Source organism: Camellia sinensis, chromosome 14, assembly GCF_055761805.1.
Source record: "Camellia sinensis isolate YWXY chromosome 14, ASM5576180v1, whole genome shotgun sequence".
In the NCBI taxonomy this organism is placed as follows: domain Eukaryota; kingdom Viridiplantae; phylum Streptophyta; class Magnoliopsida; order Ericales; family Theaceae; genus Camellia; species Camellia sinensis.
The window spans coordinates 15,993,917-16,066,005 of NC_138974.1; the positions used below are offsets into that span (position 1 = coordinate 15,993,917).

Below are 72,089 nucleotides of genomic sequence, written 5' to 3' on the forward strand. Positions count from 1 at the left end.
TAGAGTATCCGAAGAGCCCGATTGAGAATGCCACTGATGATGAATCATCGGGGAGTGAAGATGAAGAACTTCAGCAAGCATATCAAAACTTATATAAGGAATCTCTTAACTTATCCAAATTGTATGACAAACTCACTACGAAACTCAAAGCATGTGAAAGTGAGAATGTCAAATTAAAGAAAGAGATTTTCGAGGCTAGGAATGATGCCCTTAAGATTTCTAATGATCGGCAAGCTCTTTGTGCAAAACTCTTGACTTGTGAGACAGAGAGGAATGAGCTACAACAAATCTATGCAACATATGAAGAAAAAATTGAAACTCTTGCGATGTCTCAAGTTGCTTTGGAAGAACTAGTGATCAAGAAAGAGGAAGAACTCAAGTGTGCTATGGCTACCATTGGTCTTTAGAACAGAGGATCAAAGACTTTGGACAATATCATTGGGTCTCAACAAATTTGTTCTGACAAGAGTGGCATTGGCTTTGGTGGTAAGAAAGAGCAAAAACAGAGTACTTCTACATCTCATGATACAAGAACTCAAGGAAAATGAGAACAAAAAATTCAACATGAGAATGGACTTCTCAATCATCCCGTACACCCTGTTTTTATTTATCATCATTGTGGTTTGGCTGGTCATATTCGCCCTTATTGTTATGAGTTGCATGAGAGAATGTCTCATAGAGATGGAAAAAATTCCAACATCTCATGGGGTAGGAGACACTTCATTGGTGGTAATGAGGTTAAGGGTCATATTAGACCTCATTATTTTGATTTGCTTGAGACCAAACATGGAGCGAGTTTGTATTTACCTAGACCTAGAAATAAGAAGTTGGAAACCACGTCGAGACAAGTTCCCATTGAAAGAGAAGAGAACCACAATGTCAAGACACCACCCAAGAACCGCCATTCTCACAACTTTGTTCATACTAAAGCAGTTTGGGTGAGAAAATTTGACATGTGTTAATTTGTTTGTTAGTTTTAGTTTTAGGTTTCTGTATTTTTTTTTTGAGTCATTTAATGTGTGCATGTTCATTTTCTGTCTTGCTTTGTTTTTTTTTTTTTTAAAAAAAAAACAAAACAAATTTTTTTTTTCTTAGTATGGTTTTGCAAGTTTGAAATTTTTTTTGAATAGTCCTTCGTGCATACTGAAATTGATGAGAATATCCATTACATGTTATTATGTGTGTGCTTTCTGTGGTCATTACTCATTTTGGAGTGTGTGTTCTTTGATTAGTATGTCTCATTCTGTACATGTAATGACCCCGACCTCCGATTAATGCTAATTTATGATTAATTATGCTTACTAGTAATTTAGGAAGGATTTAGGATTTATTTGCATCTGTATTGCATTATTTATGTGTTTCTATCTGTTTGTGATAAAGTGATCTGTTCATGTCTTTGACTATAAATTGCGAATTGAAAGCCTTATCGGCGTCCGAATCAAAAATCAACTTGATTTATGTGCTAGTTAGGATTTATAGAATCTTATGGTAGGTTTAATTAAAATTCAGTTCGAAACGATTAAATTAGATTAAATAATGCTTGATGAAACATAGATTTAGTGAATGCTCGTAATTACACTTTTGCCCCTTAGTGGGCAACTTTGTCCAATCTTGATTAGGAGCTCTTCATAACATTTCCTTAGCCACTTTGTGACAAAAAAATGTGAGAAAAAGTGAGAGTGTGAGAGACATGTTTTCAACAAGAGAATTGAGCTTGAACTTGGAAGAATTGAAGAATTTTGTGCATACTTGAGCTTCTAGGCTTGGAATTGAGGACTTAAGGTAGGAGAATTACCTTCCTAATTGTGAATTGAGTTAGTTCTTGCATGATTCACGTGAAATTACTTACCTAAGTCTAGGATTAGCTAAAACATGTTGAATTTAAGCTTAAATAATGCATGCATGTGCATATCATGAAGTTTAAAGTTGTTTTTATGGAAATTCTTGCATGCATGTTTACATTTTGGTTGAAGTCCATGATTTCATCTTGTTTTTGAAAGAATTGGCTCTTAGAAGCATGAATTGGAAGCCTTGAGGTTGATTAAATTCATGCATGTTACATATCCATCATGTTCTTGAAGTTTATTTGAAAATTGTGTTTAATTGAACTACCTTTGGGCTTTGATTTCTCAAATTGATCTTTGAAACATGTCATATTATGAGTTTACAAGTGTTTTATAGAAAATTAGCCCAAAAGGATCGAATTTGATGCATTGTAGTTGAGTTTTGAGCTTGAGGTTCGAATCTGGAAATTCCAAATTTTAGACTCACGCTCGAGCGGGTAACTTCACGCTCGAGTGTACATATTGGGTTCATGAAGTACGCTCGAGCGGTTGAAATGACGCCCGAGCGAAAATTTCGTGTATCCAGTACTTTGCCTGTGTTTTCATTCCGCTCGAGCGGGGTAATTCACGCTCGAGCGAGGACTTGTGTCTCACACTCGAGCGGGTATCGAGCACCCATCGAGCGCGAATTTCATGCATCCATCACTTTTACTGTAGCTTGAAGTCCGCTCAAGCGGAGTAATCCACGCTCGAGCGTATTCCTTTTGTCTGTATGTCCGCTCAAGCGTAGAAGGCCACGCTCGAGCGGGACCCCTATTTCAGCCAAATTTTGAAAAGTGTTTCAAAGCGCATCTTTGCATCCTCATTCCATCCTAAGCATTCCTAGGCCATGTTTTAGACTCTGTAATAAGGATAAGAGATTAGAAATACACTAAGAGCCAACGAGATAAGTTTTGTACAATTAGAACGTGTGTTTCAGGTGTGTATCTGTTATGTGTCGTGTAGGTCACGTGCCACGTCCTGTCTGATCGATCTGCTTTGTATGTCTGTCTCCGAGCCCACTGTGAGTAATAACTCTGTAAAGTTATGTTTAACTTAAGTATTTTCTGACTGATATGGTATGATCTGTTTTCTGAAATGCTATTTTATGAATTATGAATGAATGTCCAATTTTCTGAAAAGTATTTGTGGCACCCTTAGTTCACGTGGCCCTCGCCCGGGGGTAACAATACCGCGGCCAATCTGCACGTGGCCCTTGTCTGGGGGTAACAATACCATGGCTACTTGCGCGCAAGTTATGCACCTTTGTGGTCATTGGTACCAACTATGTATGTGGGTCTCTGGACCAATCTGTTCTGATAGCTAATGGGTGTACCACGTATGATCTTATGCAAAATCTGAATATGCAAATTTATATGAATCTGTTTCTGTTCTGAAGTCTGATTACGCTCTGAATTAAATACTGGATTCTAACTTGTGATGGACATCATTCATATAACCCCTTTACTCTGTTATTATTCACTGGGCTTTCACTCACAGTTTATATTATGTATGTAGGTGAGCCGGCACACGACCAGGGCCAGAATTAACGCCCTTTTGTACCTTTTTTGGTCAGCCAACCGTAGTGCCTCCCAAGGAGGTTCCGTCCAAAGTCTAACGCCAAGGCTATTTTTGTGTTTCATGCTAGTATTTGTGTAAGCACTGTATAGTCAGATCTTGGGAAGTTCACTCCTGTAAATATTTTGTAAATACTGTGTATCTGGACTGGCATGCTTATATATATATATATAAGTAAGTTTTGAAATGTTTTGTCCCATATACGTACCACAGCTCATTGGACCTTGTTTATTTTGTATTATTGCTTCCGCAGTCCCTTATTATTTGTTAATCTGTTCAGAGGCCTTTGGTAATCCACGGATTACTGGCCGGTTACGGTGCTAAACCCATAGGGGCGGGTTTGGGTCGTGACAGTACATACTCTTGGATTAGCAAATATCGGAGTCTTCCGCCATGGTGATTTATTTTCTCTATGGACTTCTGGCATAGTATCTTTTGTTTTTACTAGAGGAATTGACCTATACTAGTATATCTTGGGTGATGTTGAGTCTCTTAACCACCTTTCATCTTTTTTGCATCTCCACGGCTTTCCCCTCTGTTCTTTGGAGTCCAACCATGAGGAAAAGGCTACCTCAGAGTCACCAACCAGGCCATCCTTATTATATCCATGCTTCTCTGGTTCGATTTCTATACTCTTGAGCGTATCAGCCGCCAATGAGTGTGCACAAGAAAAAGAAAAATAAAAATAAAAAGAAGAAGAAAAAATATGCAAAAGAAAGAAAAAAATGTGCAAAAGAAAGAAAGAAAAAAAGAAGAAGAATAGATTCATTGATTGAGGGGGAGTCTCCGCTTTTACTCACCAAATACCCCTTGATTCCTAGTAGTTTGACTTTCCTTTGTTGTGCTTAGATTCTCTTGTCGGAGGTCCAACTTTCAGATCACTACTATGATTGAATCTAGTGATTGTCAAACTCCATGAGTCACACACACACTTTTCTCATGGGATCTATACTTTTCACATAATGCATCACTTTCTTTTATGAGGAATCTTCTAGAGGCTGTGCACATTGTGTTTTCAAGTAATTGTGCTTCTTGGATAGTCTTGTGTGTTTTAAGGTACTAATCTGAAATTCCTTACTTGATCCACCATATTATTTTTCTCATTTTTTTCCTGTTCATTGTTTTCAATGTTTGTGGTTGTTTTTCATGAGGGGGAGTTTGGTTTATCATTGGAAGAGCTTGTTAACATGAACTCTTTGAATTGTTTTGGTAAGGGAGATTGGCCGTAGTTGTGTCATGTTGCTATGCACTGCTTCTTTCTTGTTCCCTTCTTGCATGCTATAGTTGTTTAAGCTTCCTTTGTCAATTCGTGACAAAAAGAGGGAGTTATGTTGTCGGGTGCATATGTCTTAGGTTTTCATGTTTCTCATCTCATGCTTCAAGATAATCTAGTCATATGTTTATTGCTTTTTCCTATACTCTTGTGGCACTAATAGTTGTTTTGGAGATTGTGGTACTTATAGCTGTTTTGCAGATCATGACCTTGAGAAAGAAGTTTGCGTTTGTTGGCTGTAATGGGTTGGGGTGATTAGGATTTCATGTGTTAGGTGTGTTTTGTCACGTCATTGCCAAAGGGGGAGATTGTTAGGTTTTTATTTTTGGCAATCTCGTTTGACAAAACTCCTTTCAGTTGTACTTGTTTTCGCATTTTTATTTTAGTGAGGCTATGTGTTTTAGATGCGAATCCAACCTGAATTGTGCCTTGTAGAAAAGTTTGTGGTGTTAATTCTTTCAAGATTGCCACTTCGCTGACTATGACAGGTTTTTTCCCGCTCAAGCGGAACTTTCTGTGCTCGAGCGTCGGTCGCTCGAGCGGCCATTCTGACGTTCGAGCGGAAATCGCGGGATAGTTTTCTATAAATACGTGTTTCAGTCCAAATCTAGGACAGCGCCTCCAGATCTTCTTCTTAGGTTCTAGAGTTTATATCTGGGGCTATTTTACTAGTTTTTTTTTATGTTTCATTGAGCATTCAACTCATGGTTTAAGAAGCATACATCAAAAGTTTGTTTGTTTATTCTACACAAAAGAGAGAGAGTTGTTCTTCAGTAGATTCTAGGGAATTCGAGCCTGAAGCTTTGGTGGATTCTAGAGTAGTTCATCGTTAAGATAATTTCGAGGTGAAGACGGGGTTTGAAGAGGCACATAGGGGTTGGTTCAATTCGGGCGTGGATTCGCTAGGTAATTGAGAGTATACCTGTGTAATTCCTTTATATCTTCTTAGTGGATTGTTTTGTGGCTGTTGCCCGTGGTTTTTTTTATCACAATTGGAGGTGCTCCAATTATGGTTTTTTCACGTTAAAATCGTTTTGTTGATTTGTCTTGATTGTTTGATTGAGATTGTTATATACTGCTTAAAATTGATACATAATCACAAATCAATATCTAGGGGATTTCTAGATTTTTCAAAACTTAATCCTACTCTCCAGCTCGGGACCACAAGTGTTCAATTAGATCATTACGAATTACATTATGGCCTTCAATAGATCTAATCCTCTGCCTATTTAACATAAATTGAGCATATTTCTCATTCAGATCGTGTGACACTTGACAACGGGTATTATTGGTATCAGTCTGAAATTGTACTGCACTGCATTCATTTTCTGGAATATCACGCTAGTCTTCAATGATCATATTGTGCAAAATAATGCACGTCATCATGATATAGTATAGATCCTCATCACTCCAACCTCTAGCTAGAACTCTGACAATATTAAATTGTGCTTGGAGCACTCCAAATGCCCTTTCGACATCTTTCCGATATGCCTCCTACATCCTCGCAAATAGTTGTCTCTTTGCGCCTTGAGGTTGAGATATTGTTTTCACAATCGTTGCCCAACGAGGATAGATACCATATGCAAGATAATACCTCATGGTGTATGCGTGATTATTGATGGTGTAGTTGGCAGTAGGGTCACGTCCTCTAGTTAATTCAGCAAATAAAGGCAACTTGTCAAGAACAGTAATATCATTTAGAGTGCCAGGCATGCCAAAGAAAGCATGCCAAATCCACAAGTCATAGGAGGCAACTGCCTTGAGTACAACTGTTGGTTTGTGGTAGTGTCCAGTGTAAGCACTGGCTTGGGTAGTTGGACATTTATCCCAACGCCAGTGCGTATAATCCAAACTTCCTAACATTCCAGGAAACCCGCGTTGCTCTCTCTCTTACAATAATCTGGCGACATCTGCTTCATTTGGAGTTCTTAAGTAAACGGCTTCATACGTAGCAACAATTGATTTGGTAAAAAAATTCAAGCCAGCAATTGCAGTACTTTCGCCGATTCTAATGTACTCGTCTACAACATCAGCGGGCACGCCGTACTGCAGGATCCGAAGTGCTGCAGTTATCTTCTGTATACCGGATAATCCAAGAGCACCAGTGGCATCACAAGTTTGAATGAAGTACTCATTCACTTGTTGAATATCATGTAAGATACTAACAAACAATGACCGCTTCATTCGAAAACGTCTTTGGAAGTATTCTTCTGGATAGACAGGATTATCTGTAAAATAATCTCTACAAATTTGTCGGTCGCCTTTGACCCTCTCACGATTAATGTATCGACGACCACTTGTGAAACCAATACGTATGGTTGGTTGGTTTAGGCTTAACGTCTGTATTCTTTGTTGTTGCGCTGCGAATAGTTGTATCATGATGATATCATCATCAGATGATGAAAATTTATCAAAATCTCCATTGAATATGGCTTTATTCAAATTGTTCATTGTAGGTGGATGGGTAAGTGGGTGAATATGAAAATTGTAGAAAATCTGCTGGGTGGGTACAGAGAGTTTAGAAGATATGAAAATGATGGATAAGTGAATATGAAACTTGTAGAAAACCTTGTATTATATTTATAGAGAAAATGTGGATGGGTGAATGATGGGTGGTTGTTGGGTGGGTGGATGAATAATGGATGGTTGTTGGGTGAGTGGATGAATAATGGGTGGTTATTGGGTGGATGGATGAATAATGGATGGTTGTTGGGTGGATAGTTGTTAGTGAATGAATGCTGGGTTAATAATGGATGGTTGTTGGTGGTTGGTTGTTGATGGGTAATTAGTGATTATTTATTTTTTATGTGTAGTTAAAAAAATTTATTAAATATGAGGTGATACATTTTTTGGTAAGGTGAATTAAAGGAACAAATTTTTTTTTTTCAAATTTTCATTTTTATTTTTTATATTTGTCTAGTTGAGAATAATATAAATATATATTTTTTTTAACAAACAGGTAAAAAAAGGTCACAAAAGACAAAAAATAAACAAAAATAAAATCACAAAAAACCTATATCCAAACAACACCTACAAACCTAAAGAAAAAATTGGTTGAAATTTGTCAAAAATAACAAATGACCATTAAAACACCATTACTATAATTTGATAAAATAATTTTATTTATTATCAAATTATAATAATAACAATAACAATAAAACAATCACCATTGAATATGAATCTCACGCACATCATCGATTGACATAGCCCACATGGGCTACTTTTAAAATTTGACTATAGGCACATTATTTTTTAAGAAGATTGTGACATAGCCCACATGGGCTACTTTTAAAATTTGACTATAGGCACATTATTTTTTGGAAAATGATTGAGGGCCCTAAAAAAGTTACCCCTAATACCCCTAATTTCCAATTTTGAAAACTGTTTTTTTTTTCTTTCTTTTTCCTTTTTTTTTTTTTTTTTTTTTTTTACCCGAAATGGAATTTCGAGCCATTCGGGGCTCCCCATTTCGGGCCCTCAATCACCGCCCTTATTTTTTAAGAAAACAAAAATGTTTTAAACCACTAATTAATAGTGGTTCTAATGATGTAACAGTGGGTCTTACTTACTGCCACATGTGTTTTGTGTCTTTTTTTTTTTTTTTTTTTTCAATTGCCACCTCACTAGTGATAATATTAGTGATGATAAATTAGTGGTCTATAACATTACTCTTTAAGAAAATTGTAAACTATTCACACAATTTTTTATTGCATTTTTTAATGGTCAATTCACGATTGGAATGAATCTCACATCATGAATTGTCATGGGCCACTCTCATTGTAGGTAAGCAATACAGCGTGTTGCTATTATTATTGCTACATGTACTTAGGCCTTGATTGGAAACATATTATTTTAATAATTTTTTAATTTTTTATAAAAAAATATGTATAAAAATATAAAAATAATATGACAATTTTTAATAATTTTTTAATTTTTTAATTAAAATAGTCACTCTCCAAACGAGAGAGGCCTTAGACTAAAGATTGGATCCCTACACCTGCAGTGGATGTTGACTGGTTGGAATTTTTTATTTTTGTTATTTTTTCACCAATGACCAACCCCGTGTGTATGGGGGAGCGGTGGGGATGCCGTAAAATGGGGTCTGCAGCACATCTCATGTACTTATTACATGAGATACAAACATATTGCTTAATTAACTATTTTTAACTATTTCACAATTTTTTTTTATAGAAAAATCTGAATTTTGATTGTATTAATCCAAAATTAAATAAATTTGGTTAGCATATGAATGAAAATTTGGCTGCCAATTTATAAGCCTTAAACTAGATTTCATACTAGAATAATTGGATTAATAAGAAAAGGGTCAATTACACTACAGTGGAGGCAGTAAAAATTAATTTATAATTTTAATTATTAATTTTTATAATTATTTTTTCTTCAGTCCCTATAAGAAAAGGGCAAAAGATGATTTTTTTTAAGAAAAGTTATTGGCCAAGTGAAAAATTTATCTAATAGTGTTGATACAAAGCTTATTCTACTAAAATTTGGACAAGTGAAAAAAATAATAAAATAAAATAACTTCTTGTAAAATGATCAATTTGTGAGTTTTAAATGATAGTCATTTCTTTACCTTCAAATTGCTACTCCTTTGGTCCTTGTTTTCGTTAAACTACTGACCCTTGCTCTATAATTGACTTTTTTTTTTTTTTTGGGTGAATAACTCTATAATTGACTTCAATCCCCAAGTATAGCTAAAACACATTTGGCTGCCTCCATAATATTATAGTATGCCACAAACAAAATGAAATTCAATTGTAACTAAATATTGTGCCAATTAACCTCAATAATCAGGTCCTAGAGTTTACATTCACTAAAAGTGAATAATAAATATGAGATTAACTTTTTAATTTTACAATGAAGATTGCTACCTTCACAATCTTCAAAACTACATAAATCGAACGGAAAAAAACAAATATATATATATATATATATATACGATTTTTCATGTTACATAAATAGCTCAATTTGTCATAGAGAAGATTGCGAATAGGGTCTAAATGACATAAATTTAGTAATCCCCTATCAAATTCTTATGAAAAATGCTATATGTACTAATTAGTGTACTAACTAGTATACCAATTGATGATGTGACATAATTTAAGAAGTTTTTGATATTTTTAATTTGTAAAATGAGTGAAATCAATAATAATAATATCATAACTAGTGTTGGTATACTAGTTAGTATACTAATTGGTGCATATAACACCACCGTATTCTTATTTAAGTGCCCAATTTTTTTTTTTTAAAAATAAAATTAAATCAAAATAGTTGAAAATTAAAGTGAAAAGAGAAAGGGGTTGGGGGTGAAAATGTCATAAGGGGTAAGTTTGCCCTCTTATTCATTGCATTGCCGCAAAAGAATAGGTTGTCATTGATGAACCATGTGGCCCCATGAACCGCGTAGTGATTGAGCACCAGAGAGAGAGAGAGAGAGAGAGAGAGAAAGAGAGACGGAGAGAAGAGAGGTTCACCACACGTCTAAGAAAACTTCATAGGTCTCTTTACTTGTAGAAGCTAGATTTGGAACACCATCTTCAAAATAATAAAATAACAACTAAATTTGCAACACGTTTTGTAGAATTATAATGAATAAGTTTGTTTGGTGTGGACATTTTTAAAACTGGGCAACGCTTGTTATATTTTAAAATTTTTTTAAAAAATTACTTTTTGATTGTTTGAAAATGATTTTATTATTTCAAATTTGTAATTTAAATGGCTCGAGTTGTAACTCAAGTGCTAATGTGACAACACTTAGGTGTCAAAGTCAATGATGTAAGATCTCGATTCAAGTTAATGGGGGTGATATCAGCTTGATGTAATAATTTAATTTTAATAACATCTTACTATTGTATGTCTAAAAAAATAAATTAAATAACTATTGTAGTTATATTAAAAACACACACAACATATGTAGCATCACTTTTCAATGTGTGCATATATGTGAGTGTTTGTGAGTGTCTGTATTGAATTTTGAAATTACTAATAACAATTTTAAGACATTGTATTGTTTAGGACAAAGTCTTCAGTCTCATTAATTATATCTTCTCTACTACATATTTTCATATTATTACATTTTTATTTTATCGAATGTCTTTTTCTCTTTGACGTTTCATATATGCACGACTTTATTTTAATTCGTTTATTTCATTATGCTATTTTATTTTTTCGATTCATATTATGCTATTTTATTATGTTTAGTTGTATCATATAATTTATTTATTTGTGTTGTTTGGTTTTCTAAGTTTGGTAGAAAATTAGTGCTGCATAAGCAACCAAGATAAGCAATAAATTAAGGGGATTTATTAAAATAGTTTATTAGGGGTGGGTGTGAGTTTGTATGTTTATTCTAAATCAAATAGAAGTCTTAATTACTTATTAATATACATATAATTTTTTATTTGATAAAATATACAAAATGTATTAAAAAATTTATTATAGAGTGGACTAAATTTTATTATATGCATCCACTGAAAGAGAGATAAAATTTTGTGTAACTGTTATTTTAACAATAATATTATATGTTTTATACTTTTTTACTTTATTTTATTTATCATATAATGTGTCAATACTAGGTGTTTTGAGAAGTTGGTTAAAAACTGACTTTTTGATTTTTTTTTGACTTTTTCTAAAAAAATGTGTAAAAAATAGAGAAGTGATGTGATTTAAAAAAGGCACAAAATGCAAAAAGCTGGCTTTTAACTAACTTGCCAAAATGACTAACTATATTGAAAATGACATATGGGATGGGATCTATTATCTCAATGTAGTATTAACACATGAGAAGATTGATAAAATGAGATAAAAGTATATATACAATTATTCTATATATTTATATATATTAGATGGGTAAATTATATTTTGCCCATTTTATGTTTGATCATTTTTTTACTTTAGTCTATCATGTTTTAAAATCTTCTCAATTTACTCCTAAAGTTAACTTCTGTTTAAAATTAGATAAAATATGTTACGTTAGCTGTTACATGACATAAAAGATTTATTTATATTAGAGTTTGGATTTGTGTTAGAGTTGTAAGTTATATATAATAAAAACAATTTAATGCATGTGATTGTCAATTTGTCATTTTATGTTTAATTTTGGACATAAACTAACTTTTGAAGTATATTAAAAAAAAAAATTTTAAACATAAAATCTAAAGTGAGAAAAGAAAATTTTAAGAACCAAAGTTAAAAAAATAATCAAACATAAAAGGAGGAAAGTGCAGGTTTCCATATTTGATTAGATTAGATATCTTTGGGCCGTTCAGTTGGGGGATGTTTGGGAGTGTCCAAATGTATTGCTCCAACATTTTTAGATTTTTTTATTTTTATCACGTGTGATATTTGAATTTGAATTTGAATTTTATCATTTTCTTTTTTTATTCTCTTCCTACCGATTGAAAAACTATGTATATAATATATAATCTTCATATGTAGAGTTTTATGCTAACACATGCTTAGCTCGTAATAATAAGCAGAGTATTTGGGCAAGCATGGGTTTGTGAGCATCACACATCACAATGACCAAAATTAATGTGTTAGACACAAGGCTCCTTTTCGAGACTTGGGTTGTAGCCAAAAATTTTAAAAAATAATTATCACATCATTTTTTTTATTTTATTCGCACGTTTTTATTATAAAAAAAATTAAAAAATTAATTAAAATAATCAATTTCCAAATAGACTTTAATAAACATCTTGACAAATATTGAAACATTGTTTTTTTATTAATTAAAATGCATAACAAATCAACATAAATTTATAAAATATCAAGAATAATATCCATAAAAATATGACTTGAAATTACCCAAGTCTTCAAGGGATTATAAGAGGCATACACTAGGCTTGTTTAGTACAATTTTATTTGTTTGGAAATATACTACACAAGTGCATTTATTTGATAAGTGCACATATTTAGGTCGCATCACCTCTATTTTTCTGCACATATCTTTTAAAAAAGTCAAAAAGTACACTAACAAGTAAATCCCAAACAAAGCAAAATTTTTAAGATAATGAATTTTTCAGATTATTTAAACTAAATCTACTTAATAAGCTATAAGGAAATGTGCACCAAACAATCTATCTCCCAAAATAAAAAATAAAAATAAAGATATAAGAACAGCACATATAAGCTGCATCAAACAATCTCATTATTGCATGAAGCATGTTGGTTTACAACTTTCTTGTTTTTTTCCTCCGTGAATCCTTCACTAAATCTAAGATTCAAACACAACTTAAAAAGAAAATGGGCCAAGAGTTTGGATGTACAAAGATACAGTCAAACATGGTTTCCTAAGATACTCTCTCTTGTTGACGAATCAGATGAAAGGTTTGAGAGATTAAAATACAGAACAGACTTTAATATTGAAGGTATCAAAGAATGATCATCATCAACCCCCCCAATGTACAAAATCAACATTATTGCCACCTACCTCAAAATGCTAAATATCAATTCTAACACAGTTCTCACATCCAAATGAGAACAAGAAATTTGATCTAAATAATTATACAAGAGAACTAAAAACTAGATTGGAACACTAATAGGACTAACAACCTATCAATTTTGTTAGCACTAGAGAGAGAGAGAATGCAGTTACCGTTCTGATCTACCTTGCTGTGGCGTGTTCAAGTACTATCGAAGATAGATCTTCGAACACTGTTTTCATGTCTGGTCTTTCAGATGCTGGGAGTATACATCGAAGACCCACCCTAAGCAAATCGTGGAGGTCTCTCCGTGGTTGATCCACATTGTGTGCACCCAAAACCCGTTTGTCAAAGCACTCAATGGAACGGTTTTCTGCATCCAATGATCTCACCCATTCTGTTAGATCAACGGCCCCAGGGTTCCCAGAAATTATCTCTGCGGAACTTCTTCCAGTTAAGAGCTCCAACAAGATTACGCCAAAAGCATATACATCACTCTTCAGTGATGGCATTGGTTTGCTTGTGCTTGCGAATTCAGGTGGTCGGTAACCGAGAGCACCTGCGTTTAAAACCTGCTCGGCTGTGCCAGCTGGCGTCATTAGCCGGTGAAGACTGTAGTCAGTTAATAGTGCATTGGCGCCTGGAGTTCCTATTAAGATGTTTGTGGATTTCAGGTTGCCGTGAGGTATTGCTCTCTCGTTGTGGAGGTAGTTCAAACAACAGGCCACGTCGACGGCAATTTTGAGCCGTTCATCAAGAGACAAAAGTGGGAGTTTTTCGGAGTCTGTCTCTGCAAAATTGACTTGTTTCACATATTGGGATAAAGCCAGACAATCCAAATCAAGTATCGTTTTGAAAATGAAAAGAGATAAGGATTAACACCACCCTCCTAAATAAAATAAAATTGCTCCTCCCTGCTTCCCCTTCTTCCCTTTGCCCCCCTCTTTAGTTCTATACATGTGATTGGGTCTGAATTCATCAGACTAATAAGTTGACTCCATTTCATCAAACTTCAAGCATTTAACATGGCAACAGTGAAGCTAAAGTATATAGTCATTACTTATATATATGATGAAAATATAGTAATTTAATATGAACATATAGCATACAACTTAAAATTTATTGCCAATCATGTTTTACTATACCCAAGCTAAATTTCATGTTTGAACTCCAATTGCATTCACTACGTTCATTACCTCAAGATTGAAATTATAAAGAGAAACCATGACATTGTGAATTCTTGATAAGCATGAAAACTCATGAAGATCGACGCACAAATACATTTATTTGTTCCTGGGTCTGTCATAGGAACGTCATTGCATGATTGCAGTGTTTTGGCCCTTAGTTCACTCAATAACCTCACGTTGTTTGAACAACCATAAAGATAGACAAAATTCACAGTATAAGCAATTCCAATACTACTAGGCATTTTTCCTAACAAGAGTACATAAAAAAAAATTAAAAAGAAAGTACATTTTGTATTTTGTCTAACCGTTTTTCCTAGTGTATACTCTCCAACAACAATCTCTATTCCTAAAGTTGGCTTGCCTAGCTTCCAACGCTCTCTAAATGTAGCTAGCCAATAGAGGATGAGGCAAAATGTCTACCGTGTTGCCTATCCTTTTGGAAATCGGCTAAGACCAAGTGTGGGACCTTGGTGCCATCACAAGCTAAAATTTGAAAATTAGCATTGTGACAATTAGCAAAATATTAGTGTGTTAAAGTGCACGTATGGACAAAAATCGGACCCATTTTGGTTTGTTAAGATGTGAGGGGCCCAATTTTTACATTTTAAGTGGGTAGCCACAATTAGTGGCTGAGTTAATGGTTGGCAATTTAACATGTGACTTAATAATCCATTGAAGCACAAAAAAATGAGCTAGCTGATGAAGGCTTTAACACTTCCACTACATATGCTCTAACCACAGAAACAAACATTGCTACCGTATTAGAAAAAAATAAAAAGATTTATTAAAGAACATATTATAACCAGTAACTATTTGAAATTCAAAATTCAAAATTTGAGACAGCCATGATGACAAGAAGACCCTAGTTTTGTGATCGTAGCCAAGTTGTGTATGTGTATTCTCCAAATGTCAATCTTCCATAAACCCTAAAATCTTAGGATACAAGGATTTATCAAAAAGTTGGGTACTTGGATATGCCTTTAACATTTAAACATATCGTATAGTGAATAATATGTTGAATATAGAAATTAGAGTACATAGAATCTTTTTATTTTTAGTATTATGTATATAATCCGTGATTGTGTCAATTACTAATTTAGTATTATTTCTTTATTTATATCGTTTCCTAAATTGTATCATGAATCTATTATATATATGGCCTCTATCTCATTCATGGAAAAGCCAAATAATTCTTTTCATTTTTTTTTTAATATCGAGACATAAGATCACTATCTACAAAAAAAAAAAACAAATATTGAGCCATAAGATGTTATTATTGTACTTTAAATTAAAAGGGATTAGGGGAACATTAAAAAATAGGAGTACAATGATAACATAGGATCCCAGTGTCTAGTTTAGGTATAGGGATTGGACTCATACTTCATTCTCTTGCCCTCATCATATACACGGGTAAACTAGGAGGAATAGAAAATTCCATGCAACTTTGATTCACAAAATCAAATTTACAAGATACACAATAAGAAGTGATTAAGTGTGAGATTGATATATATATATATATATATATCAGTGCATTGCAACCCAAGGTCTCACGTCAGCTTAATGAAATGCAAGGTTACAATAAGAAAAGAGTGAAAGCAGTACTCGGTTTTATTTCCTGTTTAATTAACTATCCTTGATAGAAGGGAAAAAAACAAATGTTGGCCAAATTGCTTCACAAAACACTTGATTTGAGTATTGCATTTACTCCTAGTAATCACATAAAATAGCAGTTCAGTGTAGCAAATTATATTGACTATAAACAACCCATAATTTGACAATAACAGCAAACAAATCAACACGAGGGAAATAAGGATGATCAAATCAATTCAGATAGCTTGATTCAATGGTTTCTATTAGATGACTGAAATTTTTTGAAGATGGCGATTGATAAAATTTACAAACTCTATAAATCAAAACAACTAAATATTACGCAACAAATTTGACTCCTGACAAACATAATGTTCTTAGTTTTACGCTACAATCTATCTATTGATCAAGTGAACTAACAGCTGAATCTGAATGAGATATGTAGGAGGTAACTAGTTTTAGGTTGGGGCATCCTTGGTAGCATTTCTTGGTGCATAGCACAAAACCATAGATGTTCTTAATAAATAAGTCAATACTTAGGAAACCATCAAGGTAATATTACTATAAGATCGACCAAAGGAAAAGCCAGAAGCCAAGTTAAATTATGTAAGAATTTATGTATTATTGATTGATGTCTTGATTGATAGATTACAAGCTTTTTAATTACAATTCCTATACAATCTATATATAGAAGAAAATGTGGTAGTAGGTGTAGTGGAGGTGATAGTGGGTTAGGTGAAGTGGAGTGTGTAGTGGAGTAGAGGTAGGTGAAGTGGAGTGTGTAGTGGAGTAGGTGAAGGTAATGTGGTAGTAGGTGTAGTGGAGGTGATAGTGGGTTAGGTGAAGTGGAGTGTGTAGTGGAGTAGAGGTAGGTGAAGTGGAGTGTGTAGTGGAGTAGGTGAAGGTAAAGATGGGAAATTCTAACAGCCCCCCGCAAACTCAAGGAGGAGAGAAACTAACCAACTTGAGTTTGGAGAGAGTAACAAAACAAGAAAATACATAAAAATAAAAAAGGATAGGAGACACTGTATGGTCGTGTCAGACCGTTGGTGAAGACACTGTATGGGGTGTCATAACGTTGTAGAGGACACTGTATGGTGGTGTCAGACCGATGTAGAAGACAGTTTATGGGGTCATGTCGGACCGTTGTAGAAGACAATGTTGTGACAGTTTACGGAGTCTTGCTGGACCCTTGTAGAAACTAACCGGAATCAATGTCGGGACAGTTTACAGAGTCTTGTCGGACCCATAAAGGACAGTTTACAGAGTCTTGTCGGACCCATAAAGAAGCTAACCGGAATCAATGTCGGGACAGTTTACAGAGTCTTGTCGGACACTTGTAAAAACTAACCGGAATCAATGTCGGGACAGTTTACAGAGTCTTGTCGGACTCTTAAAAAGTTGCACCCTCAAAAGGTGTGCCCAATTTTGTCAAAAGGCGTGCCATCAAAAGGCGTGCCCAATTCATCAAAAGGCGTGCCATCAAAAGGCGTGCCATCAAAAGGCGTGTCCACTTTGTCAAAAGATGTGCCATGAAAAGGCGTGCCAGTTTGTCGGGCGGCAAGAGGCGCGCGATACGCGTGGCTGCCTCGGCTATTTAACCAAGACGAAGGCTGAGGCTGAGGCATACCATTCTGAAACCTCTGAAACCAACCCTTCGCTGAAAAAACTCTGCCTCTGCGGAGAGAGAAACTGTGGAACACTTTGTTGCCATTCTGTCACCAACCCTTCCGAACATTACCAGTCTGAAATTGCTATTTCGCTGAAACACTTAGCAACCCAAAAAACATGGCCTCTTCTTCCCGTCCAGCTACCCAGAACCTGCTCACGCTCTTTCCAGAACTGAACGAGCCCACAAGAGAAATAACTGGTGCGGTGGCCAGTGAACCTCAACCAAACACCTCTGGTTTTGCTCCATTGAACTTTCCGATGCGGTCGGTGGAGCAAAAAATGGCGGTGCAAACTGATATTGAGGCTAATCAGTATACTCTGAAGTCATGCGTGGAAACCATGACGGCGGTCACAAATTTGTCGAACCGGCTGCAGAGTAGGACAAATGAGGTGCAGCATTTAAATTCCCAGCTGGCTCTGCTCCAACGCATGTATAAGGATGCGCGAGCAGAGATAAGTGTGCTGAAAGCAGAAAATAAGGAGCTGAAGCGGAAGGCCACTGTGATGTTCCGATTTGGAGGTCCGCCGTATGCTGCAGTGGAGGAGTATGGAGGAGTGAACGTGCTCGGCGGCGTAGGAAACACGGAGGCAGCACCGTCAAGGGCCGCCCAGGACGGAGGAAAGAAGAAGAGATCTGCAGCAGAGTAGAGAAGAAAAATCCCACTGTGGGTGTTGGGTGTGTTATGGTGGTTTTTTTTTTTTTTTTTTTTTTTTTTTTTTTTTTTTTTTTTTTTTTTTTTTCTCGTGTAAAATTATGATCGGGGTTGATCCTGACATGAATAAAATAAGTGTGTTTGGCAGAAAAATCAACTGGAATGAATTTTTTTTTTTTTTTTTTTTTTGTGAAAAATAATAATAATAATAATAATAATAATAATAATAATAATATTAATATGGAAATCATGGAGTGGGCGGTGGTACAAAAATATTGTGTAGAAAAAGAGGGAGATGGTGGAAAAGAGAGGCCACTCATGTTATTAAAATAAATTAAGGAATTAAAAAAAGTGATATTGGTTTTGTTTTCAAAAAGATGGATTAAAATAAATATAAAAAAAGAAAAAGAAAGTGGAGACCATGATGAAAGGTGGGAACAAGTGTGCTGGTGCTGTGTTGTAATGGTCAGAAAGAGAGATAAGAAAATAAAATAAAATAAATTTCAAGGTGCTGTGTTGTAATGGCATTGAAATATCCACCATCATAAAGAGTATCAGTGGTGCTGCATATGTTTATGAGCATTATTTGAGGCCTTTCTTTCTTAACCCACAGCAGACTGTTAACGTCTAGTATGTCCCAAGGAAGAAGGACATCTTCAGTAAGCCAGATGACATTCTAACTGCTGCTGAGAAGTACATAGAAGAACATGGCCCGGAAGCATTTGAGAAGCTTGTTAGCAAGGATAGGGAAACCAAGTTCAGGAGTAACAATTACACATATTTTGATGAGGACCACAGCTATTGAGCCTTGTTTGGCTGAGGGAAACACCTTTTTTCCGCTGCTGTTAGGAGTATCTTTCCGGTGGAGAAGCTGCTATGGACTATTTGGGGAGAGTGATGTCGAAAGCCGGAGCCTTGGATCTCGCCACCGGCGTCGGCGGAAAGATCGAGAAAGACGATGTTCTCTCCGCTGTCCAGAAGTATGAGCAGTATCACGGCTACTATGATGCCGAGAGAGAATGAGATGTTATGAAGATATGATGAGGAGGTAGGTATGTAGTAGACAATTCTAGCGGACTAGGTTGAGGTCCGGCGGGCGGCCAAGGCGAGGTTGCCGCCCGCCGGTGAAGCGAAAAAATATTAAATTCTTAACCTTGCTCTGATACCATGTAAGAATTTATGTATTATTGATTGATGTCTTGATTGATAGATTACAAGCTTTTTAATTACAATTCCTATACAATCTATATATAGAAGAAAATGTGGTAGTAGGTGTAGTGGAGGTGATAGTGGGTTAGGTGAAGTGGAGTGTGTAGTGGAGTAGAGGTAGGTGAAGTGGAGTGTGTAGTGGAGTAGGTGAAGGTAATGTGGTAGTAGGTGTAGTGGAGGTGATAGTGGGTTAGGTGAAGTGGAGTGTGTAGTGGAGTAGAGGTAGGTGAAGTGGAGTGTGTAGTGGAGTAGGTGAAGGTAAAGATGGGAAATTCTAACATGGTATAATGTTGTTGTCTATATTACAATTACAAGGATTCCTATTATATAGGAGTGTGTTTGGGAGTAGGTGGAGAGTAGGTGAAGTGGAGGTGGTAGTGGTGTAGAGGTAGGTGAAGTGGAGTGTGTAGTGGAGTAGGTGAAGGTAAAGATGGGAAATTCTAACAAATTAAGATTAAGAACTCAACACATCATGAAGTATGGAAAGCTTAAGGTCATTTATCATTTGTACAAACATAGGATGTGAATTGATGTTTTCTTCTAAACTCAAGCTATGAGTTATAATATGTGAATTCTGCCTGATAGACATAGGTGGTTGATCATCAATCAGATTTAACCCTAACAGCTCAGTTCAGTCATTTACGACGACTAAAACATTTTTCTAATCATCTGAAAGGATGTGATAGAACAGATGCTTATACTTTTCCAATCAAGTTGACTACAGGTTTAGCAAATTCCGGGATAGGACATGTGAATGTACCCCCCACCACTAAGTTGTTTCGACTTTAGACCTAACTTTCTGAAACATCAAAGAAAAACATCTAGAATACATTACTGCAGATATAACTGAATACAGAATCTTACCATAAAGATAAGCGGCCAAACATGGTGCATTTATATAATTTGATACTATCAGTTTCTCGTGCTCCTTTGGTCCCCAGTAATAACCCTGCAGAGAAACTAAATTTGGATGTTTGATGTTCCCAAGCTTCTTGGCTTCTCTTGCAAATTCCTTCTTCCCTTTTGTCATCCCCTCCTTTAACCATTTCACAACCAATACATGACCAGAGTCTAGCACAGCTTTATACAGTGTACCATGACAACTCCTGCCGATAACTTCTGCAGGAGCACATGAAAATTCTTCCGCAGTGAACACCAATGAGCCATCAAACAGATGTAGATCCCCAGCCAACTTATCCGGAGAAAAAACCTTGAGTGAACCAGGATTGTCGGATAGATCTTGGTTCTTAGAAGGCAATGGATTAGTAGATGAAGAAGCTAATCCTTCATTTTTCATTATTGATTCTGGTAGGCCAAGACCTTTTGGTCTCTGCACAACTGATGAAGTTTCCCTCTGCTCATGTAAAGAAGAAGCCAGTTGTGATGACGTTGATGGGTCAACATTTTGCGAAGAAATCTCTTGTTGGGTCCCTTTCCTTTCATCAATGCCTTTCGAATGTGTTCTGTAGTGGATCACTAGGGCCACTAGCATTATGATAGAAGCACCACCCACCAAACCAGCAATAAGTGCAGCCCTAGTAGCTGACTTCATATGAGGCCTATGCCCTCTTGAAGTTAAGTTTGGAACATGTGTTGGTGAAGATGGAGGATAAGGAAAGATCAGTAAGGAATTTCCAGGATGGAATGATGAATCAGGAAATTTTAGCAAGTTTTCAGGTACAATACCGGAAAAATTATTACTAGACACATTGAATATTTTCAGTCCATCAGGAAGGTCATTAGGGATGCCACCTTCAAAATGGTTATTAGACAGGTCAAGATAAGCCAAGTTATGGAAATTCCCAATTTCTGGGGGCAAATGGCCGGTTAAAGAATTATGTGACAGATCAAGAGACACGAGGCTCAGATTTTGGATGGAATCTACAAAAGATGTGTTTGGGAAAGGCTGAAGAGGTATGGGCCCAGTGAAGTTGTTATAAGACAGGTTAAGAACAGTCAATCTTGAAGAGTTGAAGAAGCTGGGAAGGAGGATACCATTAAGCTGGTTTAGGCTAAAATCAATCACTTTTAGTTCCGGGTAAGTACCTAACACGGGTTGGAGAACACCCTCTATTGAGTTATTGGATATCTTGAACGAAGTTAGCCTCAAGAATTGAGAAGTTTGATTTGGCAAGCTTCCCATCAACAAATTTGAACTTAACTCAATAATTTCCACATAATTCCCCCAAGTCTGGATTGTGGATAAATTCCCTGAAAACAAATTATTACTCAGATCGATGATGGCACAGTGCCCTACCTTGGTGGGCAACGGGCCTGACAGCTTATTGGAAGACAAATTAAGGCTCTTCAGAGTAACTGAGGTAATACTTCCAACTGGACCTGTTACAGATGAAAATTATCTTAAAACAATAAAGAGAAAAAGTAGCACCTGCCATTACTGAGCTAGTCACATTTTTGAAAAAATCACAACATACAACTTGAATAAAATAATTCCAAGAATTTTCAAATACTTCAAATTGCATTTGGCAAATAATATAACAGAAACAATTTCAAGCAAGATGCATGTGAGACTACATGGTATATTGCCACCATGATGGCACTAGACAAGATAATAATCGTACTAGTACTTGTAAAACTGCAAGAATTACTTCAAGCTGTTAAAACCTACCACCTACTTCACCCACTTCACCTACTCCATTACACCTACTCCACCCACTTCACCTACTCCACCACCTACTACACCTACTCCACCCACTTCACCTACTACATCTCCTATATAAAGAACATACTCACCATGTGTAATACACAACATCAATCAATAATATACATCAATATATTTTACATGGTATCAGAGCAATAAGATTTAGGCCTATATTTCTTTCTCACCGGCGGGCAGTCGGCCGGCAACCTTGCCTTCACTGCCCGCTGGAGTTTTCTACACATACCTTCACTCCGCTGCATCTTCAACTCTCTCTCTGTGTATTGAAATTTAGGGAGAAAGACAGACACACACACATGGGCTAGTCTCTCAGTTCTCTCTTGGTGTTCGAACTCGCCTCAAGTCCCTCGCTTTGCAGAGACTCCGATCCTCACTACCTCCCATCGAAGCCATAACAGCAAGCAACTCACACCAGTCCTCTTCTCGGCCATCACACACATAGACGGAGAACCCCTGTTGCTCCACCGTCGTCGACCGCTGTGAACCACCGTGGACCACCATTGGCTACCTTACCTCCATCATCACATTTATCATCTTCTCACTGACCTAGCCTTTCCAACTGCAACTTCCAGCGACCCAACCTCCCAAATCTCCCCTCCAACCTTCTAAAAACCCTAGACAAATTCGAACCCTAAGAACCGTAGTTTGTGCTTGTTCAGCATCTTCTTTCGATGATCTCTACTCCAAAACTGAAATTCCACGCTCAAAGAAATCAGTTCTCTTGAATCTGGTACAAGAGATAGAGCCTATGGATGTGAGCCTTATTCAGAAAGATGTTCCACTCACTACTGTGGATGCTATGAAGAGGACTATTTCTGGCCTGTTGGGTTTACTTCCCTCTAACCAGTTTCAAGTTTTAATTGAAGCTGTATGGGAATCTCTCTCTCACCCGAGCAACAAAGTCTCTCTCTCTCTTCCTTTTCATAAAGTGTTTTACACACCACCTCCACCCACGTGGGTTGGTTCCACTTTTCCTCATCAATATATTCACACTCTCTTCCACTCATTTATTTTATTATTATTTTGTACAAATCCAACCCATCCTTTTTCTTTTTCATTCTTTCCACACACTCATGTTCCCCACTCAACTTTTTTACTCCATCTTTTGAAAAGCAACCAAAACACCCGCCCACAACTTTAAATCTCCCATTTCTTTTTTATTTTTTTATTACTTTCACATTCACACACTTCTCTTTAATTTTCTTTTCTTTTATACTTTATTTATTTATTTTTTTATTTTTTATTTTTTTTTTTTTAGTCTTCCATCCGAAGAACATGGGTATTAAAAAAAAAAAAAAAAAAAAAAAATGGCACGCCAAACCTTACCTTATTTTATTCATCTCTGGGCTCAACCCTGATCACACTTACACAAAAAAAAAAAAAAAAAAAAAACACAAAAAAAAAAAAAAAAAAAAACCAGCCAAGACCACCATCACAACAACCAAAGGATTTTTTTTTTCCGTATCCCTTCTCTACTCTGCCGCCGGTCTCTTCTTCTTGCCTCCGTCCTGGGCGGCCCTTGACGGTGTTGCCTCCGTGTTTCCCACTCCACTGGGCACGATCACTCCACCCTGCTCCTCCACTACAGCATATGGCGGACCTCCAAATCGGAACATCACGGTGGCCTTCCGCTTCAGCTCCTTATTTTCCGCCTTTAGCACACTTATCTCTGCTCGTGCATCCTTATACATGCGTTGGAGCAGAGCCAGTTGGGCGTTTAACTGCTGCACCTCATTTGTCCTACTCTGCAGCCGGTGCGACAGGTTTGTGACCGCCGTCATGGTCTCCACACATGACTTCAAAGTATACTGATTGGCCTCAATATCAGTTTGCACCGCCATTTTTTGCTCCACCGACCGCATCGGAAAGTTCAACGGAGCAAAACCAGAGGCGCTTGGTTGAGGTTCACTGGCCACCGCACCAGTTATCTCTCTTGTTGACTCGTTGAGGTCGGGAAAGAGAGTGAGCAGACCACGGGACGAAGAGGCCATATTCTGGGTAGCTGAACGGGAAGACGATGCCATTTTCTGGGCAACAGAGTGTTCCTCCAGAATCTCTTTCTCAGAAACGGAAGAGGTTTTTCAAAGGATTTTCGCAGGTTTTTTTGTCTCAGCCTCTGCCTTCGCCTCAGCCTCCGTCTTGGTTAAATAGCCAAGGCAGACACGCGCATCGCGCGCCACTTGACGCCAGACGACAAAACGGGCGCGCAAGCCAATGTGGTGACGCGCCTCGCCATCATGTCCAGCACACCTTTTTATGACTTGGGCTCGCCTTTTGATGGCACGTCTTTTTATGGATTGGGCACGCCTTTTGATGGCACGCCTCTTGAAAGATTGGGCACACCTTTTGAGGGTGCTACTTTTTAGGGGTCCGACAAGACTCTGTAAACTGTCCCGACATTAATTCCGGTTAGCTCCTTTATGGGTCCGACAAGACTCTGTAAACTGTCCCGACATTAATTCCGGTTAGCTCCTTCATGGGTCCGACAAGACTCTGTAAACTGTCCCGACATTGATTCCGGTTAGTTTCTACAAGGGTCCAGCAAGACTCCGTAAACTGTCACAACAACTGTCACAACATTGTCTGCTACAACGGTCCGACATGACCCCATAAACTGTCTTCTACATCGGTCTGACACAATCATCCAGTGTCCTCTACAACGTTATGACACCACCATACAGTGTCTTCACCATCGGTCTGACACGACCATACAGTGTCTCCTATCCTCTTTTATTTTTATGTATTTTCTTGTTTTGTTACTCTCTCCAAACTTAAGTTGGTTAGTTCCTATCCCCCTTGAGTTTGCGGGGGGCTGTTAAAACCTACCACCTACTTCACCCACTTCACCTACTCCATTACACCTACTCCACCCACTTCACCTACTCCACCACCTACTACACCTACTCCACCCACTTCACCTACTACATCTCCTATATAAAGAACATACTCACCATGTGTAATACACAACATCAATCAATAATATACATCAATATATTTTACACAAGCAATTCAGGCATCATTACCTTTTATTATATATGATGATAGGTCAATGGGTAACTGAGGTTCATTTTAGTATTAGTTTCCAAGTCCATGCCAAACAAATGGAGTTCTTATCACTTTCTTGTGAAGTCATTATTGCCAGCAAGCTGACAGAATAGGGTTATTGTTGAAGTAGAGAGAGAAAAGAGAGTAGAAGAAAGAGAGCTCAATCCCTAGGGTTAGCTCCTCTCACTATTTATATTAAAAAGTGTCTGATACATTGACATAAATACCCTCAATAGTTATGAACCTCAACATTGTTAAATCCCTGTACTTGATTACATGTGGCATGATTTTTGAGTGAAGTTATGAGCTTTAATTTGCAGTACTATTTTTAACTTTTTTTGCTTGTGCTAGAAATGGTGAAAGACAAAGATGCAAAGATGCAAAGATGATAATTGCAAGATAGACCAAACTCAAAAGCCATAAACACAACCCACAAAAGTAAACTATAAATTCAACATTGCACAGCCTCCAGGATGAAGAAACATGTTTATAAGTTTTGTTTAGAGCACATACACATAACAGAGTTTGAAACATCAGGAAGATGGAAGTGAGTTGTTGGATTCACAACCTATGAATAACAACAAATCTGAAGATCTAAATAACCAACCATGTGAAAGGGCACTGAAATTCAAAGACATAATTCACTAATTTTGTTAGAAATCCTGACTGATGCAGCGTGTTTGGCCATACAATTCTTGGACCAATGGGATAGGCATGTGGCCAAACAAGGCAAAAGGCACTAATAGGATTCAAACAGCCCTAGCTCAGAATTGCGTGAAATTTCATAAGTTGATGAAAAATGTCATTCTGATCAGAAACCACCCGCTGAATTTTGGGCAAATTTTGTCATTTATGTCATCAGTTTCAAGATTTTGCAGTTCTAGGAAAGATTTGCAACTTCAATTACTCTTTAGCATAGAAGTCAGAATTCGATTCCTTCGAATCTGCCGTTGTCGTAGCAGCTAAATTAGTAGTTTCTTTATTTCATTTCAATATTTCCATTTCTGGTCATTTTCATTGTATTTTTACTTATTTCTGCATTGCCAGTTAGGGAACTGTCGATTTTGGTTGTTTCTTAGCTCATTAGGTTTGCTTTTCAATATAAATAATCATTGTAAGCCTTACGGCTAATGAGTTTTAGATAATTAATACAATTTTGAGTTTTACTCTTCTTCCAACCTTTGGTATTCTTTCAAGAATTAACCATTGTTGAGTCTTTGTTCTCAATATTCCTTGTGATTGATTCTAGAGAAGGATCTTGCTTCTGGCATTCTTTTATAAATCAACGGGTCCTTAGATTGTTTCCATTTCGCATTTCCACTACACCATTGACACATGATGAAAGTTGGACATCTAAGCTTAAGAAGGAAATAATCCTACCTTATTAGAGCTTGTGATTTTTAAGTAATGAGTACAAAATTTCATTTTCTAGTAATGAATACATAGTTTCCTTTTCATGAAAAGTTTGGTTAGGTCCAGGGATGGAGGGAAAGCAAGGGCCCTAGCCTTTGCAAAATTGTATACAATCCCACTGTGTATGTGTTGAAGATATAAATAATAAAGTTGTCCCTCTTTCTAACAGCTCTAACTTTTATATGAGCTAATGATCAACAATTCAACATAGTATCAGAACAAACAATACATCATGTGTTGAAACCTCACCGGCTACTAGAAAATATAATATTGTACACATGTTTGTCCTGGTTATTAAAGAAAGTCTTGCCACGTGTGAGGGGGTGTTCGGAGATATAAATAATGAAGTTGCTCCTCTCTCTAACAACTTAAGTTTTTAGATGAATCGGTGGTCAACAATTTAAAATTGGTTACAAGATACATGGGACATAGAACATGTCTTTGCTTGGGCCCTCCAAAAGAATTCTTATAAACCAAACCAAGCATTAAGTCTCATCAACTGGGGTCAATTGCATGAATCCGTCTTCTCCACTCGACTCTATCCAAGGCCATTCGTTAGTCAAATTAAGGAGATTTATATCTCTATTCACTACACTAGTCTACGTCAATCTAGGTCTGCCCTTCTCTTAACACTACCATCTACCATGATTGTATTGCATTGCTTCACTACTGCCTCAGTTGGTTTTCGTTGTATATGATCATACTATGAGAATATTAGGTTACGTTTATATATATGGTAGTGTATATTATGTATATATTCTGAGAGATTGTGGGCTCGTTTGGTTTGATTTTCTGAAAAAAATTTGGGAAATTTTCTCTACAAATAAGTTTTCAAAAATAACCAAACCAAACAAATTTTCCCAAAAAAATTTCCCAAAACTTGTAAACCAAACAAGTTTTCCAAACAAATCTCTCTCTCACACACATCAAATCAATCACTTTTTCCAAAACTCTATCTCAAAATAATTTTCCAAAACATCTTTTAAAAAAAACCAAACCAAACATGTTTTCGTACTTTTTATCTCTAAAACACATCTCTCAAACACAAACCAAACATACCCTGTATATATATACAGTAGTGTTTCTTTTCCTTTTTAGTCTTAGGGTTAGGATTACTATATAATCAGATGTATTCTGTTAGAATTTACCAATTTGCTCCTCCACCTACCATCTCCACTAGCACCCACTTCACCTACCACCTCCACTACACTACACCTACTACCACCTTCTCTTCTATATATAGGAGTTGTAATACATAACACAATATCAGAAATCAATCTTGTAATATACAGAAATATCAATCAATAATACAATTCTCTATTTCTCTTTATACATTAAATTTTCTACATGGTATCAGAGCAAGGTTAAGCACTTAGTATTTTTCGCTTCACCGGCGGGCGGCAACCTCGCCCTGGCCGCCCGCCGGACCTCAACCTAATCTGCTAGAATTTTCTACACATACCTTGAAATTTCTTCGAGTCCACCACCACTGCCTCTCCTCTCACTGTTGTCCTCCCATACACCACCGTCTCGATCGTCTTCATCTACAATGTTGCAGTGAAGGATCTCAAGCGTGGTTTTGTTGCATCCAACTCAAAGGATGATCCAGCCAAGGAAGCTGCAAATTTCACCTCCCAGGTTATTATTATGAATCACCCGGGTTAGATTGGTAATGGGTATGCTCCAGTTCTTGACTGCCACACCTCCCACATTGCTGTCAAGTTTGCTGAGATTGATCGTCGATCTGGCAAGGAGATTGAGAAGGAGCCCAAGTTCTTCCGTGAACATGCTCTCCTTCCTTTTACTCTTGGAGTGAGGCAGATGATTTGCTGCTGTAACAAGATGGATGCTACCACTCCTAAGTACTCAAAAGCAAGGTATGATGAAATTGTGCATGAAGTCTCTTCCTATCTGAAGAAGGTTGGTTACAACCCTGACAAAATTCCTTTTGTCCCCATCTCTGGTTTTGAGGGTGACAACATGGTCCACGAACCTCGATATGATTACACAGCCCAAGAGGCCATCAGACAAGCCTCCTCTTCTCCACATTCTTGATAACACCAACAGCAACAGTTTGACGCATTTATTAGAGAAAAGGTCCAAAGGCAGCTCCTGTCAAAGCTGATGCTCAGCAGGCTGTACCACCTATTGAAGTGCCAGCACTATCCTTGCACATGGGGGGCACCCACTCATTTCTTTATTGTTTTCTTTTACTCACCCATGTGACCCACGATGCAACCTATACTTTTTCTTTTCTTTACACTCTTGTTCCCCACTTTCTTTATTATATATATATATATATCCCTTTTTTATTATATTATATTAAAAAAAAAAAAAAAAAAAAAAAAAATCTTCATCTCTCCTCCGTTTGATTTCCAACTCCATTATTTTTATTTTTATTTATTTTCTCCAAACCACTTTCCTTATTTCCTCCATCTTTCATTTTTTGATTTCAAATATATTTTTATTATTTTTTCTTTATTTTTCTTTCACATTCTTTTTAATCTTTTTCCAATTCCCTTCATACCATATAGCTTTGCACACCAAATCATATTTTATTTATCTCAGGGATCAACCCCGATCACAATTTTACACACACAAAAAAAAAAAAAAAAAAAAAAAACAACCAACAAACAAACAAACCACCACAACACACCCGCACCCACAGTGGGATTTTTCTTCTCTACTCTGCTGCAGGTCTCTTCTTCTTGCTTTTCTCTTGGGTGTCCCTTACCGGCGCTGCCTCCATACTACCCACTCCACCGAGCACGTTCACTCCACCCTGCTCCTCCACTACAGCATATGGTGGACCTCCAAATCGGAACATCACGGTAGCCTTCCGCTTCAGCTCCTTGTTTTCCGCCTTCAGCACACTTATCTCTGCTCGCGCATCCTTATACATGCGCTGGAGCAGAGCCAATTGGCCGTTTAAATGCTGCACCTCATTTGTCCTACTCTGCAGCCGGTGCGACAAGTTTGTGACTGCCGTCATCGTCTCCACACAGGACTTCAAAGTATACTGATTGGCTTCAATGTCAGTTTGCACTGCCATTTTTTGCTCCACAAACCGCATAGGAAAGTTCAACGGAGCAAACCCTGGGGCGCTTGGTTGAGGTTCACTGGCCCCCGCACCAGTTATCTCTCTTGTTGACTCGTTAAGGTCTGGAAAGAGAGTGAGCAGACCACGGGAAGACGAAGCCATTTTCTGGACAACAGAGTGGTACAGAGTGTCTCTCTCAGAAATCTCTCTCAGAAAACAGAGTGTTACAGAGTATCTCTCTCAGAAATCTCTCTCAGACAACAGAGTGTTACAGAGTATCTCTCTCAGAAATCTCTCTCAGAAAACAGAGTGTTACAGAGTATCTCTCTCAGAAATCTCTCTCAGAAAACGAAGAGTTTTTCAGAGTTTTTCTAGCAGGTTTTTGTCTCTGCTTCCAAGCCTCAGCCTCCGCTTAGGTTTATAAAGACCATGACAAAGAGGCCGACACGCGTTCTGTCGATCACGTGCATCGCCGCGTGTCTGGCGCACCTTTTGATGGCACGCCTTTTTATGGATTGGGCACGCCTTTTGATGGCACGCCTTTTGAAAACATGGGCACGCCTTTTGATGGCACGCCTTTTTATGGATTGGGCACGCCTTTTGATGGCACGCCTTTTGAAAGATTGGGCACACCTTTTGAGGGTGCGACTTTATAAGGGTCCGACAAGACTCTGTAAACTGTCCCGACATTGATTCCGGTTAGCTCCTTTATGGGTCCGACAAGACTCTGTAAACTGTCCCGACATTGATTCCGGTTAGTTTCTACAAGGGTCCGACATGACCCCATAAACTGTCTTTTATATCGGTCTGACACCGCCATCCAGTGTCTGCTACAACGGTCCGACATGACCCCATAAACTGTCTTCTACATCGGTCTGACACCGCCATCCAGTGTCTTCACCAATGGTCTGACACGACCATACAGTGTCTCCTATCATTTTTTATTTTTATGTATTTTTCTTGTTTTGTTCCTCTTTCCAAACTCAAGTTGGTTAGTTTCTATCCTCCTTGAGTTTGCGGGGGGCTGTTAGAATTTACCAATTTGCTCCTCCACCTACCATCTCCACTAGCACCCACTTCACCTACCACCTCCACTACACTACACCTACTACCACCTTCTCTTCTATATATAGGAGTTGTAATACATAACACAATATCAGAAATCAATCTTGTAATATACAGAAATATCAATCAATAATACAATTCTCTATTTCTCTTTATACATTAAATTTTCTACATATTCTTTGTATTATAATACAATTGAATATACAGAAAAATTACATGGTATCAGAGCCAAAACCCTAGGTCTAGCCTTGATTGTTAGAAGTTCTCTCAATGGTTCTACGACGTCGTGATAGCCACTTGTCTCTAGTGTGAAATTGTGACTCTCGACTCTTGGCCTGATCACGATCGCAAAGGCTTTCATCTCTTTCTCTCTCTGGTTTAGATACTCGACACCCATCGTGGTTCGTCGGGTCTGTTCGAGCGAAGTTTGGTCTCTAATTTTGGTTTGTTGGCCTCTGATTTGATCGCGAGGGCTTTGGCCTCTCTCTCTCTGGTTCAGCTACTCAAACACCCATCGTGGTTCGTAGGGTCTGTTCAAACGACAATGCCTCTCTTGGGTCGATACATCACCACGGTTTCTCTGTTCCTTCGTCTGCTCCATCTGGATTTGGTGTGTATGTTTCTCTGTCCTCTCTCTATGTTCGTTGTATTGCTCTTCGTTTATTATAGACCTAAACTTCAATTCTCGGCTTATTACTATTTGACCTATTAATTCTCTCTTTATTACACTTTAATCCATCCCTAGTTTATCACAATGTCCGACACCAAAATCTAAGCTGTCAGCTGTAAATTCACTGGTTCCAATTATGCTTATTAGGCCAGCGTTATAAAGAATTTTCTTCTTAGTAAAAAAAAATGAGGTTATGTTTCCGGTTTAGTTCCTCGTTTATCGAATCCGAAGAAGGAAGGATATCTGACTTCCAGTGATACTTAGGATTGTGATAATGCCCAAGTTCTGACATGGTTTCATAATTCTGTGGATGATTGTATTGGGATGATGTTTTCTAAATACAGTACTGCTAAGGAGGTATAGGATTATTTACATAGTGTTTATCAGCAGTCCAACTTTGCTAAGCGGTATGAGTTGGAAACAGCTATTTAGGGTGCTTGTCAGCGAGATCAGTCTATTTAAGACTTCTATATTGAAATGACAGGTCTCTGAGATCAGTTGGCTCTTATGGAACCATCTAGCCTCAAGGGTCTAGATACTTATATTGAGTTTCAGGAGCAGGGTCGATTAGTGCAGTTCCTAATGGCTCTCTCCCTTCGGTATGACGCTATCTGTGGTGGCATTCTTTACAAGTCTCCTCTTCCCTCTATGGATGCTATTGTTCGTGAGCTCCTCTTTGAGGAAACCCATCTTAAGACCGCCAGTCAAACTCTGTCTCTATCTATCTTCTTGGCTCCTGGCCAACCTTCACTACTATCGACCCCACCTCCTCATCAGTTTCCGGCCACTACAAAGCCCAAGAAAGGGCTTCTGACTTTCGATAAGTGTGCTTTCTGCCATCAAAGGGGCCATTGGAAGTACAACTGTCCCAAGAAGGGTTGTGTGTTTTCTCAGCAATCTCAATCACACTCCCGAGCTACTACTCAAAATAACTTTCAATCTCCCGCCGTTTATACTGCATCTACTCCGGCTCCAGATCCTGACTTTGCTTCTTTGAGTGCCCAGATTGCTAAGCTTCAACACCTCTTGTCTACCTCTCAGCCATCCCCATTTGCTCCCCTCTTACCTCTCTTCATTTAGGTTTGCTTGAGTCCTCTTCTGGTATATCTTCTTCTGTCTGGCTTTTTGACTATAATGTTTCTTATCATATGACTTCTCACCTTTTCTTACTTTAAAACTGTATCCCTCCTCCCTCTCTTATTACTATTAATACTGCTAATAGGTTTGGTATGTTTGTTCTGTCTATTGAGTTTGTCTTGCCCTCTGCCATGTTTGCAGTCATTATTCCCTCTGTTCTTTATGTTCTTCAGCTATCTGTCAGTTTATTATTTATCAGTCAACTTGATGCTTCTGGTTTTAATGTTATTTTTTCCTCTTTTGTCTGTTGTGTGCAGGATTAGGTATCCAAGAAGCAGATTAGGACCAGTCGTAGAATTGGAGATCTCTATGTGGTAGAAAGCTTGCATTTTCCTCTATCCATCTCTCCAATTGCACCTTTCTCGTTTCAGTTAGATTCTCAGTCGAGTCAGTTTTATTTATAGCATTCTTGCCTAGGTCATTTGTCTGTTGACCGTTTACGGTCTTTAGCTCAGTCAGGAGTGTTGGGTAAGGTTTCTCCTAATCAAATTAATGAATGTCGGAGTGTAAACTTGTCAAAATGTCAGCTTTACCATTTAATAAAAGTACTTCTATTTCTGTTTCTCATTTTTCTCTTGTGCATACTGATGTCTGGAGACCCTCTCATGTTCTCACTAAAGGGGGTTTTGCATATTACGTGTCTTTTGTTGATGATTGAACCCATTATACTTAGGTTTATCTTATAACTCACAAAACTGACTTCTACCAAATATACCGTACCTTTCAGTCTATGATCACTACACAGTTTGGGGTTACCATTAAATTGTTACGATCTAACTTGGGTGGGAAATATTTTAAAACTGAGTTCTGTGAGTATCTGGCCAATTTAGGTACCATTCACCAAACTTCTAGTACTGATACACCTGACCAAAATGGTCGTGCTGAGCGTAAACACTGCCATCTTCTTGAGACAGCTAGATCTTTCATTCTTTCTGCCTCTGTTCCAGTTTCCTTTTGGGGGGAAGCCGTTCTTACCGCTGCTTTTCTTCTAAACTGTATGCCTACCCCCCTACTATCTGGTCGTTCTCCTTATTAGGTTTTGTTTTCCCAATTTTCCAATTACTCTCTCCTTCGTGCTTTTAGGTCTTTGTGTTTTGTCCTTCTTCCCTGGAAAGATAGAACAAAACTTAGTGCCCAGTCTGTCCTGTGTCTCTTTGGGATATAGTCTTACTTAGAAAAGCTATCGCTATTACAATCTTGTTTCTCGTCGCCTTTATGTCTCTCGCCATGTTGGCTTTTTGGAACGTTTAGCTTACTTTTAGCTTCCGCCTCTCACAGCTCCAATTTCTAAAAAGGATTTGGTTCACATTGATTCATTTCCTTCTGATATCCCTCTTGATGAGTACATCGCTACTGTTTCCCATGAGCTTGTTCCCTCTTCTCCTCCTAACCCCCTTCCTACTGAGTCCCTCTTCACTGGACCTTATGAGTCTGTTACATCCTCTCCACCTTCTCTCCCGCTGGCTCCTTCTCCCCCTCTATTGTTAGTCTATTCTCGTCGCAAGGCTCTCCCTCCACCAGTTGTCATTGCCTCTACTACTAATCCTCCTGCTTCTGATGACTTTGATCTTGCTAACCGTAAGTATCCCCTTCGCATCCGTAAACAAATAGTCAAACTTGGTTTTGCTAAAATATGTTTTTCTTTTTCATACTGTACATTTGTGTTTGCTGAATCTTTTTCAGAGCCTCAGTCTTACAAGGAGGCTTGTCAAGATCCTCATTGAATTCAAATTATGGAGGATAAGTTGTCTGCTTTGCAAAAAACTAGTACTTGGGAGTTGGTTCATTTGCCAACTGATAAGAATTTGGTTGGTTGCAAATGGGTCTACAAAGTCAAGATTTATTCTGATGGTTCTCTTGAGCGCTACAAGGCTCACCTAGTTGCCAAGGGTTTTTCATAGGAGTATTGTATTGATTATGAGAAGACCTTTACTCCGGTTGCCAAGATTACTACTGTCCGTACTGTGATATCTGTCGTTGCTGTTCGTCATTGGTCTCTTTATCAGATGGATGTTAAGAATGCTTTTCTTAATGGTCATCTCGCTGAGGAGGTTTACATGCGTCATCCCCCTAGCCTTCACCATTCCTCTGGACATGTTTTGTCGTCTTCGGTGTGCTCTGTATGGTCTGAAGCAATCTCCTCATGCTTAGTATGATCGCTTTCAGACTGCTGTTACTAAGCTTAGGTTTTATCTTTCTGTCCAAGATTCTGCTTTGTTTCTCCTCCACATCTCACTGGTTTTGTTGCCTTATTATTATATGTAGATGATATGATTATTATTGGCTCTGATTCTTCTGCTATCTCTGAGGTCAAGTAGCATCTCTTCCGCACCTTTGAAATGAAGGATTTGGGTCCATTGCTGTATTTTCTTAATATTGAGGTGGTTTCTTCTCCTAAGGACTACTTTCTGTCTCAAGCCAAGTATACTAATGAAGTTATTCACTGTGTTGGTCTTACTGACACTAAGATTGCTGCTACCCCTATTGAGCTTAATGTGAAACTTAACACTACTAATGGTGTTCCTCTACCTGATCCTACTTTATATTGAGAGCTCGTGGGTTGCTTAGTCTATTTGATGGTTACTTGCCTATGCTATTCATGCGGTTAGTCAGTTCGTTTCTGCTCCTTGTTCTATACATTGAGCTGCTTTGGTTCGAATTCTTCGCTATGTTCGCAGTACTATCTTCCAAGGATTGATGTTATCCTCTACTTCTTTCTTGGCTTTAGTAGCCTATGCTGATGCTGATTGGCAAGGTTTTAAAAAGCGGCCGTAACTGTTACATAACGCCGTTACATAACGGCTTTGGTGGTTACCGCCACCCGTTACGACTGCTTTTGCAGTGTGATTGAGATTCATAGGTGTGTCGGCCGTAGCAGTCGAAACGATGCCGTAACGGCTTGTTACACATCGTTACGTAACGGTTCTGAACTGCTTTTTTCAGAAAAAAAAAAAAAAAAAAAAAAAAAAAAAAAAACTGATGGAGGAGTAAGAAATAGAGAGAGAAAAGAGAGAAGATAATGAACATGTTATTGATTTGTTAAAGCTGTAAGACCTATACTATTTTATTCAGCTGCTATCACTCAACTATTTTGTTTGTGTGCGTCTATCTATATATTGTTTGAAAATAATAATAATAATAATAATAATAATAATAATAATAATAATAATAATAATAATAAGTGTGGTCATTATCTATTTATATATATATATATATATTTAGGCTATTATTTTTTTTTTTACTTTTGTCATTGTTTAGTGATTGATTTTTTTGTAAAATATTTAGGAAACATAACACCTATAATTATATATTAATACATTTTTTATACATGTCAAAATTTATTTATTTTTTTTGATTAGTTTATTTTATTTTTATTTACTAGTTATTCAAAAAGAGAATGAATATTCAAGTGATCCAAACCTAAACAAAAAAAAAATTCTTTATAATTTATTTTTTAATTTTTATATGATTACATTAACATGTATAATTTATTTTTTAAAACTATTCAAATTAAAAGTTGCATTTGCTTCCACAAGTATAATAATTAAAAAATAATTTTGTACATCTAAGTCCAATAATTTTTTTTTTTTTTTTTGTTGCCACAAGCATAATATGGATTTATGACATATAAAGTCATTAATTATTAAAATAAAATGTAAAAAACTCAGTTTATAGTGATTTAAACATATGAAATATATTGAATCATATTTAAAAATTTATAAAAATTGATCAATATTTATTTTAAAACCCAATAAATATGATTATGGAAAAAAAATATACGTATCGCTAAGTTTTTTTTAAATTGTACGAAAAATAAAAAAATTCATTGTTTCGATTACTGCAACCGTTACGCTACGGCCTTTACACCCTGCAACCTCAACCGCAACCGCAACCGCAACCGCAACAACGCCACCGTTATGGTGACCGCAACCGCTTTTCAGAACCTTGCTAATTGGGTTAGTGATGTTGCAAATCATGAGTCAATTTCTGATTTCTGTATGTTTCTTGGCGATTCCGTGATTTCTTAGAAAAGCTAGAAACAAACTGTTATTGTCCGTTCTATTACTGAAGCTGAGTACCGTGCTATGGTTCATACTACTGTTGAAGTTGTCTGGTTTCGTTGTCTTCTCTTTGACTTGGGCGTCCCTCAGTCTTCTCCAACCTCCCTCTATTGTGATAACCGTAGTGCTATTCATATTGCCCATAACATTGTCTTCCATGAGCAAACAAAGCACATTGAGATTGATTGTCACTTTGTTCGTCAGCATCTGCAGTCTAACTCTATCTCGCTTCCTTTTTTCTCTTCGGCTCTGCGACTTGCAGACCTCTTTATCAAGACTCACACCACTGCTCAGTTTTAGTTTCTTCTTGGCAAACTCTCAGTATTTTTAACTAAAACATCTTGAGTTTGAGCGGGGGTGTGAGAATATTAGGTTATGTTTATATATATGGTAATGTATATTGTATATATATATTCTGAGAGATTGTGTATATATATGACAGTGTTTTCTTTTCCTTTTTAGTTTTAGGGTTAGGATTACTATATAAGCAGATGTATTCTTTGTATTATAATACAATTAAATATACAGAAAACTTACACATACTATCACAATCTATTTTCTCTCAACTTATCTTCTATCGGTACTACTCCTACCCATTCTCGAATATACTCATTCATAACTCTGTCTTTTCTAGTCTTATCACACATCCACCTTAGCATCCTTATCTCAGCAACACTCATCTTATCTACATGTTGTTTCTTAGTTGCTCAACATTCTGTCCCATACAACATCGCTAGTCTAATAGTCGTTCTATAAAACTTCACTTTTAGTCTAATGGGTATTCGTTTATCGCACAGTACCCCAGACGCACTCCTCCACTTAAGCCATCTCGCCTTAATTTTATGGATCACATCTACTCCAATCTCTCCAGTCGTTGTGATAATCGATCCTAAATAACAAAAATGTTCACTCTTAAGTAGTTCTTGGTTCTCAATTTTCACTTCTCCTATGCTTCCATTATTACTATTACTAAAATTACACTCCATGTACTCTATTTTAGTTATGTTTATCATAAATCCTTTAAATTCAAGAGCTTTTCTCTAAGTTTCCAACTTAGTGTTAACTCATTCTCTAGTCTCATCCACTAACACGATATCATTTACAAAAAGCATAAACTATAGCACATCATTCTGAATATTTCGCGTCAACTCATCTATAATTAAAGTAAAAAGATAAGGACTTAAGGCTGATCCTTAGTGTAACCCTACAGTAATTGAAAATTCACTTGTCTCTCCAACAAACGATCTAATAGTAGTCACCACACCTTCATACATATCCCTAATCACATCAATGTAACCTTTTGTTACCTCTTTCTTCTCTAACACCTACCAGATTGTATCCCAAGGCACTTTATCATATACTTTCTCAAGATCGATAAAAACCATATGAATGTCTCATTTCTTTTCTCTATACTTTTCTATTACTCTCGTCAAAAGATAGATCGCTTCCATTGTTGACCTACTAGGCATAAACCCAAATTAATTCTCCGACACCTTTGTTATATCGAGCAATCAATGTTCCATCACTCTCTCCCACACTTTCATTATATGACACATTAGCTTGATTCCTCTATAGTTGTTGCAGTTCTGGACATCTCCTTTATTTTTATATATTGGCACTAAAATACTCTTCCTCCACTCCTCTAGCATTTTCCTAGTCAACAAAATTTTGCTAAATAACCTAATCAACCAAACAACACCCTTCTTACCTAAACTTTTCCAAACTTTAATAGGGATATCATCGGGTCCTAAAACCTTATTCGATTTCATTTTCTCAATTGCAATCTCCACTTCAAAGTTCCAATTCTTACGATAGAACCTGTAGTCTTGGGTTTCCTCATTACTGCCTACTTCCTCCCCTCTTGACCTACGTCCATGTTCCTCATTTAACAACTTCTCAAAATAGTTTTTCCACCTCTCCTTAATCTCTTGTCATTCACCAACACCTTATAGTCCTCACTCTTGATACACTTAACCTAATTAAAATCTCTTATTTTCCTCTTTCTTACCTTAGCCAGTTTGTAGAACATTTTCTCCTCTTCCTTACTATCTAGTCTAGTGTATGAGTCATCATCGGCTTTCAACTTAGTCTCCCTTACTACTTTTTGACCTCCTCATTAGCCAATCTGTAGCTTTTAAGACTTTTCTCAATTCTATTATTCTGTCGCTTTTTAAAGCACTCTTTTTTCGTCTTTATTATCATTTGAACCTCCTCCCTCCACCACCAAGTTTCCCTAAGGTTGGGTCCCTTTCCTTTCGACTCTCCAAGAACTTCCCTTGAGATTCTCCTCATATAATTGGTCATCGAGTTTCACATAGTGTTAGTATCATCTTCCAATTCTCAAGTACCTTCTTTATCCATTTTATTCTTAAATATTTCTAGTTTATCTGCTTTTAGGTCCCACCATCTTGTCCTGCGACGCCCACTATCTTTCCTAGCTTGGTATTGCCCTTTAAAACATAAATCTAGTATCAAAATCCTATGTTGAGAAGTCAGGTTCTCTCCAAGAATCACCTTATAGTTGCTGTGTTTTAGACAATCTACTTTTCTTACAAGAAAATAATCTATTTGGCTCCTAATTGACCGACTCTTAAAGGTTATCAAATGCTTCCCTCTCTTCTTATAAATAGTATTGGCCACCACTAGGTCAGAAGCTAACGCAAAACCTAAAATGCTCTCTCCAGCCTCATTTCTATCACCAAAACTATACCCACAATGCATCCTCTCCTAACCTAATTTATCTATTCCTACATAGCCATTGAAATCACCGCCTATAACTAGGTGCTTTTCTACGGGTATCTCCTGTAATACCCCATCCATTTGGTCCCAAAAATCTCCCTTAGTCTGATCATCTAAACCAACTTGGGGGGCGAATGCACTAATAATATTCACTATATTCTCACCAATAACTAGTTTAACTAACATAATCCTATCCTATCACCTTTCCTAACGACCGCAACTATATTTTCTACAAGACCCTTGGCAACTATTATTCTTACCCCATTTCGGTATCCATCCTTGCCACTATAATATAGTTTAAAACCGGTATCCTCTATTTCTCGAGCTTTCTCACCCATCCACTTAGTTTCTTGTACACAAGTTATACTAACTCTCCTCCTAATCATGACATCTACCAATTCCATAGTCTTAACAGTTAAAGTTCCTATATTCCATGTGGATACCCTACACCTATAGTCTTGGACTAGCTTCTCCACTTTATGATATTAATTTTGATTTGCACTCTTGTAGTGGTGAACCATTAACAATTCAAGCTCTTGGAACACAGACAATTTCTGTTATATCTCTCATATGGTAAGCAAGGGATCTAAACTAAATTGATAATTTTCTGGACTCAGGATTCATTATGAATTGGGCATTTGTGACAGCCTAAATTGCTCAGTTTCTATATAAAAATGAAGCTTGATGGCATTCAACTCAATGAAAGTGAAAACACAGGGACAATTAACATCGGAAACCCAGTTTGTTTTACAATACTGTTTCTGGATGTATTGCTCACATTACACTATACTGATGTAATACATCTGTGAGCAATACATCCTGAACTAGTTAATTTTTGACATTTTTAGGCGAGTATAAGGTATTACCTCATGTAGTGTGTTCTCATTATTTATATGATTATCTTTATTAGTGATTTGCATTTTAATAATTATTTAAGCCGTTTAAGTCTAAACTGATCTACCAGCCTGAACTTGCTCCAGTGCCTTTCATCTAGCCCCCCTCCCTCCAATGAAGGAGCCCTATCTCCACCCCTGGTTAGGTAAATGGCGAGTTTTTTTTTTCTTTTCTTGTTTCCCTTATATTTATCATAATGTTCACACGTGAATGTTTTCCAATGAATGTTTCAGGATAGTTGTGATGTCAAATTAAACAAGCTACGAGTAATGTCATATAGTAAACAATAACATGATCTTGTGAACTTTCTTCTTATACTCAATCATATCAGATTAAACTTAACGGTTCCACTACTCAGTTTGGATAGAGCACTTATGGTCATTGTTTTATTTATATTAGGATAGAGATGCATATTGCAAGACAGATTATACTTTAGAATAAGTAGGACTCCCACTTAGCTGCCTTGGGCAGGTTGTTTATTGGTATTGGATGACAACTTTGGTCACTGTTACCACATATCAAACTTCAGCTTTAAATAAAATAATACAACAATGCAGCAATGCTTAATGATATTCTAAAATCTTTTGTATTTAGTGAAATAGGATTCCATAACATGAAAAAATATAATAAAGAAAAAACTCAAACGCATATAGCATCGGTCAATATTGTTTTTAGGCTTTTGACATGACTGTAATAGTTGGCATACTTTAGTTTAGCATGCCATGCACGGTGTTCTTCAAAAGGGACTGCAGTACATCTACAATACTTTGCTGCTACGAGGATAGCATGTTGTGAGTTGTTTCTTGCTAATTGAGTTCTGAACTCACTAGTGTCATAAACTCCTAAATAAGAATCGATTCAGTTATCCTATATAGGTTTACATTCTTTTGCTGGTATTTAATTAAAACAGCTAGCCCACGTTTTCAAAGGCCAGTCCAATAACTGTATGGTGTTTGGTGTACAGATTTCCATAAGCATATTGGATGGAGCCAATTAACTGCTAAAGACTCAATTTCTTAAGGTGTTTTGGAAGGTTAATTTAAGTTGAAAATTCAATTACCCCAATGTTCTCATCTTCCTTTATTGTATTTCTTGGTAATCTATATATACTAAAACCTTATTTAGAAGTAAAGAGTTGGCCCTTTGAAGTCTCAACTTTGTCAATTTGCTTGTTTGAAGCATGTAGTTAGGGTCATGCTATAATACACAGTGTATACCATATGTAAGTTACGAATTATTGTGGTGTATGGTAATGGGGCATTACGGTGGCAGGTCTAATAAATTATTAAATCAAAATTAGTCGCATCCCATTCTGATGTTTGATTATGTCCCAAAATAGTATTCGCCACAACTCATTGTGCTGGTTTTTGTTACGACCAAAATGGCCTTCGATTATGGCTTTAATTAGTATTAGTTACAACCTAATGTGACTATAATCAATGTGAAAAAGTCCTTTTATGTTATTATGTTTTGATCCTATGTTTTGTACAAAGTGTAAAAGAAGTTTATAATCCTGTTTTGATACCTATTGTTTTTGTAAATGTCTATTGACTAAAAATTTTATTTGCAAATTTAAGAATAATGTTTAATTTTTATGCTTATAACAATGATTATTTTAGTACAACATAGGTGCAAAACTTTTGTAAGAATGTGATAAAATAAGTTTTATAGTCAGTTTTTTGTTGTATATAGTTTGACCCCCTCTTAACAATATTTCTGGGTCCACCAATGTTAATAATGACTTGAAAAAGAGTTTTAAATTACAATTGCAACAGCCAACATCATCGAATGCTAAAAAGAAAATTTTGTCTGATATTTTGTAGAATGCATAGAGTTTGTTTGGTTATGTAGCAATGTAGACGAAACCCATTTGCATTTCACATATATAGACAAACAAGATCCAAACATAGAAAGCATTGAGACACGTCACCCATTCTGGAAGACGTTTATAGAAAATATTTTATAATATTTTGCAAAGAAAAATGCTAAAAACCCCAAATGTTTTATCAAATGTTCTACCAAATGTCTCCCATGGATGTGAGATCCACACATGTGGGTCTCATGCGAATCTCACGCCCATGTGAAACATTTAGTAGAATATTTGGTAAAATATTTAGGGTCTCTAGCATTTCTCTTTTGCAAATTTTGGTTGTAATAAAAGTAAGCAATTATAGCAGGAACCTTGGTTTCAGAATTGAGGTTACCTTCAAGCTGGTTAAGGCTGAGATCCAACTCAGACAAGACCATTGAACTCTCTTGCAAAAGAGCTTCTGGTAAGGACCCTGATAAGTGGTTGCTACCAAGCCGCAGAATCTGAAGAGAGACCATGAAATTGAAGGAAGGAACATTACCCACAAATTGATTATTACTTGCATCAAACACCTCTAAACTGTCGAAATATGGCATTCCATCATGAGAGAAAAGCTCTCCAGCCAAGCTGTTGTGGCTAATATTCAAGTGCTGAATTGCAGAAACAAAGCTCAAGTTTCCAAGCCCGAGGTCCAGGGATCCATTGAACCGGTTGCTGCTGAGGTCAACATACACCACACTACCCAGTTGGGACAGAAGATCCATAACATCACCAGTAAACCCATTAGACTGCAAGTCTAGATACATCAACTGCTCAAGGTTTCCAAAGCTGGAGGGAACTGTATCTTCAAAACTGTTTGAGGAAAGATTCAGAAGCACCAAGTTTGTTAGATTGGTCAACTCGGACGGTAATGACCCATTAAACAAATTGCGCGAAACATCCAAAACTTCCAATGTCCCAATTGAGCCAACTTGCTCTGTGATACTACCCGTCAACTGGTTGTTTGAAACTGATAAATTTTGAAGCATTTTAAGCCCAGCAATAGCAGGGAAATCAAACTCACCAACCAAACCCAAGTCATTTAGTGTAATTGATGTCACACTGCCCTCACTACAACTAATTCCATACCAATTCTGGGGGCACCCATCAGATGCCAAGGAACTTGAATTCCATGAAACAAAAACCTTCCCTGAAGGATCTTTCTGGATCCCCTTTTTTAGCTCCAAAAGTACATCCACATCTGAATCTCCTTTTGCCAGTTCCAGTAACAGTAATATCATCAAACAGATTATCTGCATTCCTCCCTCAAGAATCCCTACTCTACCCAACTAAATAGATAGATAGATAATGTGTTGGTTGTGCACAATGCTGAACAACATGAAATCAATCAATGGGTACTAAAGAAAACAAAATGAGCACAAGGACTAGAAAATTGAACCTGAATAGAACTTCACAAGACACAGAGCTAAAGCAATGAGGGGAGTGGGAGTTAAAAAAAACAACTGCAACAAAAACAAAGAAATAGCAAGCAATGAGCGAGTCAATGAGCAATAAGAGAGGTGGTCCTACAAGCTCAGTGAATCTAATTTTCAGGGAATTTACAGTTTCAAGCATTGCCAAGAACAAGGACCCGTTTGCATTTATTAAAACCAGACCATGACAAAATCATAAATTTCATAGATTACCAACCAATAATGAGAGAAAAAAGAAAATAAAGAAAAAGAAAAGAAAAGACTCAGAGAAGGTTTTCCACCTACTACATCTCCAAAGCTGTGAAAAAGAAAATGGGTTTTTTGATATATGAAACGAGACACAACAATGACAATAATTAAGAAGTGAAAAAACAAACCCAGAATGATTATTTGAAGATTGAAGAGGTCTTGAGAGGAATCAACAAGGTAGTGAGAAAGTGCATGAAACTTGTGTTAAGTTTGGAGATTGGCACATTGAAAGCAATGTGATGTGGTGATGCGTTTCGGGGTTGAGCTACAAAGAATAGCCGAATTTTCAGAGTAGCACTGTGCAGTCTGATTGCATTGCATTGAAGACAAAAAAGAGAGAGAGAGAGAGAGAGAGAGAGAGGGAGTATCCAATACTGTACGACTGAGGTGAGTTGGGTTTGGGGTTTGACTTCCGAGTTCGGCTCGGTCTCTGCAGTGATATCTATTTTGAGATAGGTTAAAAGTAAATTTTTAATTTTTAATTTATTTCTCTTTTATAAAAAAATTAAAAAATAATTTTTAATTATCTTTTCAAAACACTTGTATAGATTATGATTGTTTGACTTTATCAGAAAGAAAATATATTTAAAAGGTGTTTAGTTGAGGATATAAGTAAGGAGATTAATTATTCTTGTCAACTAATAATCTTTTTTGTGGTGGGACTAACAAAAGTATGGGAGGATTGTGATTAGAAATTGAGTTAAGGGATTCATAATTTTTAAGCAAAAATTATATTTTTTAAAACAAAAAAAATAATTATAATATTAAAAAATACTAAAAATTATAAAATATTAATTTTATATATTAACACCATTTATAGTATTATTAATCTGGTGATATACAAACAAGTACTATTTATTTTACATCTCTCACCTAATACCATCATATCTCATTCAATCTCATTGTAATCTTAATTCCTTCTATCATATAGAGCCAAACAAATATCGCCTTAGGTATTTGGTTCGGCATGCCACCCTCCACCGGGGGGGTTGGCATATAACTAAAATAATCACAATTTTTTTTTTTTGAATTTTTTTATTTTAGTATTTTTTTAAATTATGTTTTTTTTTAGATTCATTTTGTATAGACCAATTTAAAAATTAAAAAATATATATATAATTTCTTTTAAAAAGTTTACTAAACATTAAAAAATTTTAAAAAAATTATTTGTCATTTCTGGATTTTCTTTTCCCGATTTGTCTAGTCTATAATTCGAAATTTAAAAAAAAAACTAAAAATAAAGAAAAATTAATAAAAAACAGTTACTAAAAAAATTATACCAAACACCGACTAAAGGGTTGTTTAGAATGTTCTAAATAAGTGCACTTTTTAACTTTTTATAAAAAGATGTATAGAAAAGTAGAGAGAAAATGTTGATTGATGTGACCCAAAAAAGATTAAAAAAATAAAAAATGTGGACTTATTTAATCTTCCCAAACAAGGTCTAAGATTTATACAAATAATTTACATATTAAAAAAGGAAAATCCTATTAAACACATCTCTTATTATATGCACATTTAATTACGTTATTTTTTTCTTTAATTATGACTATTTTTCTTTTTTATTTATGACATTATTTTGAAATCTTTGATTATACTTTATTTATGTTTGATTATAATTTTTTTAATTATAACTTAAAAATATAAAATTATATCTATTTTTCTGTTAAGTATAAAATGTATATAATTCACACTTTAGCATAGTCTTTCCTTAAAAGAAAAATACGGAATCTCTGATGGTCTCTCCTGTAATGATTACCAAATCGACATCTTTTTGCAAACCTTTATCTCCGGAAAAGTTGTGCAGATGATAAAAATTGAGTAAGGTTGGTGTCGGTCCAAAAGTAGCGTTTAAGGCTTGTTTTATCACAGCTTAAAATGGTTAAATAGTTATAAAGTTGGTAATTAAAATTTGCTTACGGGTGTGTAGGGTACAATTTGAATGGTTTAAAAATAAAATAATGAATTAAATAATAAATTAACGAATTAATAAATAATTAAATTGTAATTGAAGTTATTTGAAATGATTTAACAGATTAAAGAATATTTTTAATTAATTATCAAATATAATTATTAATTTATAACAAATTTTATATTTTAAATCTCTTATATTTATTTTTATTTTAATATTTTATTAAAGATTAAAAATATATATGTATTATAAATTTTTTTTTTTTTTTTTTTTTGAGCTCATATGTATCATAAAGATATCATTTCCTCTAATATATATATATATGGAATCTCTGATGGTCCATCTCCTGCAATGATTGTCAAATTGACATCTTTACGCAAACTTTTTGGGTAGGTGTGATTTGTGTTTTGAAATAAATTTTCAAAAAAAAATTTGGAGAGAGAGTTTAAGGCTTCGTTCGGTGGAATTTTTAAAATATAATTTCATATTAGTTTTGAGTGTGGTGTTTGTTTAGTGTTTTTAAAAATTAATTACACACTTATTTTTAAAAAAACTCTTTGCAAGAAGGGAAAATTTGGACTAACTGGTTGTCCTCCTAGACGTCCGGTCGGTTGACCGAAACAGTACTCTTTTTTTTTTTTTTTTACAAATGCCACCTGTTATTTTTTAAATTTTAAATTAAAAAAAAATTGGAATTTTTAAAAAAAATTTATGAGTTTTGAATAGAATTTTGAGTTGTGTGTTTGGTTATAAGTTCAAGTTTTTGTATCAATTATCATATGTCACATCAAAAATTTCTCATTCAATTCAAAACTCATTCACCAAGCAGATTTTCTACACTCAAATCATAATTTCAAAACTCACAAACTCAAAATACAACTCTATTCTAAAATCATATTTAGAAAATTCTACCAAATGCAACCTAATTTTTTTTTTTGATTTATTTAGTTGTGTATTTTGAAAATAGTTTTGAAGTTTGAAAATTTGGAATGATTTGATATTTTGTTATAGTTGAGTAGGTGTGTATGAAAAAAAAGTGATTGAGAAATAAAGAGGAAAGAGAAAAAGTGATTGATTAACGTATAGGAGAAAGAAAGTGACTTTGAAATTTTTTTTTGAAAAATTTTAACCAAACAATTTTTAAAAAAAAAATTCAAAAATTGTAGCTTACATACAAACCAAACAGGCCATTTATCTTCGAAAGAGTTGTACATCATTAAAAAAGACAAAATATTTGAATCACTTAATTTATTATTTTTAAAAAATATTTTTAATGATATATTTGATAAGTGTCATATTTTAATTTACTATTAAATATTTTATTATATGGGATCAAATTTTAATATTATATCATGAGAAGTCATTTAAGAGTGATAAATTAAAGGATAACTTACGTGTAACTCCTAATAAGTAGATTTATTATTCAACAACTCATGTGAAAATTCATGACATTTTTCATTAAAAACTATTAAAAAATCATTAATTGTTTTGTTAATTTTTAATAACAGTTTGAAAATTGTCATAAAAAATATTACTAATTATAAGGTTTAACGACAGTTTAAAAAATCATCACAAAAAAATATCAGTAATTGTAAATTTTAGTAACAATTTATAAAAATTAGAATAAAAAAGTCACTAATTGTTAATTTTTAGTGACATATGCAAAAAACTAGTCGTAAAAAAATATTTTTGGTGACAATTTTACTATGATTTATTTTCAATAAGACTTGATAAGAATTAATTACAACTATTAAGAATTATTGGTAATCCTAAATTAAATAGATGTAACATTGTTGATGATAAAGTTGATGAGGGAGGTTGGTATCGCTCCAAAGTTGTGTTTAAGGTTTGTTTTATCACCAATTTAAAAATTAAAATAGTTAAATTGGTTAAAGGTTAGCTCCCTTTTTTTTTCGTTGAAAAAACACGTAAAAAAATATAGAAATGATATGACTCAAAAGAAGTTAAAATATAAAAAATTAGTTTTTAACTTCTTGCCAAAATAGGCCAAAGTTGATAATTATACTTTGCCTATGGGTGAGATGTATAGTTCGGACGATTTGAAAATAAAATTATAAATTAAATAACGGATTGACAAATAACTAAAGTAAGTCATATTGGACAATTTGGAATGGTTTGTCAAATTGAAGAATATTCTTAACTAATTATCAAGTGTATGTATAATATATAACATTAATTTACATAATATTTTTCATATATATAACTACTAATTTCTAACAAATTTCACATTTTAAATCTCTCTCACACTCATTTTTACTTTAATATTTCATTAAAAGTTAAAATATAAATATATATATATATATATATATATTAACTTTAGTGGAGCAGAACGATTTCAAAATTATATTATAAATTTTAGGATAAAAGATAGTTTTAGTCTCTAAGAAATGTGTTATTTATTATTTTGATCTTCAAAGTTGTCAATTTGAGTCAATTTGATCATATATCTAACTAAATTGATAACGAGAACATAAATAAAAGACAGTTTTAATCCTTAAAGTATGTGTTCCTTGTCATTTTTTCTAAAAACTATCTTTTATCTCAAATTTTAAAGTTTAATTTGCGATTAGTGGATTAAACGGTGAGGATTGGTGTGGATCGATGCAATTTTAGCAGATTGTGCAGTATTTTTGCACAATCCTTACTTTAGCCCCTTTATGTTCGGCCATTTTTACATTGAATCTTAAAATTTATTTATTTTTGACTTTGGTCCTTCGTATTTTAAGTTTTTCCACCTTACTCAAAGTTAATTTTTATTCAAAATTAGATAGAAAATGGCACATTGACTATCAGATGGCATAAAAATATTTATTATATATAACTCACACATCTAACATAAATTTAAACTCAAATGTAATAATATATTTTTTATGTTATGTAATAGTTATTGTAGCATTTTCAGTCTATAAAATTGAACATAAGTTAGTTTTAAGAGTAAAGTCAAAAAAACTTGAAACATGAATGATCAAAATGGAAAAAAAAAAAACTTTAAGAATCAAAGTGGAAAACTGATCAAATATAAAGGAAGCAAAGTGTAATTTATCCCTTAAAAAATTAAAAAATCACTAAAAATCAGCTCTTCTCTTTAAATTTTTATAAATCTTTATAAAAAATTAAAAAAATTAATTAAAATAGTTACTTTTCAAAAAAATTGTAAGTTTGCTTGTGAGCTAAATTTGATGGACTTTTATTAATTAATTAAGCAAGCCCAAATAAAAAATCTTAGGATCGAGTCATACTCAACAAGCTTGACCCAAAAGAGTTAACGTGTTACCCGTGACTTAAGTCGAATTCTCAGACTTATTTTAATTAATTTATTTATTTTTTCTTATTTTTTGCCAAGCTTACGAGCTAGCAATTAGTAGGGCTGAGCAAGAAATCCGTAAAATTCGTAATCCGATCCAGTCCAGTTCAATTCAATAGATTTGGATTAGTTTTTTGAATCCATGGTTCGGTTCCGGATTGAAAAATTAAAAATTCGTAGTTCACGGATTGGTTCCGGATTGAACCCTACGGTTCCAGATTGGAACCGATCCGGACCGTATACAAATAGTCTATATTTTGATTATGCACTCTCCTATATAGTATCTTCTCTTATTTTATATAAAACTTAAATCCAAACCTAAACTCGCATAATATCTTCTTTTATTACTTTTGTTTGCTAGTTTTTAGTGTTAATTTTGTAATGATCTAAATACTTATGGTGGAACCAGTTTTCTTATGGTTGTTTAAATTTTAGAACAGTATGTCACTATTATGAAAAGACATGTTGCTATTGTGAAACTAATATGGTGCTATATTTATATTTTTATGAAATTAAAGTGTTATATATATTTTTTGTTATTTAATTATATAAATTCCTGGTCCTAAACCGATCTAATCCTTATTTAAATGGATTGGTCCGGATTGATTTCACCATTTAAACGGATTGGATTGGTTCCAATTTTTCAGGAACCGTAGATAACGAATTGATCCTGATTTTATCCTAATCCGGTCTAATCCGGACCATGCTCACCCCTAACAATCAGGCCAACTGCCTACTTTTAACGGGCTAACAAGCGTGCCAGGTTTTAGTACATAAATTTGAGCCAAGCTAGTCTTATTTAGGTTGGGTGAGCCCGCCCTAAGCTCTTGTTTGGAGATTAATCAAAAAATTAAAAAAATTATTACAAATTATCATATCAATTTTTTTATTTTTTTTTATATCTTTTTACAAGAAATCAAAAAATTATTAAAATAATATTTTTTTAAATGAGACTTAAAATAATATATTTTCAAACAAGATCTAAATATGAGTTCGAGCTTAATAATAGGTTGATGGCTAGGGTTATAGGTGTTTGGGTCAAATGATAGCCTTTAATAATAAACATCATTACTTCGCAATGTAATAGGTATAAGCATTAGTCGACCCGGACCGAGTTCGGGCTTTGGTTGGCACTACATAATAAAACATTTTGTGTTTGTCGAAGCTCCGTCCGATTCTAATATCAGGCCTCTATATCTTCACAAATTTGATCCAAAAAAAATTATAAATCCCAAACTTACTCATCGGGTTATATGTTAAAAAAAAAAATTAAAACATTTCATAGTTAAATTTAATCACACATTATATTTCTTAAACAAACATACTGACATTATTATAAATTAAAAGATTTTGTATATAAATTGAAAGATTTATTAAATAAATTCAATTAAATATCATTATAAATGTGAGTTTTAATCAAATTAACAATGATAAAGTTTAGATGGTAACAAAAAATATATACTTTAATATTTTATAATTAATTAATTAATTTAATAGTGGGTCAAGTTGAAAGTATAAATCTCAAACCGAATCCATTAATATATTGAGCTGAAAATATTGGTCCAACCTTACTCTATGCGCTAAAACAACCTTTCCAAATCCTAACAAAATAAAGTCAATGCGAAAGCTAAAAAGCCAAAAAAAAAAAAAAAAAGCTTTTTGAAAAAAATTAAAATATTAATTGTAAAATGTTCATAAAAGCTTAAAAATAGAGAAATCGGTAAATTACACTTTTTATCTATATAGTTTGATTTAAAATTTACTTTAGTCTCTATTATTTTAATTTCAACAATAGTAATCTTAAATTTAAAATTTAATTTCAATTTGATCTTCTGTTTAAGTTGCACGTTAAAATTCACAATTATTTAACACATGCCACTCACATGAGGGATATCTAATAAAAATAAATAAATAAGTAAATTGACAATAATTTTAACGAAATGATTGAATTAAAACTAAAGTTGATTTTTTAGAATAAATGGATTTTAGGGTGGGAATGGTTGTTAGATTAAAGTTGGGTTCGAATTATATAATAATAATAATAATATCAAATATAACTTTAAAGTATTGGTAATTTTTCTTTTGTTGAATTAAATAATATTGCAATGTATTCTTATTAAATCCTATAAATTCAAAATTTTGAGATATATTTTTTTTTTTTTCAAAAATAAAGTACATTGACTTCAACAACTCAATGCTCAAACCAATAATTGCTTGTGTCTTTCAAATCTAACTCAAACTCTTTGATACAGGATGTTTGGTAGAGCTTATAAGTTGTTTGTTTTAGCTTTTAACTTAATTTAAGCTAAAAACTTGTGTTTGATTCAACTTAATTTGACCCACTTATAGCTTAAATGAAGCTAATTTTCAACTATTTTGGGGTGTTTGGTAGAGCTTATAAGCTGCTTATTTCAACTTTTAACTTAATTTCAGTTAAAGACTTGTGTTTGGTTTAACTTAATTTGACCCATTTATAGCTTAAATGAAGTTAATTTTCAACTCTTTTGAAAAGTTGGTCAGTGGGTGCTTAATATTTTAGCTTAAGCGCACAGCTGGTGTGGGGGGTGAAATGACTTAAATGCCCCCCCTAAACTTCATTATTTATGAAAATGCCACTATGTATACCGTTTGATGATCTCTCTTACCCTAACTCTTGCCTCTCACACTCTTCTTTCCTATTCTCCTCTCCTTTGGCGACCGAGAAGAAGCTCTACCAAACGCGCACAAAAACAGTCGTCGACCTCTCTGATCGTAACAGATCGTGCTTGTAGAACAATCATCTACCTCTCCAAGAATAGTCATCTATCTGTTTTCTGTTCATCGAAGTTGAAAAGGTAAGATTTCATGAATGTGATACATGTATGGACAACGATTAGGGTTTTGTTTTTGGTTATGTGAAATGGTGTCTTCTCTGTCTCTCTCTCCCTTCTCTCTCTGATTACGATGAAATATCCCTCTTTTTCATTCTATGAATAGGGGTTGAAAATGCCTCTCTCTCTTTTTCACTCTTTGATTAGGGTTGAAAACCCCCTTTTTACTCCGATCTGTTATTTATTTATTTAATCGCTAGATGTTTTTCAATTTTGAGTTCAAAAAAGTTATATTCATTTCATGAGCTTCGTTAATAATATACTGGAGTAGGTGAAATTTGGGTTGCAATGTGAGTGCTTTATTGTGTTTGTGAAACTAAAAATTAGTGAACACAAAGTCATCAAAAGTAGGTAGAAAAGCTAAATGAAAACTCCTGAGAAGTATGAGACGCAACAACAAACAAATTAAAGAATAATGATATATACATACAAATTTTTTACACAGAATTATGTGACATCATATGATCTCTTCATTTATAATCAAAATATTTAGTATTATTATCATAATTTCATAAATAGCACTGTTTTGGGTAGGATAATTTATATTTTTGTCCTCTCTTTTGGGTATGTTTTTGACCTACTATAATTTTGTGACTGTCGAGTGACACAGTTATTCAGCATTGTTTTGGGGGTAAGTTGGATTGCAGAGTGAGTGATCTTTATTCTCGGATGACCTTTTGTCATCTCATTGTTTGATGGGTGGTGAGGATTCTAAAAATGCCTTTATCTTTGGTACTAATTAATCCTGTCAAAAACATAAATGAAGTTGCAAAATATATGCAGCAAAAACATGCACCCAAAAAAAGTATTGTCAAATATAGTGGGTTAGGGGATCAAAAATCGCTCACATAAGAGGCATTGGATTATCTCAACCTTCTTAATGCTTAGGCTTTAATGTAAATCTTTGATGCCTAGGTCTTTATGTAAAGTGTATATGGACTTGTTTGGGTATGAGTTTCTTATTTGTTGTTCTTGATGGTTTTGTTGATAAGGATCTTCTAGAATTTGAACCCATCTTGTGAGGTGGATATCATGATTCATTCTTAAATGGGTGCTATATGTGTAAAACAGTTTGGGTTTAATCTTCTAGACAATTTTTTTTAGAGAGAAAATTCTAGAAAAAATTTATGACAATTTTTGTTGCTATTAATAAAGGTTCAATTGCTAGGATATGTGGATTGAAGAAATTCAATGTGTTTAATCAACCATATTTCTAGTAGTAGTAGTGGTAGTTGTGGAGAATAGGTCTTTAAAATTAAAGAACCAATAGGTCTTTAAAATTGAAGAATACTGTTGAACCTTTTGCCATATGTCTTTCTTTCTTTGCTGACTGTTCTTGGTAGCCAGATTTTTAGTCATGTGTGTTCTATGTCATGTTCTATGTTTAGCACTGAATTGAATCTTTTAACTTTATTAGTTGATAATTTTATTACGTAATTACAAATAACTCTCTCATATGAAATGAAATCAGTGCACTTCAAATTTTTCTAGGAACAAATGGGTGCAAACGAATTGTCAATATATTAGAAACATTTTATTCAATCAATACTTCGTGGGTGCAATTTATTTACAATTAGCTTCCCAATCTTTAGAGGATTTGGATTCAGTTCTTCCTAATTAATGCAGAGGCATGTCATTCTCTAGTAACTATTATTCTAGTGGTGAGAGCTTTGACTTGAGGTATAAGGCTTTGAAATACGATTATGGGCTAAGAGCTGCCATAAGGGTTACCAAGTTTGACAAGCCATCTAAAGGGAGACTGTATTTCATTTGTGAGAAGAGAAATTTTCAATTTTGGAGGTGGTGTACCCCAAAATCTGTGACGATGGTAGAGAGGCTGAGGAATGAGAGAATGCTTGATCAAAATCAAAATATAGAGACTGTAGGACTAAAAGTGAAGAACCAAATGCTTTCGCAATCCAATGCTTTCATGAAGCAGCTTGTTGTGGGTCTGCTCACGATTTGTATTGTTATGCCAGTTAAATTACTCTTCAAATGATGATAGGTGCCGTTTAGAGATACCTGGCGTTTTTGTGCTAATGTAGTTTACCATGGACTATTGTACTAAGCTTTGTACCCAATGAATGTTGACGTAGTTGCCATATATGGTTATTTTGTACTGATCTAGCTGTTGCAATGCAAGCACTGATGAATAAGTGTGTTTTATTTATTTATTTATTTTTTTCTTTCATAGAATGAGTACCTAAGAGGAAATAAAATCTAAAAATAGAAAGAACAAGGGAAAATCAAGTCAAGTACCATCTGTTAAAGCTCACTGGGATGCAAGATCAAATGAAATTTTTATTAAGCTTTGTGTTGAGTAAGTGAAGGTTGGATACAGACCTGATACACACTTAGATAGGGTCGGGTGGGAAAATGTGATAACTAAGGTTAAAAGTATGACTGGAAAAGCATACCAACGAATACAAATGAAAAATTATTGGGATGTGTTGAAAAAAGATTGGCTTTTATGGAATAATCTGTTAAGGGGTGAGATAGGCTTAGGCCGTGATACATTGACTGGAGCTATATCTACATTTGATGAGTGGTGGACCAAGAAATTGGAGGTAAGTAATTTGCTTAATGTACATATTCAGTTTGTTTTTTGTTTAAACAGACCAAATTTTATTACTTGAAATTGTTAAATTTTCCCTTGTCATTGTTGCAGAGGTATCCTGATACTGCCAAATTCCGGCGTATGCCATTGCAATTCACTGAAGAGTTAGACATACTATTCTTAGATGGAGCTGCTACAGGAGAATGGGCATACACTCCTAGCTCAGGGGTTATGCCTCACACTAATGAGACTCTGGAGGAATTTCATTCCCCACATGATGCTGAATTTCATGGTGATACTGATTTGGAGGTGGTTAATCCTTCCGAGTTAAACAAAAACCGTTTATCAAACACTGATAGTTTATCAACGAAGAGCTAGACAAAGAAGAAATTTACTGGTGCAGCTCTACTTAACAAGACACTTGATCGTATAGTCAATGCGGTTGAGTCATCTTCAGCAACTTCAACACAGACCTCATCAAGATATCCTTCAATTGCAGAATGTTTGGCGAAGTTGGAAAGCTTCCCTAGTGTGTCCTTGGATGATGAGCTGTATGTATGGACTGGCAGATTATTCTTATGAGACAAGCGTTGTGAGTGCTTCATGACTCTTCCTATGGATGAAGTTCAGCTGAGGTTTCTAAAGTTGGAGATTGAGATGAAGACGACCATCACATGTTATCGCGGCTAATTGTTTTTGAACTTGGATGTTTATGAATTTCCTAATTATTTCATGTTTAAGACCTTTAAGACTTTTATAATTAATTGTGGACTGTTGTGTTGGACTCATTATTTTTTTTCTTTTATTAATATTGGCTATGTTGGACTTTTATGTTGGACTCATTATTTGGACTTTTATTAATATTTTGTTGGACATTGTTAGTTGAATGGTTGAATGGATGGTGGGTAGGTGGCATTTTCTCAGTTGAATGGTAGGTGAATGGTTGACTTGTTGAATGTTAGTTGAATGGTTGAATGTTACTTGAATGGTTAAATGGTTTATTGTAATCTTGAATATGAATGGTTGGTGAATGGTGAAGACTTTTATATATATGTAGATGTTCTTCTCTGACTAAGCTATCACTACTGCATTTTTTAAAAGATTTTGACTTGTCTTGGAATTTTCCAAGAGTTAAGAAATAACTCCATCTTACAAACTATATTAGAGTGAGCTGATATTGAATTCAAGAAGTTTAAATATTCATTGCTGAAAATCAGTAATTCTTTCTCTACTTTTTTCCATATTATTCTTATTTTGAATCTCTTGTCTTTCTTGTATATTGTAGCTGATGGAGTTCTCTATATCCCGATAATCACAAAAATGAATTCTCTTTCTGTGTCTTCATTTTCTTTTCTTTTTTTTTCTTCTTAAATACATTATATAACTTGTATAGCTGTGTGAGAATTCTCACCAGTCATCCTTTGGAAGTATGACAACTTATATTCATCAAACTGTTGGGGAATTTTCAAAATGGTTTTTAAAATTTATAGGTTAATTTTTGGGTGTTTTCAAAACCTTCCTTATTTTTCTTTGGAAAGCATTAATTAAGCTTGGGGACTTTGTCCCACATTGGAAAGAGAGTAAAACATGGAGCACTTAATAAAGTGCTACATGGAATATTCTTTTGAATATGGAATTATGGGATGAAAGCTAGTGTGCATGCACCCACACCTCAAGGATGGTGCTTTGCACCATCCGCACACGCACATACGTGCGCGCGTGTGGCATGAGCAGTGGGCTGTGTGGCGTTTGATGGCGCACTTTACACTTAGCACGAACGCATCGGCGCCATGAGGGAGCTTTCCTATTTGTATTGGACAGGTTGGAGCGATGACGTGGATTCGACGTGGAATACAGTCAGCTCCACGTGGCAGTGACGTGTCATCCGTTGGCGATGAGTCAACTAACCGATCAAACGGTTGTGTGTCCGATCTAGAGCGGGTTGATCATAGTCGTTGATTAGAGATGCGCGCGATCGTACGGATGAGATGGCACCCGATCGTGATCAAGTGTGATTAGTCAAGGCATCTATTCGGTGTCAGAATAATTTGCACCATAGATCGTCGATCCAACGATCAGATTTGATCGAATGCGATCAAGGGACACGATCATTCGATCATATCCATTACGGCCTATAAATAGGCTACGAAATTATCCATTTCATTCTATCCAAAATCCTGAAAGCATTCTTGTAATTCTCTCTCTCTCTCTCTCCCTCTTGCTTTTGAATTTTCGATCAAGAGTTTCTTAAGCAAATTTTCATTTTCTTATTGATAATCAAGTTCTGCAGCTTTGATTATTAGTGTCTTGATTTCTTGATTATATCAAGAGTGTTCAGATCTATTGTCGTCAATGCAGACGCCGATAGACTAGATCTTTAGATCAGGCTTCATTATATCCTGGAGGCAAATTTGTTGTAACCTCCTGCACACCTTTTGGTGGGTACAAATATTGTCTTTAGGAAAGCGACTTAGTACCGTTTTGGGAACCCTGATAAAAAATAGCGTTTTCAGCCTAAGAAAAAAACGCAGTTTACACCATTTGGAAAGATCTAAAAACGCAACTCGACCATTTACCAAACTACCCTCATCTTATGTAAATTGGGGCCTAGGGAAAAATGAGGTTAGATTTGCCTCCTCCCACCTCTGGTAGCAATTTCTTTATCCTCCTCAAAGCTGTGCCGTTTAACTCCCTAGAACAACCCACGACCTTGCTGTCCCTCGACGAAGCTGTCACCAGATTCGTCGTTCACATCCTCGCCTTCGCCGGATTTGCACCATTAGGTAAGCCAAAAACCGTCTTCCATTGTTGTCTTCTCGCAAGTAGTGATGGACCTAAAACCATGGCAGCAGTTGTTCACGATTGATGGACGACCTGCTGTATAATATATAACATTGATAATGGTTGCTCCATATTGGTTTGCACTTGTGATTTCAGATGTCAAAAAATGTTTGTATTTCCGATCTTCAATGGCAAGGTGTTCTGTGTACTCATCCCTTTCGATCTACTTGCCTTCTTTCACAAATTTGTGTTTTACGGAATGAATGATACCAGGTTGTTATGTGCGTGCATTGTTTGAAGTTGCAGGTTTTCTTTTTCTTTTTTTCCCGTCTTGGCACAATTGAGAAGCTCTGTTTTTTTGTTTTTCTTTTTTTTACCTTAACCATTAAGTTGACACACATGAACAAATGGGAAGCAACTATTATCATTTACCTTACTAGTTACCATCAACATGATAAATGATAAAACTACATATTTCTGTCTTCCATTTTTAATTCAATCAACATTCCAAAGAAGAAAACGGTAGTGGCCACTCACATCTAGTTTATTGCAAACCCATTGGCCTAATCTCTAATGTGGTATACAAGCTACACGTACATGTTTAATTTATATATATATATATATATATATAAGATATCAAAAATTAAGAGGAAGAAAATTCATATCAGTATGCAGATTTAAAACCACAAATACACACAATCTACCGAACACGGTTACTGTACTCCAAATTCATATCAGTATGCAGATTCATATGAGTAAGAAGAAAATTCATATCAGTATTCACAACGGTTACTGTACTCCAAATAAAGCACAAACAAGGCCAACCCAAGTGTTCCATTGTAACCCCATAATCAACTATTCAGTTCCGTAAAAAAAAATTCTGGACAAGTAATGCATAACTTTTTGTTTTTTTTTAGGCAACTTGAGCAAAACCCAAACTACCGAACACTGTGCGAGTAAAACTACCACTCACATTGCCCCAAGGGTTGAGGCTTTCCTCTGTATTTTCTCTTTCACATTGACAAAAATACAAAACAATATATAACAAAAAAAAAAATTGTAATTAATGTTTAGAATAGAAAATTCAAAACATGAATTTAAAAAAGCCTTCAATGTTTGAATGGATATTTATAAAACTCCAACCAAAACTGTTTATCAGTGCTAATGCTATACATATAGATTCATAAAATAATTGTGATATGTAGCATTTTTGGAGCTATAAATTCGAAGAATATTAGTATTGTGGATTTGGAAAATGGCTCCAAAGAATTAGTACTATGGATTGTGTATTGTATTGTTGGGATGGGGAGGATTGTGTATAGTACTGTGGAGGTGGTCATTTTCATGTTAATTTCTTGTTTTAGTTTACTTCGCAGACTACAGAAATTCGTACAACATATATCTTGTGTATTCCTGAAGTAGTTTACCAAAACATGACAACACAAGACAACTACAGTACGAAAAATTTAGAAAAGAAAATGGCTAATCAGGACACACCAGTAAACTAGCATTTTCAATAGTTAGCCTAAATTCAAAATGAACTTCTTTTAGTTACTGTCTTTCATTTCGTACACTAGATGATATTAGTTCAATTTATAACATGAACAAAAAAATCGAAGGGGTATATCGATGGCGTCCTCCATGTCAACTGCCACTTCATCATGGCCACCGAGGATGTGTGATTGTGGCTTTGGACATTGCGTTGTAAAAAAATCAAGATCCGCCAAAAACCCTGGTCGTGCATACTATGTTTGCCCTAAAACTACGGTGCGTTTGTGTTGTCACTCTCTTATGCACTTAGTCATGTCGTCGTTCATTTGTGGCTGTGTTGCATAGTATGCATGCTAACTTTCTACTGCAATTTTGTCCAGTAGAGATGTGTTGCGTGGGTTGGTTGGTGTGACGAGTTTCACAGCACCAGTTTAGGTACTGACCAGCCACATAATGATGTCGATTTGGGGTTATGAGCGGACGTTGCGCGCATAGATCAGAGCCTACGTACGCTTAGGACGGTCGTCGGTTTTTTTTTTTTACGTCGTTGTTTTGGTGTTGTTGTTTCGCATGTGATGCATTGTCATGGATATTACTATGTCGTTACTTTTTGTATCACATATCTACTTTGTTGTCAGTTACGTGTTCGTCCTGTTACATAAGATTTCCCCAACGTGTAATACAAACCGACTTTGTCTTTTGCAAAGTGTTGTACTATTTGTTGTTATTACTGCAGTAATTGTGTTTACACTTTTATTTCACTTTTGGGCATGCAAAAAATATCTACTCTACTTTATTTGCCACTAATATTGCATTAATTTTACAAGCAGGACAACACTACTCATGGCAACAAACCGATCATCACCCCGTACCCCTTCAAAGTCTCGAGGTAACGCTGTCACATCAACCAAACCCCAGCCAGTCCACAAATGCCAATTCGACAGCGACAATACAAAGTTGTTTCTTCAACTCGTCATTGCTGAAATGGAATGTGGTAATCGACAACCGTGTGGATGGTCCATGGCAGGAGATAAGAACTTAGCGAACAAATTTCTAGAGAAAATCGGCCTACTGCATTCGGCCAAACAAATGAAAAACAAGTTTGACAACTTGAAGAAAGATTGGCTAGCATGGAAGAAGTTGGAGAATGCCAGCCACGGCTTGACAGGGCTTGGGTACGACCATGAGACGGGCTTGTCCACTGCACCTGACCATTGGTGGGCCAAAATGCAAGCGGTATGTTTTGTTGTACTAGTATTGCTGATTTGTAGTGTCATATTTTGTTCACATAACTACTTTTACAAATCGAAGCACTTGTTGAACACATTACTTTCACATATGTTGGGCAACCCACAACGTGCCATGTGTATACTTAATTCAAGAGTTACATTTATTGTTTTCTAATTACAACACTGAATCCGTTCATGTGTTTTGCCTCTGTTACTGTCATTGGTGGTACACTTTAAGGGCATCAAATACATTTCAAGCTTTACTTACATATGTGCTTTCTTCTGTCTTAGATGAACAATCGATGTGCTAAATTCAAGAGTAAGCCTCTAGAGCACATAGACCTCATGGAACGGGTGTTTTCTGGAGCAACAACGACTAGGAAACATGCATGGACTCAGACAGAAGTGCGCGATGATGATGCTACTGCGACCAATGCCAACAAGGATAGCGGGATGGGATGCAAGCACAGCACCACAGCCGGGCCATGACACTGTCGGGGAGAACGTGGTTGATAGTAGCCTCTTTGACGATGCTCCCCCCCAGTCAGCCGTGGATGGATCAGCCAATGCAAAACATCGCAAACGGGCAGCGCGTGGTACTGTCGTTAGTAGCATGGACAATCTCGTGGAAGTAGTGAGCAAACAAAGCAAGGAGCTGAAAATTACGCAATGCGTTGTCACTGGTAAAGGTGACAACACTGTGAGGGACTATCTTGCAAGGCTTATGAGCACGCCTGAATTAGAGCTCGGCGGTAAGTTGTTCTCATTCGCATGCGGCATAATGGATTCACCCGATAATTGGGACATCATCATGGCCCTCCCCCAGAATTATATTATCAACTGGTTGACAGAGAACCGTGCCTGCACACCGGCCAATGTTGGCAGGTGTAGACCGCCCGACCGTTCTCTCTGCGCGCCCCCCTTTTCGGAGAGGGCGCGAATTGGGTTCTAGCTACTACAGTTCGGACTCCTGTCAGGGTTCTGAATCTAATCTCACAAAGTGCAATGTAAGACTGATAAATCACCAAAGAGTCAAAATTCGGCAAATCGTTTTGGAAAATCGATTTTAATAAATAAAAAAAAGCGCCAAACATGGACTGCTTTGCCGGATTACAGAGTCGCTACCTAAATATTTTATTTTGAGAAATTTAAGAAACCCTAACTTGTGCCTAAGGCCACATGTCCGTCATCACCAAAGTTGCCTCGGCTCGAGAACTTGGGTACAAGAGGGGAAGGTCATAACATGAGCACCCCCGCTCATCCGATCAAAGATCGGCCTCTACTAACATGATATGTTGTTTTATAAACCTCATGTATTCTTATTTCGGTTTATTAGACTAGCTTACTATGTGATGCGCACAACACACAAGTATAGACTTAACCACGAGAATTGGAACAAAACAATTCATGTTTGTTTTTCGAAAATGGTTTGGAAGTGCTACTCATAAGTAGGCTAAAGCGCAGATTTGCCACCCTCAAGTGGGCTTTAAAACAACATGATTTTGCCAATCCGCAAAGTGGGCTTAAAACATACATTTGATGAATTGTCCCAATTTAGGCAATCAAGCCTTTACCCACAGGCATTCATGCAGTTAAGCACTTAAGCAAATAGCCTCATGGCAAGCATGCTAACATGGCAACATACACATCTCATGCAGTATGCTAAAGCGTAAACACTCACAGTGTACTCCGAGCCAAAACAGAAACTAGTTAGAAATCATGCATGATCCTAACTATGTCAACAATGCCTAATGCAACACATGCAAAAATGCAACTAAAATAGGCTCGGCTATCTAAGATGGCATATGAATACAACACTTGATAACATGCTTTGAAACACGTATTCAAGTAAATATATTGAAATACAATGCGGTTTGAATGATGTGCCGAGCCCCGTGCATGCAAGACAAATGAATGATGCAAACATGCAAAGCATAAAGTATGCTAATCAAAACGTGCCCTAAAACTAACCATCGAAAGCGATAAGTAAAAAGGAGAAAGAAATGGGGTTAGAAGACATGCACACACACACGCACCCTTATTACAACATTTTGCCCTCTCGACGGAGGGTCCGAATGAAAGCTAAGCTAATCAACTAATCTAATTAAGCTAATTAGACTAATTATTACAAATCAATCAAATAACTAGTAAACTACTTACTAATTATTACAACACCTTAACTAACTAACAAATTAATTAAAGCACATATTCAGATGTTAACTAACAAATAAAACTTTAAACTATGCTGCCTCAGCTCTATTGAAGAAGTTGAACATGCATGCTAGCATTTGGTTTCTCGCCCCGAAAAGCTCTCTGGTTTGCTCTCTTGAGGCTCTGTCTGCAGGGTGTCTTCAAGAACTAGCTGCTAAAACTTACCAAACCAAAGCTGGGGAGTGCACCAGTGGCCTGCCGGCCATGAAAGGTGGCTGCCGGCCAAGAATGGGCCTCTTCCGGCCAAGGATGGAAGGGTGCCGGCTATCAATGTGGCACTACCGGCCACTGGTGTGCTGTGACACCATTCTACAACAAAGCATAAAATAGAGGAAATAGAGGGTCTCCCTAGGGCACGTGTGTACTATGCCACACCCCATATCACCTCGAAACATCAAGGGAAAGGCATCATTGGATCCAAGACCATCAATCAAGCATACAATACTTGATGGCCAAAGATCCAATCTTGCACAAATTCAATAAATGCAATGCAAACAAGACTCTAAGACCACGGCCTTATCATGAGTGATCAAAGGCAAGCCAAAGATCCAATCTTGCACAAATTCAATAAATGCAATGCAAACAAGACTCTAAGACCACGGCCTTATCATGAGTGATCAAAGGCAATGGAGACAAAGGGGATTGGCTAACTTTCATCACTTTGAGTATGAAGTGGGCCAATCCACCTTGTGTTCAACATAACGTCCGGTTGAACATGATGCAATGCAAACAACATGCTCATCATGGCATGAAATGCAAGACTCCAACATGTAAACAATGCATGCACAATATGTTAAGAGACTTAAGCATTAAAACTAATGAATGATACAACACTAGGACCATGCAATACAATGCTCAATGGACTAAACCAACCCTAAACAAACCTCATGCATACCAAAACAGTGGCCAAGATGATCTGAAATGATAGCATGAAAGGCAAGAGAATGATGTTCATGCATTTGCTCACCAACAAGGCATAATGCTTAACTCTCAAACACAATTAAAGAGTGATAAACATGAGAGTATAACAAGGTTATATGCTTTGAAATCATGTGAGAAATGAGGCTAAGGCATGCAATCATCACATTCAAAGCATGCTAAGGACCTCAAACACAAAGCTAGTGAAGCCCAACTACGCTATAGCTATACAAAGCTAAGCACATATGACCAAGACCACTTAAAACAGACCTCAAGCATGTTAAATCAGTGGCAAAAATGTGTTGGAGCAAAGCTAGCACATGCTAGAATGATGAACTAAAACATGAAGCATGTTAGGCCAACAAGCATGATTGCACTACAAGTACCAAGAACAAGCAAGAGGTGACCCAAACACCCAAAAATAGAGTTAAGGCATGTCAAAATAAAGCCAAAAACATGCTTGAACTAAGTCACAAAAGAGTAGAAACACATGCTCATTTAATAGGCCAACAACACAAGCAAGCAAGACAAGAAGAGAGGGGACCACCCCCTCCCATTTGGGGCCTCAAAACCACATTTCCACCACTGAAATTCTTCTGGAATTCAGTGGTTAAAAGGCCAAAAAGAGATAGTTTAAATAGCCTTAAAAGGGGGTACAAAAACAAAGCTTAAAGAGGAATGTGCTCACCCTTGAAGCACAACTTGAAAACAACAACTTCTCTGAGTCAAAACCAGCTTTTTAAGTCCAAACAAGACCCTCAAGTACCTCAGCAACAAGGTAATGGTGTTTTACTAGGTGTTGTAGTGCAAAAGTGAAGAGAAAACACACTTTCAAGGCTAAAATATAGAGAGAGGGGATTCTAGAGAGAGAGAGAGGAAAGAAAACATCTCAGCTCAAAATGTTGTCCCCCCTTGCATGCATATAGAAGACCTCTATATATAGGAGATACAAGGAGCCTTCAAAGCAATCCAGCCCTCCACGTGCAAGCAGATGGTCTATCCTGCAAATAGTTGGCTCAAAAATATCTAAAATATATTTGTTGAAATAATGGTGGCCGGCTGGCCATCAGTGGTGGCCGGCAGGGCAGATACCATGGCCGGCAGCCCTTGATCATGGCTGGCAGTGCACTAAAACAAGCACTAGGGAGGGACCAAAGCATGGTCCAAAAATGGGGTAGAAATGAAACAGGGTTTGAAAAGCTCAAACCTGTGACGTTCTGCCGCGAAATTTAAGTACTCGACGAGCAATCAAACTTGTCATCGGATGTACCTGCAAGCATATCCAAGTCTTGAGGACGGTAAAAAATGGGGTGTCTACAGCTGGGATCGTGGAAGGAAACAACTGTTCGGGAGTGGTGGTGCTGTTGACTTGGACTAGGCCTTTGTGGTTGGATTGTCGTTTTAGTATTTGGTTATCATGAGATTGTAGTATATTTTGTGTGTTTGTTTTTTTTAGTTTTTTTTTTTGGGATGGTGTACGTGCAAGACTATTCGCATTCCTTTTATTTTGGTGTGGACGTGTATGTATGATTCTGCAGGACTTTGCAACCGATATGTGAGTATACCCGCCGCAAGGTGGCACTGTTGTGTCACATGCTTGTTATGTTATGCAAAATGTCATGGCCAGGGAATCTACATGCATGTCTTTGCAGACTCTTTTTGTTTGTTGTGTAGTTATTTATTTTAGGTGCTCCTTGTCACAAGCAGATGGTGAGTTATGGGGCATACATTACTTTGATGGAAAAAACAAAGTAATATATTTTATAGTCTATTTGGATTGAATTTGTTAAATCTATTTTATAATTGACAAAATGAAAATTGGAGTTACAAAAGCAAACACTAATTTGCTAGAAAATTAAAAAGTAGATAATGTAGTCCATAGGAAGGTTAAAAAAACACAGAAAATGATGGGTTTTTTTAACTATGTTGAAATTAATTTTTGTGAAGGGAAAAAAAAAAGGATGCAAAGTAGTTACATTTCTTTATTTTATTTATTTATTTATTTTATTTAATATAGGATGCAAAGTAGTTACATTTCTTTATTTTAAAAAAAATATTTATTTATTGTGTGTTTTTTATTTATTTTATGCAAAAATATTTTTGTGTTCCATTATTTTATTTATTTACATTTCTTTATTTACTTTATTTTACGTAAAAAAATTCACATCAAATATTGAAAAATTTTGATGTGCCTTACGTCAATCAGAAGCACATGAAACTTTGTGCTTATATGGAAGCATGCAAAGTAGAAATTGTACAAACCTGGAAATGTACTACCATTCATATGGTAGTGTCATAGTGTTCAGCTTTGGGCAATCACATGGCCACAGTAACTCAACATAGTAGTTGAAGATGTGTAACAAGAGTGTTATATATCATGGAGTTGAGCAACTCATTTCGCCAATTAATCACTACAGCTTGTAGTTTTTATTTCATATAATTTGCAACGTCTATGGATGCACAAGAGGGTACTAGCTCGAGAGTCGTATGCAATGGCCAAATAAATGCCTGGATACGAGAGACGATCGGAGAAATGGAATCGACGACATCAATGATTTGGGTGGAAATTCCTCGTGTTGCCAACGAGTACGCTTGTGTTGACAGGACTCCGTTTCACACATCCACATTGACTGGTAGCATGTGGATGCAGGAGATGCTTCGAGGAAGGAATGAAGCATTTCAGTGAAATTTTCAGATGTCACAGGATGTGTTCTTGATGTTGTGGAAGACATTAGTTGAGGATTGCGGCCTCCCAATACCACAATGTCCTCGTGGTGTAGACGTAGTTGAGAGTGTTGGCATGTTCATGTTCATGTTACGGGGCTTCACGAGTTGGGACATAGAAGACCGTTTTTAACACTAGGGGGAAACAATATGGCGTCATGTAATGCGAATTCTTAAAGCGATGAAGTTGTTCACGATAACACAATGCCGACCGACAAGGTCATAACACAGTAGACATCCATACTTCGAGTCTCGACGGAAATATTTCCCATTCAAAGTGAGTGTAGTTATTTGTCGCACATTTAATTATGAATAGTAGCCACTTTCAGAAAGTAAGGGCGAACTTTTTTTTCGGGTAGTAGCATTTCTCCTTCATATTTTTTGTGTGCTTCTGCAGGACTATATTGGCGCGCTTGATGGCACACATGTGGAGGCACATCTCCCGCTTCAGGAGGCAGCGCCATATTTTGGCTGTAAAGGACGGCACACGCAAAACATACTCGCAGCGTGTAATTTCGATTAGTGTTTTACTTTTATATCTTGCGGATGAGAGGGTAGTATGCATGATAGCAGAGTTTTTAATGAAGTAACACAGGACCCAGCCAAACAATTCCCCATGCTAGAGGAAGGTTAGATGAATAACGGCTGGTTTTTTGTTTGTATTAGTTGTGTGCATTTGATATTTGTAATGATGCTACGTACTAATACAAAATTACCAACATACAAGTAGGAAAATATTACATTGTTGATGCGGGGTACAAGAACCAAAAAGGGTTTTTGGCGCCGTTTAAGGGATGTCGCTACCACCAAGAAGAGTTTCGCACAACTGGACGACCAAAAAATGAAAATGAAATTTTCAACACGATGCACTCCTCCTTACGGAGTGCAATTGAACATGCGTTCGGAGTATGGAAAGCACGATGGGGATTCCTACATAACATGCCGTGATATGATTTTGGAAAAGTGTAGGTGCCATTGGTCGGGGCTTCAATGGCAATACATAATTTTATATGCCGCAACTCGAGCGACGATGATGCATTCAACAAGGTTGCGAATGCAGAGAATTTTACATTCAATGACATGCCAAATGTTGATGGTCTTGGTGACGATGATGATGGTGAACCAGAGGGCAACGATGATGTACATATGAACGAAGTGAGGAAATCAGTACGGAATGAATTAGTGCGACATCGGCGTCAACTTGGGTTCTAATCCTGTTCGGTCTGTATGAGTTGATGGCAAACGAAATGAATGTGTGAAACTGTTTAAAGTGTCAAAAAAATGTACGGTTGTGTTTCTAAGTTGTTGGTTGTAAAGGGCGTTTACCAGTTTGTAATAACAAAATTATTTAATGTAAGAGCGCAATTTGTTGGCAAAAATTAAGAAAATAAATATGCCATTCAATTATAATAATAAAAATAATTATCAAAACTGTAATAATAATAGAAAAAAAATTGCTAAGGGTTTTTTGGTCATTTGCAATAATTGTTTGGAAAATTTACTAATTGTAATAATAATAAAAAGAATACATTTACTAATAAATTTGTAATAATAAAAAAAAATCATAAAAATGAAAATAATAAATTTGTAATCATAAAAAATATTTGGTAAAATTTGCAAATTGTAATAATAATAAAAAGAAAATAAAATTTGTTGGAAAATTGTAATTACATTCAAAAAAGTGTTCACATACACAAGGCCAAAATCGTAAATTTCTTCAATTGGCTAAGGGTATTTTGGTCATTTTATAGTGATGCGACACTTTAAAAAAATATTAAACCAAAAAGCAAAAAAGTCAATTTTTTACCAACTTTCCAAATCACCTCCAAAAAAGCCAAAAAGCTTGGTAAAAAGCCAAAAGCCAGTTTTTTACCAACTTCCCAAAACACTCCTTAGTAACGCGACTTGAAGCATTAATTTTTTGTTCTATATAGACAAGGTCATTGCCAAATTTTGAAGACTCGAAGACCACCATTTGAAGAATTCAAGACCCTTTGTTCTAACAATCTAAAGACAATATTTGAATATGGAGATGTCTATTCAGAAAATGACTCAAGATATCATGAAGCTTGACCGTTTTTATGGAGGAGATTTCCGATGTTGGCAAAGAATATGCATTTTTGCTCACCACTCTCAAAGTGGTCTATGTGCTAACTACCCCTTATCTGGTGGAGCAAGAAGACGAGACTGTGGAGCAAACCCGTGCCAAAACCAAATGGGAGAATAACGACTACATTTGCCGAGGACACATTCTGAATGCACTGTCAGACTCTCTATTCAATGTGTATCAACATCTGGAAACGGCAAAGCAACTCTGGGACTTATTACAGTCAAAGCATCTCACCGAGGATGCTACCAGTAAGAAATTTCTTGTTAGTAATTTTATGCGTTTTATAATGATTGATACAAAGCCCATTATGGAACAATTCCATGAGATCCAACATATTCTGAGTCAATTTCGACAAAAGAATATGAACATCGATGAATCTATTGTAGTTTCATCTATAATAGAGAAACTACCATCTTTTTGGAAGGATTTTAAGAAAACTCTGAAACACAAAAAGGAATATCTTACTTTAGAGGAATTGGCTCAACAACTCTGAGTTAAGGAAGAGTCAAGGTTACTTGAAAGTAAAGATAACCAATTGGCTCAGACGTCCACGATCCACATGCTGGATGATGGTAAGAGGTTCAACAAAAAGAAGCGTAAGCATGAACCCCAATCTGAGAAAAATGCTAAGAAGCCGAAAGGTGTTTGCTAGCACTGTGGCAAACCAGGGCACTTTAGAAATGAATGCCGGTCATACAAGAAGAAGCCAAAAGAATCAAATGCCAAGAACAAGTTCGTGGCTGTTTTATCCGATGTGAACATGCTCGAAGATGCTGGTGACTGGTGGATTGACTCAGGAGCAACAAGGCACGTCTGCAACGATAAGAGCCATTTCACTACTTATGAACAAGTGAGTGATGGAACAGTTCTTTACACGGGCAACTCTTCAACTGCTGCTATCAAAGGCAAAGGGACGGTGGATCTAGAGTTTATATCTGGAAAAGCCCTATGTCTTAATGATGTTTATCATGTACCTGATGTCTGGAAAAACCTTGTATTTGGAAGCCTGCTTAATAAGCATGGTTTCAAGTTAGTATTTGAGTCGGACAAATTTGTCTTGTCTAAGGGTGGGATTTTTGTTGGGAAGGGCTACATGTATCAAGGAATGTTCAAACTTAACGTTATCAATAATACATCTATTTCTGCTTATATTGTTGATTCTCTTTCTTTATGGCATGCTCGTTTAGGTCATGTTAATACTAGGAAAATGCGTGATATGGTTAATTTAGATTTAATTCCTAAGTATAATATTGATATGTTTGGAAAATGTAAATTTTGTGTACAATCTAAAATTACTCGCATTCCATTTCCTAAAATAGATAAAACCACGTCTCTGCTTGAACTTGTGCATTGTAATGTATGTGACATGTATAGTACCCCCACTAGAGTTGGTAAGAAATATTTTGTAACATTTATTGATGATTTTTCTAAGTACTATCATATCTATTTTTTGCATCCAAAAGATAAGGTGTTTGATAAATTCAAGATTTTTAAGACAGAAGTAGAAAATCAGAGTAATGTCAAAATAAAGAGACTTAGGTCTGATAGAGGTGGTGAATACCATTTTCCAGAATATTGTGAAAATGTTGGTATTATTCATGAGAAGTCTGCACCCTACACACTACAACAAAATGGAGTAACTGAAAAAAAGAATAAGATATTAACAAAAATTATTAATGCTATGCTTTCTTACTCCAGTTTAAGTTTTGGTTTTTGGGGTGAAGCCTTACTCATCGCCTGTCACATACTCAATAGAATTCCTCTCAAGGGAAGAAATATTACTCCTTATGAACTTTGGAAAAACAAGAAACCTAATCTTGGTTACTTGAAAACATGGGGCTGTAGAGCAATAATCAGATTGCCTGAACCTAAAAGGAAGAAATTAGGTGAAAAAGGAATTGAATGCATATTCCAATGGTTTCTGGTAGTAGAAACCAAAGCATATAGGCTTCTGGTAGTAGAGCCCAATGGTTCAATGGAAACAAATACCATCATTGAATCACGTGATGCGGTATTTTATGAGAATCATTTCACAACAATTCCAAGGTTGGATTCTAATCAAGAAAATGAATAAACTCTTTTGATGTCTACAGAGGAAAGTGAACGACATGAACCTATTGAGACTAATGAACCTAATGAGCCTATTGAACTAAGGAGAAGTAAGAGGGCTATGATTAAGAAGTCATTTCCCCTGATTTCGTTGTTTACCTTGTAGAAGGAACTAGAAAAGCTTATTATAAACAAACAATGATTTCTTTGAATATGGATTCAGATCCATTAACCTTTGAGGAAGCTATGAAGTCTCAAGATGTTGCATTCTGGAAAGAAGCAATAGATGATGAGATGGATTCTATCATGGGTAACAATACCTGGATACTTGCTGATTTGCCACCTGGATCCAAACCCATTGGTTGTAAATGGATTTTCAAAAGAAAAATGAAAGTTGATGGCACAATTGACAAGTTCAAAGCAAGATTAGTTGCTAAGGGTTTTACTCAAAATGAGGGTATCGATTATTTTGATACATATGCTCTGGTGGCTAGAATCGCCACCATTCGAGTGTTTATTGCCTTAGCCTAAATCTATAAGCTTGAAATCCATCAAATGGATGTTAAGATCGCTTTCCTAAATGGAGAGTTAGATGAGGAAATCTACATGCAACAACCCGAAGGATTTATTGTATAGAGTCAAGAGCACAAAGTGTGTAAACTCGTGAAGTCACTACATGGACTGAAACAAGCTCCAAAACAGTGGCATGAGAAATTTGACAAAGTAATAGTGTCAAATGGCTTTAGGCTACATGAATCTGATAAGTGTGTGTACAGTAAGTTTACTAGAAATAGAGGTGAAATCATATGTTTGTATGTAGATGACATGCTTATTTTTTGTACTGACAATGATGTCATTGAAAGTACTAAAAGTTTCTTATCGTCTAGCTTTAGTATGAAAAACGTGGGCTTGGCTGATGTAATTTTGGGTATTAAGATCAAACGAGAGGACAATAATTTGATTCTAGCCCAGTCGCACTATATTGAGAAAATTCTTAAGAAATTTATTCAATATAATTGTACATCCATGTTTACACCTTTTGATTCAAATTTGAAATTGTATCCTAATACTGGAAAAGCTGTTGATCAGCTAGAATACTCAAGAGTAATAGGTAGCCTGATGTATGCCATGACTTGCACTAGACCTGATATTGCTTTTGCAGTGGGAAAACTTAGTAGATACACTAGTAATTCTAGTAGTGTGCATTGGCATGCTGTTAATCGAGTACTTAGGTACTTGAGGAAAACAATAGACTATAGAATAGTCTACAATGGGTATCCAGCAGCGCTAGAAGGATTCACGGATGCTAGTTGGATAACTGACCGTGAAGATCACTCATCAACGAGTGGTTGGATTTTTACTCTTGGAGGAGGAGCTATCTCTTGGGGTTCTAAGAAGCAAACATGCATAACAGACTCAACGATGGCGTCAGAGTTTGTAGCATTGGCTTCTTGTAGCAAATAGGTAGAGTGGCTAAGGAATCTCTTGTTAGAGATTAAGATATGGCCAAAACCTGTGTCACCAATATCTTTGCATTGTGATAGTGAAGCAACTCTATCACAGGCCTATAGCCATGTCTATAATGGAAAGTCCAGGCATATAGGACTGAGACATAGCTATGTCAGGCAGTTAATCACAGAAGGTGTGATTACTATTAGTTATGTAAAGTCAAGTGAAAACTTGGCTGGCCCCTTAACAAAGAGACTTGCAAGGGATTTAGTGTGGAAAAAATCAAAGGGGATGGGTCTCAAGTCCACTTAACATAATCACTTTTGGTGGAAACTCGACTCAACTCTTGAAGAAACATCAAGTCTTGAGTTTAATGAGCCCAAGTACACTATACGTCGTGATTACAAGCACTTAGTTTATTTCATTTTCATCTCGAGGTTGAAGTGTTTGGTACCTGTAATGTGAAAAGAAGAGGATGAGTTAGCAAGCTCTTAATAAGCTTATAACTAGGTTGTTAGGGTACTGTAAATTACAGGGGTACTCTCAGTAAGCTTACCTATGTGAGTGTAGGAGGTGGTGCCGTTTTCTACAAGTCCAAGGGCTTGACTCTAGAATGCTCATGAAATAGGTAGACACAAGGCCAATCCATGTGCCGGTTTGTTTGAATACTTGAGGTGGCCTGTACTGTGCGTTAGACATGTCCGATTAGTTGTATAAGATAGCTAGTTTAAAGACAAGTCTACTATCCCATCTTGACTAACTTTGA

At 35.9% G+C, this 72,089-nt stretch overlaps 2 protein-coding genes and 1 long non-coding RNA gene across 4 annotated transcripts; all 3 read right to left on the reverse strand.

The window, feature by feature from the left end:
• Positions 1-6,564: 6,564 nt before the first annotated feature.
• LOC114280561 (uncharacterized) lies at positions 6,565-7,125 on the reverse strand. The gene has a single exon (XM_028222939.2). The coding sequence runs from the start codon at positions 7,123-7,125 to the stop codon at positions 6,565-6,567; it is 561 nt and encodes a 186-aa protein (XP_028078740.2).
• Positions 7,126-12,804: 5,679 nt separating this feature from the next.
• On the reverse strand, positions 12,805-44,031 carry LOC114280582 (LRR receptor-like serine/threonine-protein kinase GHR1). 2 transcript variants are annotated; one of them, XM_028222968.2, is made up of 4 exons: positions 43,826-44,031; positions 42,371-43,478; positions 20,287-21,762; positions 12,805-13,905 (listed from the first exon to the last, which is right to left on the reverse strand). In XM_028222968.2, the coding sequence occupies exons 2-4, from the start codon at positions 43,272-43,274 to the stop codon at positions 13,298-13,300; spliced, it is 2,988 nt and encodes a 995-aa protein (XP_028078769.1). In that variant the 5' UTR covers positions 43,275-43,478; positions 43,826-44,031; the 3' UTR covers positions 12,805-13,297. The 2 variants fall into 2 exon arrangements, with proteins under 2 accessions (XP_028078769.1, XP_028078768.1); XM_028222967.2 differs by having other exon boundaries at positions 42,371-44,031.
• On the reverse strand, positions 22,084-25,079 carry LOC145807461 (uncharacterized). The gene is made up of 2 exons (XR_014350575.1): positions 24,982-25,079; positions 22,084-24,949 (listed from the first exon to the last, which is right to left on the reverse strand). It is a non-coding gene; the product is annotated as an uncharacterized LOC145807461 (long non-coding RNA).
• Positions 44,032-72,089: the final 28,058 nt, after the last annotated feature.

What these genes read in the sequence shown, in the direction of transcription:
- LOC114280561 (XM_028222939.2), bottom strand. Translation starts at nt 7,125, where the DNA reads ATGAACAATTTGAATAAAGCCATATTCAATGGAGATTTTGATAAATTT.
- LOC114280582 (XM_028222968.2), bottom strand. Translation starts at nt 43,274, where the DNA reads ATGCAGATAATCTGTTTGATGATATTACTGTTACTGGAACTGGCAAAA. An exon ending in CAGCCTTAACCAGCTTGAAG is followed by an intron (nt 21,763 to 42,370) that starts GTAACCTCAATT and finishes CATCTGTAACAG; the next exon opens with GTCCAGTTGGAAGTATTACC. An exon ending in TTTGGCCGCTTATCTTTATG is followed by an intron (nt 13,906 to 20,286) that starts GTAAGATTCTGT and finishes TCAATTTTGCAG; the next exon opens with AGACAGACTCCGAAAAACTC.